At 39.3% G+C, this 54,551-nt stretch overlaps 2 protein-coding genes across 2 annotated transcripts; both read right to left on the bottom strand.

Annotated features, from left to right (window-relative positions):
- Nucleotides 1–12,796: 12,796 nt before the first annotated feature.
- Nucleotides 12,797–20,722, bottom strand: csdc2b (cold shock domain containing C2, RNA binding b). Its single transcript, XM_034189689.1, has 4 exons — nt 20,604–20,722; nt 16,999–17,223; nt 14,101–14,223; nt 12,797–13,122 (listed from the first exon to the last, which is right to left on the bottom strand). The coding sequence occupies exons 2-4, from the start codon at nt 17,163–17,165 to the stop codon at nt 12,960–12,962; spliced, it is 453 nt and encodes a 150-aa protein (XP_034045580.1). The 5' UTR covers nt 17,166–17,223; nt 20,604–20,722; the 3' UTR covers nt 12,797–12,959.
- A 2,367-nt stretch (nt 20,723–23,089) lies between these two features.
- On the bottom strand, nt 23,090–52,940 carry polr3h (polymerase (RNA) III (DNA directed) polypeptide H). Its single transcript, XM_034189688.1, has 6 exons — nt 52,572–52,940; nt 46,979–47,075; nt 35,191–35,277; nt 32,276–32,339; nt 31,857–32,091; nt 23,090–23,308 (listed from the first exon to the last, which is right to left on the bottom strand). The coding sequence occupies exons 1-6, from the start codon at nt 52,680–52,682 to the stop codon at nt 23,258–23,260; spliced, it is 645 nt and encodes a 214-aa protein (XP_034045579.1). The 5' UTR covers nt 52,683–52,940; the 3' UTR covers nt 23,090–23,257.
- Between the last annotated feature and the right edge of the window lie 1,611 nt (nt 52,941–54,551).

Raw genomic sequence — 54,551 nt, 5'->3', positions numbered from 1 at the left:
CAATGAATTCTTCCTGCTATAATTCTAGGGCAGCATGGTGGCTTAGTGGTTAGCGCTGTTGCCTCACAGCAAGAAGGTCATGGGATCGATTCCCACCTGTGGCCTTTCTGTGTGGAGTTTGCATGTTCTCCATGTGTTTGCGTGGGCTTCCTCCCACATCCAAAGACATGCAGGTTAGGTGAATTGGAAACTTTAAATTGTCCACAGGTGTGCGTGTGAGTGTGAATGTGTTCGTTTATCTGTATGTGGCCCTGCGACAGACTGGCTTTCTGTCTAGGGTGTACCCCGCCTCATGCCCCGTGACTGCTGAGATAGGCTCCACGACCTGACCTTGAATAAGCAATTGAAAAGGAGTGTGTGTGTGTGTGTGTTATAATTTCACTGATTCTCAACTTCAATGCCTTTTATTTATTTTTACAACTTTGACTAAAGTGGCATTGTACATGTTACAACCCCAGTTCCAGTGAAGTTGGGGCATTGTGTGAAATGTCAATAAAAACAGAATACAATAATTTGCAAATCCTCTTTAACCTATATTCAATTGAATACACCACAAAGACAAGATATTGAATGTTCAAACTGATAAACTTTATTGTTTTTGTGCATATATTTGCTCATTTTGAAATGGATGCCTGCAACATGTTTCAAAAAAGCTGGGACAGTGGTATGTTTAGGGATTTATGGATTCCATCATCTACAGTTCATAATATAATCAGAATCTGGAGAACTTTCTACACGTAAGCTGAAAGGCCGAAAACCAACATTGAATGCCCGTGACCTTTGATCCCTCAGGTGGCACTGCATTAAAAACCGACATCATTGTATAAAGCAGTCATTCCCAAACTTTTTCTGCCAGGCCCCCCTTTGGCCAATCAAAATTGTCTCAGGCCCCCCCTACCCCTGACCGTACACATCAACATGTAAATGTATGACAAACACACTTAGTCACAAACTGCTATTGTTTATATAGAATAAACCTCAATGAAACTTTGAACTTTTGTAGAAATAACAACCACAGCTTATAACTGTTTTTTAAAATTCTGAATGTCTGAGGATGAACATTTCCCTGTGAATAAAACATTGAACATTTTGAATATGTTTTCTTCCAGTCCTGCAATAAGTCAGTGGCTACAGTGGGCTTGTTTTGTGTCACAGATCTTCCCCAGTCTTGGGTGCAGCTGTGAGACTGCCACTCTCAGTTCATTTTCAATGTCCAGTTTTGATCTGTACTTTGTCTTGATGGAGGCAACAGCAGAAAAACCTATCTCACACAGGTAGGATGTGGCAAAAGGGAGGAGTGTGGTCAAGGCTCTCCTGCCCAGCAGTGGGTACTCCTTCTCCACTCCAATCCAAAATGCAGACAATGTCTTGGACTTGAACTCCAGTCGCATCCTTGAATCTGAGGTGACATCAATGAACTGCTCTTCCTCTGCTGTGCTAAAGTCATCAGCTGGAGTTGCACTGAAGGGGTCTCTGATCCAGTCATATTTTGATGAATCTTGCAAATTCACTGCAAACAACAGCCATGTCCTGTTGATTATACCAGAGCACTCAGTTTGGGAAAAAGTCATTTTAAAAAATTTGGAGAATTTTTGATTGTTTAAATTTTCAATAACATCAAAGTCATAAGGTGTGCTGTCGCCAAATTCACTACACACAACAGCCGTGTTCTGCTGATTATACTACAACGTTAACTTTGGAAAAAAGTCATTTTCAAAAATTTTGGAAAATTGTTGATTGTTTAAATTTTCAATAGCATCAAAGTCATAAGGTGTAGTGACACAAAATTTACTGCACACAACAATGGTGTCCTGCTGATTATACTACAACATTCACTTTGGGAAAAAGTCATTTTCAAAAATTTTGGAGAATTTTTGATTGTTTATATTTTCAATAGCATCAAAGTCATAAGGTGTAGTGACACACAATTATACTGCACACAACAGTGATGTCCTGCTGATTATACTACAACACTCACTTTGGGAAAAAGTCATTTTAAAAATTTTTGGAGAATTCTTGATTGATTAAATTTTCAATAGCATCAAAGTCATAAGATGTAGTGACACAAGATTTACTGCCCACAACAGTGGTGTCGTGCTGATTATACTACAACACTCACTTTAAGAAAAAGTCATTTTTAAAAAATTTGGAGAATTTTTGATTGTTTAAATTTTCAATAGCATCAAAGTCATAAGGTGTAGTGACACAAAATTTACTGCACACAACAGTGGTGTCCTGCTGATTATACTACAACACTCATTTTTGGAAAAAGTCATTTTCAAAAATTTTGGAGAATTTTATAATGTTTATATTTTCAATAGCATCAAAGTCATAAGGTGTAGTGACACAAAATTTACTGCACACAACAGAGGTGTCCTGCTGATTATACTACAAGACTCACTTTGGGAAAAAGTCATTTAAAAAAAATTGGAGAATTTGTGATTGTTTAAATTTTCAATAGCATCAAAGTCATAAGGTGTGGTGTCGCCAAATTCACTGCACACAACAGCGGTGTACTGATGATTATACTACAGCACTCACTTTTGGAAAAAGTCATTTTCAAAAATTTTGGAGAATTTTTCATTGTTTATATTTTCAATAGCATCAAAGTCATAAGGTGTACACACAATTATACTGCACACAACAGTGGTGTCCTGCTGATTATACTACAACACTCACTTTGGGAAAAAGTCATTTTAAAAAAAATTTGGAGAATTTTTCATTGATTATATTTTCAATAGCATCAAAGTCATAAGGTCTAGTGACACAACATTTACTGTACACAACAGTGGTGTCCTGCTGATTATACTACAGCACTCACTTTTGAAATATAGTAATAATTTATGACAATTAATGAACTAAATAAAAAAGACCCCTGCTGTTCAAACTGAGCACTGCTACTAAAAGGTGATGACACAGAAATGACGTTTCCTTTTTGGTAGGTATAAATACTTCCTCAGCATTGAGTGAAAGCCAAAATCTCCAAGCCAAGTGTTGTAGTGTAAACAGCATGATATGGAGTATATGTGCTGATGTTTACATCACCCTACAGCTTATAAAAGTGCTGTAGTATAACTAGCAGGACACCGCTGATGTGGTGGACACCTCCCACATCTCAACACAACCTCCTTCACAAATCACTGTGGACCAAGTCAGAACAGCCAAGGAAACTTCATCCCATGAAAGCGGCAGGCCCACGCAAGGTGTGTCTCCAACTACTGAAGAACTACGCAACTGAACTGGGAGAACCACTATGACATATCTTCTCCCTAGCCTGCAGTGAGGGAGAGTGCCCACCCTCAGTTAGACTTCATGCATCCTTCCAGTTCTTTAGAAGAACCAGCCCAGCCAGCTGAATGACTTCCGACCAGTGGCACTCACTCCACACCTGATGAAGTTGGAGCGGTTCTTCCTCGACTCCCTCAAACCCCAGGTGCAACACACCCATGACTGTCTGCAGTTTGCATATAGTGCAGCTATTGGTGTGGAGGACGCCATCCTCTACCTGCTACAAGTCCACTCACACCTGGATAATGGGAAATGGCACAGTGAGGATTCTCTTCCTGGACTTCTCGAGTTCCTTCAACACCATCCAGCCCGTTGTGCTCCAGGACAAACTGAATAGGATGTGAGTGGACCCCTGCCTGGTCACTTGGATCTCCAGCTACCTCACAGACAGACAGTATGTCAGGCTGAGGGACACCATATCTGACGTTGTAATTGACAGTACCAGCACACCCCAGGGCACAGTGCTGGCCCTTCTTCTCTTCACCCTGTAGACCTTAGACTTCTGCTACAACTCTGAGCTGTGTCACATTCAGAAGTTTATATATGACAAAACCATTGTTGGATGCATCAGGGATGACAGAGAGGAGTAGTACAGGAGCCTAGTGAAGGACTTTGCTGCCTGGCGTGACAGAAACCATCTACAGCTCAAAACTTAAAAGACAAAGGAGCTGGTCATTGACTTTTGGAAGTCCAGACCAAATCCACAACCAGTTCTGATCCAGGGAGCTGAGGTGGAGGCTGTGGATTCCTAGAAGTACCTCAGGCTGTGGCTGGACAGCAAACTGGACTGGACAAACCACACCAACCACCTGTACAGGAAGGGACAGAGCAAGCTGGACTTTCTGAAGAGGCTGCAGCTGTTTAACAGGAAACTCCTGTGGATGTTCTACCAGTCCATAGTAGCCACCGTCCTCTTTTAAACTTTGGTGTGCTCGGGGAACGCAGCATATCCAAGAAGGACACATTCAGGCTGGATAAACTGACCAGGTGGACTGACTCTGTGGTTGGCATGAAGCTAGGCTCTCTGGTGATGCTGGCAGAGAAGAGAACACTGGACAAACTGCTGAATATTATGGAAGATGTCAGTCACTTTTTGCACACCGTCATTAGTAACCAGAGGAGCCTCTTCAGCCACAGACTGCTCCTTCTTAAGTGCAGGACCAACAGACTGAAAAAACTCCTTTGTCCCTCATGCAATCAGACTGGAGAACTCCTCACTGGGGGAGGAGGAGTAACAGGAAGACCGATGATGGGAAGGAGAGAAACAGTAGGAGCCAGTAAACCAGTATTGATCCGTATGTCTGGTATTTATATTTATATTTACAAATTGTTTGTTTTTTTTTTTTACTTTCACTTTTCGCTTTTTACCCTGTGTGATGCTATACAGTGCTGCTGGAACCTCTGTTTCCCTGAAGGAGTTTTCCTAAGAGATCACAAAAAGTTCTATCTAATCTAAGCAGACGTGTGCAGTAAACTTTGTGTCACTACACCTTATGACTTTGATGCTATTGAAAATATAATCAATGAAAAATTCTCCATAATTATGGAAAATGACTTTTTTCCAAAGTGAGTGTTGTAGTATAATCAGCAGGACACCACTGTTGTGTGCAGTAAATTTTGTGTCACTACACCTTATGACTTTGATGTTATTGAAAATATAAACAATCAAAAATTCTCCAAAAATTTTTAAAATTACTTTTTCCCAAAGTGAGTGTTGTCGTATAATCAGCAGGACACCACTGTTGTGTGCAGTAAATTTTGTGTCACTACACCTTATGACTTTGATGCTATTGAAAATATAAACAATCACAAATTCTCCAAAATTTTTGAAAATGACTTTTTCCCAAAGTGAGTGTTGTAGTATAATCAGCAGGACACCACTGTTGTGTGCAGTAAATTTTGTGTCACTACACCTTATGACTTTGATGCTATTGAAAATATAAACAATAAAAAATTCTCCAAAATTTTTTTTAAATGACTTTTTCCAAAAGTGAGTGTTGTAGTATAATCAGCAGGACACCACTGTTGTGTGCAGTAAATCTTGTGTCACTACACCTTATGACTTTGATGCTATTGAAAATTGAAACAATCAAAAATTCTCCAATTTTTTTTTTAAAATGACTTTTTCCCAAACTGAGTGCTCTGGTATAATCAACAGGACACGGCTGTTGTGTACAGTAAATTTTATGTCACTACACCTTATGACTTTGATGCTATTGAAAATATAATCAATGAAAAATTCTCCAAAATTTTTGAAAATGACTTTTTTCCAAAAGTGAGTGTTGTCGTATAATCAGCAGGACACCGCTGTTGTGTGCAGTAAATTTTATGTCACTACACCTTATGACTTTGATGCTATTGAAAATATAAAGAATAAAAAATTCTCCAAAATTTTTGAAAATGACTTTTTCCCAAAGTGAGTGTTGTCGTATAATCAGCAGGACACCGCTGTTGTGTGCAGTAAATTTTGTGTCACTACACCTTATGACTTTGATGTTATTGAAAATATAAACAATCAAAAATTCTCCAAAATTTTTTAAAATGACTTTTTCCCAAACTGAGTGCTCTGGTATAATCAACAGGACATGGCTGTTGTGTGCAGTGAATTTGGTGACACCACATCTTGTGACTTTGATGCTATTAAAAATTTTAAAAATAAAAAATTCTGCAGTTTTTCATAATGGCATTTTTCCAAACTGAGCTCTGTAGTATAATCAGCAGGACCCCATTGATGTGTGCAGTGAATTTGGTGATATCACTCCTTATTACAATGATTTATTCAATAATTTTCTGGTGTCTTTTTTTTTTTTTTCCCCATGTATGCACTTTGTAGACGGTCCCTAAGCTTCCGTTTCTCTGCCGGCTGCCTGTTAAGATCAGTGTTATTTTTTCAGCTCAGAGGACGGCTCATATGGATAAAAATAAGGTTGTAGCTCGTTGTCTACCTTCCTGGGGTTAGAAACTAGTGGCGTTTGTCTTTCTACAACGTTTCTCTTCAGATCTATTGAGCCGTGAACTTCGAATCTGTGACTATCTTTCTAACTTTACCTAAGTCCTCAAATCCTCACTATCGATGAATCTGACATGTGTTATTAATAAACAGTCCTTGTTGCTGTCCGTGGCTTCGTCCACCTGCAGAGCAAAATGGTTGTCTCGTAACTTGTCATTGAGCTGCTCCTCCATATCTTTTGACATGTCATATGCGCCTTGCAACGGTATTGTTTGATAGAGGTATCGTCTTCAGTTTATTGGCAGTTGTTTCATCAATCACCGTGGAAACCATATCAATAGCTGCAGGCAGTATTAATTCCTCAGCGATGGTGTGTGGTTTTTTTATATTTTGCAACTCTGTAGGCTACTTTATAAGAGGCAAGTTGCGCATTTGATGTAGAAACAGCTGCGTTTGTAAACGTATTCTGTTGTGCATGACAGCTGAGAAGTTTTTTTCCTGAAGAACTCCACAGGCTTCTGTGTGTGTGCAGGATGTAAGGTCTCTAAGTGACGCTTTAGCTTGTTTGGCTTCATGCTGTCCGAAGCTAGCAGTTTGAGGCACAGCACACACTGTGGTCTCTCTTCATTACCCACCGTTGTACATGTGAAGCCGAGGGCGAGATATGAATCGTCATACGAGGTCTGTCCATAAAGTATAGGTCCTTTTTATTTTTTTCAAAAACTACATGGATTTCATTCATATGTTTTTACGTCAGACATGCTTGAACCCTCGTGCGCATGCGTGAGTTTTTCCACGCCTGTCGGTGACGTCATTCGCCTGTGAGCACTCCTTGTGGGAGGAGTCGTCCAGCCCCTCGTCGGAATTCCTTTGTCTGAGAAGTTGCTGAGAGACTGGCGCTTTGTTTGATCAAAATTTTTTCTAAACCTGTGAGACACATCGAAGTGGACATGGTTCGAAAAATTAAGCTGGTTTTCAGTGAAAATTTTAACAGCTGATGAGAGATTTTGAGGTGATACTGTCGCTTTAAGGACTTCCCACGGTGCGAGACGTCGCGCAGCACTCTCAGGCGCCCTCGTCAGTCTGTTTCAAGCTGAAAACCTCCACATTTCAGGCTCTATTGATCCAGGACGTCGTGAGAGAACAGAGACGTTTCAGAAGAAGTCGGTTTCAGCATTTTATCCGGATATTCCACTGTTAAAGGAGATTTTTTTAATGAAAGACGTGCGGGCGGATTGCAGCGTCGGCTCGCAGCCAACGCGACGCTCCGTCACAGGAAAAACACCTCCGTTGGAAGCCTTAAGGACAAGTTGGAACATGTCCAGCTGATAAACAATTTCTCATATACTCACTCCACTGAAAGCCATCAAAAGCCACCTGGATTTTAACAAATGGTTATCAACACGGAGGTGTTTTTCCTGTGCCGCCGCGCCGCATCGGCTGCGTCCCGACGCGCGGCCCCGTCTGCACGTCTTTCATTAAAAAAATCTCCTTTAACAGTGGAATATCCAGATAAAATGCTGAAACCGACTTCTTCTGAAACGTCTCTGTTCTCTCACGACGTCCTGGATCAATAGAGCCTGAAATGTGGAGGTTTTCAGCTTGAAACAGACTGACGAGGGCGCCTGAGAGTGCTGCGCGACGTCTCGCACCGTGGGAAGTCCTTAAAGCGACAGTATCACCTCAAAATCTCTCATCAGCTGTTAAAATTTTCACTGAAAACCAGCTTAATTTTTCGAACCATGTCCACTTCGATGCGTCTCACAGGTTTAGAAAAAATTTTGATCAAACAAAGCGCCAGTCTCTCAGCAACTTCTCAGACAAAGGAATTCCGACGAGGGGCTGGACGACTCCTCCCACAAGGCGTGCTCACAGGCGAATGACGTCACCGACAGGCGTGGAAAAACTCACGCATGCGCATGAGGGTTCAAGCATGTCTGACGTAAAAACATATGAATGAAATCCATATAGTTTTTGAAAAAAATAAAAAGGACCTATACTTTATGGACAGACCTCGTATTTTCTTGACTTTGCTTTAGTATTGTCTGTTGCGGTGTCATTATTGCCCTTACGTTTCCCTGGAGGTCTGCTGACATTTGCCATGGTTTGCTAGCTGTCCAACACAAAGTATATTGTTTATATTTAGCCTTGTCGCCTCCCCCTGCAATGACGCCGCACCGCCCACTTTGGGAACCACTGAAAAGGATCTTACCGCATGGGCTCAGGAACACTTCAGAAAACCATTGTCAGTTAACACAATTCATCGCTACATCTACAAGTGCAAGTTAAAACTCTACCATGCAAAGCGTTTTTGCAAATTCCCCAAGGAGATATGTAATATTGTAGACATGCTCAGTTGCACCACCTGCAGGAAATAATTTGAGCCACCTGCAAGCAATGAACGTTACAGCTGCTGGGGGTTTTTTTATTTGTGTTTTTCAGTAAAGACCTACACTTGAAATGTAGAAATTTAGAGGTCATACTACCCCCATCTGTGTGTGCACGCACACGGACATGCACGTGTGCGCACCCACATACACAGTTTTCTTTGTTCAGATTTTAATTATTCATTTATTTGTAACTTTTGGCAGTATTTTCCAAAATTTTGCAAAAATCATAAAATGTGAAGACGCACATCCAAAAACTAATTAATAATACTAATTCAAATAAATGAAACAACAAAGAACAACTCTGTAAACATATATATTGTTCCGGAAGATATTATTGTGTGGTTCAAACGTTTTTGGCACGGCAAAATTTTCATATGAATGTAGTGGGGGGTTTTCGTCTTTATTTGTAGGTCAGCAGCAATTAAATTTTTAACTATCAAACAATTCTAACAAAAAACCTGATGAGATTCTTTTTCCATCTTTTATTAAACAAAGTAATCATTCATAATAATTGGTCAATAATAAAAATCATTGCAAAAAAAAAAAAAAACTTGATTAAATACAACCTGGCACCAGTTAAAAGAAATGTTGTTTATTTGTAGATGAAAAGTGATTGAACATTTTATTTGTATTTATTCATAAATATTAGACATTTAGCAACATTCAGTATGCTTGAAATGTTTTACATGACTATTTTCCCCATTCACAGTAAAATTATTTATGTTGTTACATGTTCATACTTGAGTTGATGTTTTGTCTGAAACAGTTCCTCTCTTGGAATGCCCTATTTGTAAACTAACTGTAGTCTTATTTCTAAATGTACTCTTCTAAACTTCAGTATGTTCTCTTTCAAATTCACTTCTCTTTTTGTGTTATTTCCTAATTGGTGAACTGAAAACCAAAAAAGAGTCATAAGACTTTCCAGAAAATATGGCACACAGAGAACAGTTTATACAGTATTAGTGTGTTTCTCGTGGGGATCCATGGGCTCTAGATTGGGTAGTGTTTATAAAATAGGTAGCTGACATTTTTCAAGGGTGGTAAGAAATTGTGCAAAGTTTCTATGATGAATTGGAATGGTGTGAGTCCAAAATGTTTTTAGAACTTTAGACCTTAGACCTCAACCATTTTTAGAAGAACTACTCAACCCTTTTTATTTCCTGTTAATTACATAATTTTTATGTTAATTTACTGTCTTAATGTATTTATTAGTTGTTTAGGTTCTTGTTATCATATACGCTTATTATTATTATCATTATTATCAGTATTATTATTACTTCAATTTTGTCATTTGATTTTTAAATGGACCACAATGGAAATAAGTGTTTTCACTTTCTTGTGTCATCCATGTATTTTTAACATATTTACAATTATATTATGTACTTACATTGAACTTACTAAATAAAATCACGCATGCACACTTTTAATATAAAAGGTGATTTAGCGCCCCCTGCTGAAATGGCGTGAGAGTCCAGAATGCAATTATCAATGTCAATTGTTCAGTGTTGCTAGCTAATATCTGTAGTTTCTCCAAAAATATTTGTCCTATCAACGTTCCGCCTTAAATCACTGCTCTAAAAAATACCCCGCTTCTTTTTTTCAAACTGTAAATCAGTGACATTTCTTTTTTTTTCCAGCCTTAATTTACTCACTTTTGTATTTACTGTCATATCTCTTATGTCATTCTTGTTATATCTCCAATGTTTGCACTTAATGATGAAATCAGTTTGTCTAACTTGTGACTCCACCAGCACATGATCCCCAAGAAAGCAAGCGAAGAAGGGAAAGTGAATTCCGCAGTTGTGTTACTGTAGTCTACATACTTTCCACAGTCATCATGCTTCAGGTTACAGAGCCTCAATTACATAGACAAATATTTTAATCCAAAATGTCCAATTTATTAAAATGTCAATTTTGGTTAAATGCTTCAGTTTTGCTCAACAGTCATTTAGGTGATGATATAATGGAGTTCTCTGTATCACATTTCCATCTGATGCCTCAAACTCATCAGTTACACGCTTCTTATATTTTTGACTGTATAGTTGTTTGTAGTATCCTGAAGCTTTGTGACATGATTGCTAATGAGGAACCTGACTTATTCAAAAACATTTGGCCTGAGTGCCTTGGCTTAATTGTTTAGATCTATCCCCCCATTCTTACACTTAAGAAGTTATGGGTTCCATAGGAAGGCTTTTAAAAACTACCAAAGGCACCACAAATAACCCGAATTATGCAAATGGGGTCATTTAGAAGCTTTAAAAACTACAACCCCAATTCCAATGAAGTTGGGATGTTGTGTAAAATGTAAATAAAAACAGAATGCAATGATTTGCAAATCCTCTTCAACCTATATTCAATTGAATACACCACAAAGACAAGATATTTAATGTTCAAACTGATAAACTTTATTGTTTTTGTGAATATATTTGCTCATTTTGAAATGGATGCCTGCAACACCTTTCAAAAAAGCTGGGACAGTGGTACGTTTACCACTGTGTTACATCACCTTTCCTTCTAACAACACTCAATAAGCTTTTGGGAACTGAGGACACTAATTGTTGAAGTTTTGTAGGTGGAATTCTTTCCCATTCTTGCTTGATGTAAGGCTTCAGTTGTGCAACAGTCCGGGGTCTCCTTTATCGTATTTTGTGCCGCATAATGCGCCACACATTTTCAATGGGCGACAGGTCTGGACTGCAGGCAGGCCAGTCTAGTACCCACACTCTTTTACTACGAAGGAGCCATGCTGTTGTAACATGTGCAGAATGTGGTTTGGCATTGTCTTGCTGAAATAAGCAGGGACATCCCTGAAAAAGATGTTGCTTGGATGGCAGCATGTCTTGCTCCAAAACCTGGATGCACCTTTCAGCATTGATGGTGCCATCACAGATGTGTAAGTTGTCCATGCCATGGGCACTAACATTTCCAAAAACAATTTGAAACGTGGACTCATCAGACCACAGCACACTTTTCCACTTTGCGTCTGTCCATTTCAAATGAGCTTGGGCCGGGAGAAGGTGGCAGCGTTTCTGGATGTTGTTGATGTGTGGCTTTCGCTTTGCATGGCAGAGTTTTAACTTGCACTTGTAGCTGTAGTGAAGAACTGTGTTAACTGACAGTGGTTTTCTGAACTGTTCCTGTGCCTATGTGGTAAGATCCTTTACACAGTGATGTCTGTTTTTAATGCAGTGCTGCCTGAGGGATCGAAAGTCACGGGCATTCAGTGTTGGTTTTCAGCCTTGCCGCTTACATGTAGAAAGTTCTCCAGATTCTCAGAATCTTCTGATTATATTATGGACTGTAGATGATGGAATCCCTAAATTCCTTGCAACTGAACGTTGAGAAACATTGTTCTTAAACTGTTGGACTATTTTTTCACGCAGTTGTTCACAAAGTGGTGATCCTAGCCCCATCTTTGCTTGTGAACTGTTGAGCCTTTTGGGGATGCTCCTTCTATAGCCAATCATGACACTCACCTGTTTCCAATTAGGTGTTCTTTGAGCATTCATCAAATTTCCCAGTCTTTTGTTGCCCCATCCCAACTTTTTGGAAACGTGTTGCAGGCATCCATTTCAAAATGAGCAAATATTTGCACAAAAACAATAAAGTTTATCAGTTTGAACATTAACTATCTTGTCTTTCTGGTGTATTCAATTCAATATAGTTTGAAGAGGATTTGCAAATCATTGTATTCTATTTTTATTTACATTTTACACAATGTCCCAACATCATTGGAATTGGGGTTGTAATTGCATCAATGTCTGGAAAATTCTATACAACTTGTCATGGAAGATAACAACATAATAATGGCTTAAGACATGTATTGTTTGATAAAAATGGACTATGTGCAGTTGGGAAAAATTGCATTTGAACATTTTTAACCAAGGTGTATGTAAACATATGCCTGCATAGAGGCTGTATGGCTTAGACATCTGTGGATAGCTCTCAAAAAATACAAAGAAACTACTTTTACAATAAAGACTGCCTCCTATGAATATGTATTGTGATCTATACCAAATAGTAGCTGTTCACAGATGCACATGCCTGAATGTGTTCATTAAGATTCATGGGTTACTTCTTGAGAATGTGATGAAAAGAAACAATACCCAGACCCAAAATTTAACTGAGTCTATCCTGGGTCGTTCCCCATCATTCCATCAAATTTCACAAAAATCTTCAACAGATATACAAACAAACATTTCAGGAGAAGAAACAAAGAAACTAGATCTGAATACAGAATGTAAATCTGTCATCAACTACACCAACACCAACCAACCATGCTGCAGTAGACCCGTTTGTCTGGTGTGGTCCACCAGACCTGGAGCCCAGCTTTATGAGCTGATGATCTGTCCAGACCAGGTTTCATGTTTTGTCCCTGGGTTGAGATGTGTGAGCTTCACCTCCACAGCCTGCACCTTCAAGTTCTTGGGTGGGACTCTGCACACTTTGTACGTGACTTCATCACCTTCAACTGGGACGTACTCCCCTTCAATGCTGGAACAAAGCATGATGCGGATGGTACAAGGAAATGTGATGAGTTTTGTTCACGTTACAGAAAAAATGGGATGTAGTAACTGATACCATCACAAATAAAAACTGGATTGAGCTGGAGATATCTGAGCAAGATCACAAAATAACACCCTGCTCTGCCATACTAGCATGTATTATGTCAGTACGCCTATTATTAATTTTCTATACTCGCTTATTCCAATCAAGGGTCACGGAGCATATCACGACAGTCATAGGGTGAGTCAGTAGTCAATTTAGATGTCCAAGTAACCTAATTTGCATGTCTTTAGACATGGAAGGAAGCCGGAGCAAACAAGGAGAGAACATACAAACTCGACACAGAAAGGACCAGTTGACAACCAACGCCAGGACCTTCTTACTATGAGGCAACAGTGCCAACCACTAAACCACCGTGGCACCTACCATATGTCAGTGATAGTAAATCATTTATAGTGAAACACCTGAATTAACAAATTGGTCAACCTCTGTAAATGTACTCAACAAATATGTATTTAAAAATAAAATAAAAACAAGCCCAATTATGTCAATTATGGGATGTATAAAAAGACACAATGAAAGAAGCCCTTTTTTTGTAACATTCATATAAATTGTATGACAGAGTGGCGCAGTGGTTAGCACCGTTGTGTCACAGTAAGAAGGTCCTGGGCTCACTGCCTGGTCCTTTTTGTGTGAAATTTACATGTTCTCCACGTGTTTGAGTGAGTTCCCTCGTGGTTCTCTGGCTTTCGGCCACTTCCATAGACACACAGGTTGCAGGTTACAAACTTTAATTAACTGTAGTGAGAGTGTGAATGTCCAGGGTGTTCCCACTGGCCACCAGGATAGCACCCCCCGACCCTCAGTTAAAATAAGTGGGCATAGAAAATAAATTAATAAATTGTATTTGCCCTGGATGTTTTGTCTATGAGAGCTTGAGGTGTCCTCAGTATAAATTTCACTCACTCTGAGATATGAACAAAGATGTCTTCTCCACCATGGGAGGGGCAGATGAAGCCATGACCTTGTGACCTGGAGAAGTTCTTACACACTCCCTTAAACACGGGACTCGAGTGAGCACGCACTGTGCTGAAGGAAGAGAGAAGAACAATGAATTTCTTAAATTAGAAATACATGTGCTTTTAAAAACTGTGTTTGTAATATCATTTAGTGAGTGCTGCCAATTTCTATTAATTTTAGAGAGACATTAAAAAAATATTGTCACATATTTAATGTAAATACTATGGTTAACAAATTAGCAATATTAAATCAGAATTTACTTGCTTCGGTTTTGTCATTTTAAACTTTAGTTCATAGTCTACTGAGAAAAGACAGACTGAGAGCCTTGTGCAACAACTACTGTCAACTACTGTGTTCATTGCAAAGCTACATAAATATGTAACACAATAACTGTCAGGTTAAACTGTAAATTTTCTAACCTGGTTACCAGCCTGAGGTTGTTTAACACACGCACGTATTTTATATTTATATATATATATATATATATATATATAGCACAACACATTTTTTGTTCACAAATAAGCTTAACAAGTTAAGTTCCAAGCCAGCTATAAGCTATGCTGGTTAGTGTGAATGCTAGTCACAAAATAAGTTAATTATTTTAAGTGTGTGTATTTACTATTTGGAATTGTCTTGCAGGTGAATGTACATTACAATAACCTGTTTTAGAACAGTTTACACTTTGGTAGGGCACATTTTTTATAAAATGAGATGGTATTGTTCGAGCTATGATGACAAAACAGGGGGTGACAGTCCCAAACTACTGACCAAACATTATATTTCAGTGATAGCTAATGCTTTTTAAACTATTAAAATCATTCTGAAATAAATACAGACAATAGACAATTTTTAATTTCAAAATGATTTTTAATTCTTTGATGTTTTTCTCCATAATAATTGATTAATTCAACACACAGCTGCTCACGTCCTTCCTCAGGGGGTACTTGGGCTTGTTCAGGTGGGGTGGGGGGGCAATACTGACAGACTGCTGCTGCTCTTGACATGTCTGTTTGAAATTTTTTTGAACAGAGCAGCTTGCAAAATGTTTGCCTGCATTGATTATTTAACTAAAACAGTGAAATGTATAAAGCAGAGTTTTTTTTTCAAAAATATGAGCCAATATGGGGAGAAATGTGAGCTAGCTTATAATCTATGGACAAAGTTAGAAACAGACAACAGGCAAATCTTCCAGAACTTTCCACCACATGAACCACTAACAGACCCACCTCGCCTATATAAGAACTGGCTGACATACTGTCGCATCTTTCTCCTGTCTGAGCTTTTTTCTTTTCTTTTTTTTTTTTTTTGTTGCTCTCTGACTTCTGACGCATCTTACCGCCTCCAGTCATTGTCTGTGAAAAGTTTGACTCTGCAGCTGTCAGACGACGCAGGTGGACTGAACCATTTTACGTAAATACAGGGGGCGGGGTGGGCGTTGAGAAATGTTTCTAAAACAAATGAACTTTCTGTTACCAATACATTGTAAATAAAATATATGTGACTGTAAGTCTATTACTGAGTGTCATATTATTTTGTCAGTATTATAATTGTATTAGGGGCCTCTCTGGGCCCCTGTCAACCATGGGTGCCTAAAATCCTTCTCCTTATTCTCCCCTTTTTCGGTACCCCTGGCTATGATAGCTACAACCATAAGCGAACATCATATGGCACCCTGCTCAGAGTGCTGCTCTCGTTGGAGCGACATCTCTGCTATTTTGGCATTGTGGGATAGCTCACCAGACTACTTTCGCCTGACCCAGCGCTAAATTTGCCGACATGAGAAGATGCTGCTGGATGAGTGTGAGTATTGACTTACAATCATTTAGGTGTAAACACACATGAGATACACAAGTTCATGTGCCAAATATACTCCTGTTATTGTTACCCATGAAAACGCATTGTCATTGCAGGTCTGGGAACTAATTTTGCACAGGAATTCAACAAGCACATCGGCTGCGGGCACGTACTAAAAAACCAAGATTGTCCACTTTTAGCTTGCTATAAGATAAGCTAAGCTAATGTCGCTTGTGAGAGTATGATCCTAAATTGCAAGTAGGCTAAAATAGTTTGCTAACTCGTAGGGTTGCTGGCCAACAATAAGTAAACAATTACAAAAAGGGAATATAGGGTGTCCCAAAAAATATATACAACATTTAAAACACTCGGTTTGACCCTTAAATGCTACAAACTTAATCACTTATATTTATTTTTTACTTGCAGAGACCCTGAAGTTTATGTTGATGCCAAGCATCGATGCATTGAAGGAAAACTTCTGCCGAGAAATCCGAAACATTCCTCAGGACACTTTCACCAAAGCGTTTGCAGGCCGTAAATGGCCAACGCGGGGCCTACATTGAACATGTTGTCTAAGAGAATGACAAAATGCAGGGCCAATATTGACATTGGTATGAAAAACTTCAACCTTTCAGCTTTCTATCCAGCCATAAATTTATTTCCTAGACATATACTTTGACCATTTTCTTTGCTGATAAAATGTTGCACCCGATATATATGTGTAATGTCCCTCCAAAACGTGTCAATATTAAGCAGATATTTTCATGCATTTAAATATAAATTCTTAAAGTGGAAGTGTGGTGTTGACATGTTAATTATTTTAGCGTTAAATTCTCCTACATTCTGTGATTAGAACAGGAGTTTTCAGGGCACAGGGGAGCGCCGCCCATGAATGATAGTACAGAGGCCTATCCGTGTCATATTTAATTCATATTTAAGTGTGAAAAAACAACAGGTCAGCCTTAAGTGTGCAATTATTTTTCAGTGAGTAAACAAGCAAGTTGGTTGGTTAGGTAGTGATGAATAAATGGTGTTATATATTGTTCTTACGCTGAATATGTACGGGTACGTCTGGTCGGCAGGGGGCTCGGAAGATCTCGAGGAAGCTGCTGCTCCGCGCCTCCCTCCCACAGCCGACTCCCCTCCTTCAGGAAAGGTAAAGAGAGGGAGAGCTTGGTAATGGGGGAGCGCACTGGGGTCTCAGCAGGGTCCGCCATAGAGGTCAAAGGGCACAGAGAACAGGTTTCTGGTGAGCTACTGTCTGCGTGGATTTGTCTGTGGGTGAGACTCTGTTGAGATGAAAGAGACCACAGGAAAAGAAAAGACAACACATGAGAGAGAGAGAAAGAGGGAGAGAGAGAGCCACTCACTGATGAATGTACGAATTTACAACCCCTGGCAAAAATTATGGAATCACCGGCCTCGGAGGATGTTCATTCAGTTGTTTAATTTTGTAGAAAAAAATCAGATCACAGACATGACACAAAACTAAAGTCATTTCAAATGGCAACTTTCCGGCTTTAAGAAACACTATAAGAAATCAGGAAAAATAATTGTGGCAGTCAGTAACGGTTACTTTTTTAGACCAAGCAGAGGGAAAAAAATATGGAATCACTCAATTCTGAAGAAAAAATTATGGAATCATGAAAAACAAAAGAACGCTCCAACACATCACTAGTATTTTGTTGCACCACCTCTGGCTTTTATAACAGCTTGCAGTCTCTGAGGCTTGGACTTAATGAGTGACAAACAGTACTCTTCATCAATCTGGCTCCAACTTTCTCTGATTGCTGTTGCCAGATCAGGTTTGCAGGTTGGAGCCTTGTCATGGACCATTTTCTTCAACTTCCACCAAAGATTTTCAATTGGATTAAGATCCGGACTATTTGCAGGCCATGACATTGACCCTATGTGTCTTTTTGCAAGGAATGTTTTCACAGTTTTTGCTCTATGACAAGATGCATTATCATCTTGAAAAATGATTTCATCATCACCAAACATCCTTTCAATTGATGGGATAAGAAAAGTGTCCAAAATATCAACGTAAACTTGTGCATTTATTGATGATGTAATGACAGCCATCTCCCCAGTGCATTTACCTGACATGCAGCCCCATATCATCAATAACTGTGGAAATGTACATGTTCTCTTCAGGCAGTCATCTTTATAAATCTCATTGGAACGGCACCAAACAAAAGTTCCAGCATCATCACCTTGCCCAATGCAGATTCGAGATTCATCACTGAATATGACTTTCATCCAGTCATCCACAGTCCACAATTGCTTTTCCTTAGCCCATTGTAACCTTGTTTTTTTCTGTTTAGGTGTTAATGATGGCTTTCGTTTAGCTTTTCTGTATGTAAATCCCATTTCCTTTAGGCGGTTTCTTACAGTTCGGTCACAGACGTTGACTCCAGTTTCCTCCCATTCGTTCCTCATTTGTTTTGTTGTGCATTTTCGATTTTTGAGACATACTGCTTTAAGTTTTCTGTCTTGACGCTTTGATGTCTTCCTTGGTCTACCAGTATGTTTGCCTTTAGCAACCTTCCCATGTTGTTTGTATTTGGTCCAGACTTTAGACACAGCTGACTGTGAACAACCAACATCTTTTGCAACATTGCGTGGTGATTTACCCTCTTTTAAGAGTTTGATAATCCTCTCCTTTGTTTCAATTGACATATCTCGTGTTGCAGCCATGATTCATGTCAATCCACTTGGTGCAACAGCTCTCCAAGGTGTGATCACTCCTTTTTAGATGCAGACTAACGAGCAGATCTGATCTGATGCAGGTGTTAGTTTTGGGGATGAAAATTTACAGGGTGATTCCATAATTTATTCCTCAGAATTGAGTGAGTCCATATTTTTTTCCCTCTGCTTGGTCTAAAAAAGTAACCGTTACTGACTGCCACAATTTTTTTTTCTTGATTTCTTATAGTGTTTCTTAAAGCCAGAAAGTTGCCATTTGCAATGACTACAGTTTTGTGTCATGTCTGTGATTTTTTTCTACAAAATTGAACAACTGAATGAACATCCTCCGAGGCCGGTGATTCCATAATTATTGCCAGGGGTTGTACATGTAAATGATTTGTTTTGCAGCTTTCAATAATGCTTATATCTTTACACACCCACACACATATACTATATATATATATATATACACACACACTCAACAAAAATATAAACACTTTTGGTTTTGCTCCCATTTTGTATGAGATGAACTCAAAGATCTAAAACTTTTTCCACATACACAATATCACCATTTCCCTCAAATATTGTTCACAAACCAGTCTAAATCTGTGATAGTGAGCACTTCTCCTTTGCTGAAATAATCCATCCCACCTCACAGGTGTGCCTTAGACTGTCCACAATAAAAGGCCACTCTGAAAGGTGCAGTTTTGTTTTATTGGGGGGGGGGATACCAGTCAGTATCTGGTGTGACCACCATTTGCCTCATGCAGTGCAACACATCTCCTTGGCATAGAGTTGATCAGGTTGTCAATTGTGGCCTGTGGAATGTTGGTCCACTCCTCTTCAATGGCTGTGAGAAGTTGCTGGATATTGGCAGGAACTGGTACACACTGTCGTATACGCTGGTCCAGAGCATCCCAAAACCAAAAGTGTTGCGTTTATATTTTTGTTGAGTGTATATACACACACAAGTGAAACAAAAAAAAAAAACTAGTTAAAATTTGTCTTTTTTCTTTTTTTTACATTGAAAAGCTCAAACAGCAGACCAGATATCTGGCAGGGATTCGGGGTTAAAGGGCAAATAAAAACAGATCAAAAGAACAGAAAATCGGGAGTAAAAAACGAAAAAATGTGCAGTTGACATATAGTTTGAAAAGCTTGCAGAGTGCCGAGTAGGTTAATGTTGATTTTCAATGACAAAAAAAAAAAAAAAATTCTGTTACAAAATTTACCGTTTCATTATGGAATAATGTAAAAATTATATAAATGCAAGTTATAAAATACAATACAGATTTTCTGTTGACATCAGAAAAACCAGACTGCACCCAGTATTGCGTCAGGAAGGGTATTTGGCGTAAAAACTGTGCCAAATCAGCATGCAGATCCTGCTGTGGTGACCCCAAGTGAAAAACAAGAGAGCAGCTGAAGGGATTTTTAACAGTAACTGAGCAGAAATGTTACGAATACAAGGCACAAGAAAAGTAAGACTATAAATTGTCCATGCTGATCTTCGGCGTGCGTCGTGACGTGAAGCTGCGTGCGTCACCAGTGGTGTGACGTCAATAAAATAACTAGCAGTTAATTTTTTCCTAACTATGAAGCAGTAATCTTTGCACGCTAATTCATTACGGAACAGCTGCATGAAATATGATGAGCAACCTGAATGTGCACAAATCTGTTCCCGTTTCTGTCCTGACAATTTCAATCTACACACTTCCTAACTTAAAAAAAAAAAGAAAGAAAATGATCTCGGTACGACTTTGTTTAGGTATAAGCCCGCAATCTACATTTTATGACACAAACGTGAGAAAAGCTGGCAGTAACTGTAACTTCAGCGGAGTGAGACGTCTGTCCAAGAACGTGACATCGATCAGAACAATGAAATATCGACTCCAAAACACGTAAATCATTGATCTGTTCGTGACATCAAACCGGACATTTCTACATTCATCCAAAAGGCTACTTACTGTTCTGGAGGTTTCAGGACGATCAGCCTGCGTGCTTTAACTCTGTGGGCATTATATAAGGATTTATTAAATAAATCGGCGGAGATGGATGGAAAACCCTGACGTGACGCTGCACATGAGCGCGCAGCTGGAGAATCTGACGGAGTGACGTCACACTGCGTCAGTCTTCATCGCTCACCGTCACGTTTAGACGATTAAAAAGAAAGCTTAGGGGTTATAAATAAAAAACACGACCTACTAAAACATAAGTAACAACATAATAATAGTTTGTGTCTGTAGGATCACCAGCTATCATCGTAGTTCTCGATTTTTCTACTAGTGATTTATTTCCAAATTACCAATAAAATTATCAAAATTTTATCAACATGTCCACCTAATTTGGAAATTATATTACACACATTTTTTCCCCCACACAATCATATGGAAAAATGGAAACATGACTCTTGTTTGAAGGCCTGGATCTTCATATTGGTGTAATTAATTTAATTATTTAGCAGAAGATACATGCTCCGTATTGATCAAATTAAAGAAATGCATATAAACATTTTATAGTATATATTTATTATATTCTAACAGAGAACAAATATAATTTCTGTAAAATGAAACCAGAATCTGCCACATTTATATTTATTATTAGACATTCTGATTCATTTTGGCTTTTAAAACAACTATATATTGCATAAAACCTGTAATAATGACAGCAACAGCAAGAATGTTATTCTATACTTTAGTTTTAATTGCTGATCTTCTACAATAAATGTCAAATACATAAATGTAAAATAAAAGAAACCCCCAACTTCACAGGATTTTGGCACAAATGTGACGAACATACCCCTTGAGTTTTGTGGGAAAAAATTTTTTTTTCTCTCCATCCCCATTTTATTATCATTATTACTATTATTTTTTTTTAAGATTTTGTCTTTGTAATACTTTTACATAACAGTTTATTTAAATTTGTACCTGTACTTGTTCATGTTTTAAGAAGCACATCTTCTGTTACACACACACACACACACACACAGACACACACACACACTTATTTTTTGGTTAAATGTTGTGGTTCTCTTACAGGTAAACAATCAACTAAAATGAATATATTTCTATACTCCCCAGGGACTACTTATGGTGTATCAGCTGCCTACCATGTGCTGTTAAATATAAACAAAATTAAATTCTTCCTAACTAATATGTAAACATGCACCAAACAATCCAAAGCATACCTGTGGTTTAAGTATCAAGTGGCCAATGTGTGTCATGAATGTTTGATATAAAAAAAAAAAAAACTTTATCCTCTTTAAAATGAAATCAAACAAGTGATGTGTGTCTGTGTCCTCCCCCAGTGTAGCATTAATAGATAAATGAATTAAAGCATACATTTGGTAGGGAGTGGTGGCCAAGCAGTTAAGCGTGCTAGTTTTGAGTGTGGAAGGTTCACAGTTTGAAACCCACACCTCCGTATATTATGGAATTGTGGGAAGGACATCTGGAGTGAAACGTGTGCCAAATCAACCGGCAAAGTGAGTGATTTGCAGATGTTTTGGCTTTTAGTTTATTTCTGCAGATTACTCTGCTGAAAAGTCTCCAATCTGACCCTGTTTCAACTTAACAGCAAATGATTATGCAGCTGTAACATGATACAAAACACACCCTGTTTCAACTTAACAGCAAATGATTATGCAGCTGTAACATGATACAAAACACACCCTGTTTCAACTTAACAGCAAATGATTATGCAGCTGTAACATGATACAAAACACACAACACTTCTGATGGCACATGTTCAAAAGGAAACCAACATTTACTTTGCAGAGGGGGATGTTATTACACGGACACGGCTCCAAACTGCAGGATTTAACTGCCTGTGATTAATCCCTCAATAAGTACAAGGATCATACAAAATGGAAAACTCAAAATAAACTTCTACAATGACACACTTTTACTTTTTTTATTGTAAAAGAGAAGTTCTGTTATACTGATGGAGTAAAAGCCCACCAGTAACAGGAATTGTTTCTCATGGTTTTGTGAATAATAAAAATTAATTATTGAGACAAAATAACGAAAAAAAAAATTATTTGATCCAACCTTTGGTGCTCACTATGAAGTGTGTTGGATCGATTCATCAGGCCATCTGGTTACATTCTACTCATGAAAAGTCAGTTAACTTCACTTTGATCAATCTTGTTCAAATCTAACCCCAAACATGTTGCATTATTTCAAACTTTTGCCATGTCAGTATGTCCACGTGTGGTAAATCAGACACTTGCTGACTTAGAAGTAAGCGCTCAGTTGTTCTGATTCCCATCAAATCTTCATAAGACCGCCAACAGATGGTAAAAGTTCTTGTAAACGTTGAGGGGGTTGAACATGTAAACATTAAATCCAGCATTTTCAGGACAGCCTCAGCATGAGAGGTGACATCTGATATTTAAACACCAACAGGATCTTGGGTGAGAAAGCAGCTTGATGTGATACAGTGCAAATGATGTTTCCTTCCCCAAACACTGGCCATACTTTTCTCCTACAATCCCTTTTCTCAAATGTGCTGCTGTCCACAACAACAGGATTCTGTGTCTGCAGCCGGCATCCATTCTCTTACTCGTGATGGCAGATCAATTTGTTAAAATGACAACAACAGCTCTTTGTCTACTACGTGTCTAAGTGTTCCACCACGACAGCAACCCCAGGCCCGGCTCACAGATGCTTCCCTGAAAGAAGAAAAACAACACAAAAGTTACACAGAAAAGCTGGTATCTCTTCCTCGTCGGGGAATAACAGATCACAGAGACCACGGATCAGATCACAGTTTTAAGTCACAGATCAATTCGTTTCTCTGATCAGGGGTTAAAAAAAAAAAAAAAAAACATGGGGGTGGGGGGGTGCGGCAAATATTACTTTGTTTCCCATTTTAAAATGGATTTAAAGAACAATGAAAACAAGGAACTTTTGCTCACCATTCAGAATGAAAACAAGGTATCCAATATTTAAATTACGTTTTCAAATAAAATAGTTGTCATATTAAATTGCAATATGAACAGCCTTGAGTATCATAAAAATATAACTAAAAAGGAAAGAAATACAACAAAACAAACCCGAGTTTATAACTTCTAAATCTTTTTCAAACAGATGAAGACGTCTACACTGCCTGCTAAGAAGGCAATAAAAAAAATATATATATATATATATATATACCGGCTTTTTTTTTATGTACATATACACTGCTTTGGCAGGGGTGGTGGCCAAAGTGGTTCGTGTTTTTGGTTTTAGTGTGGAAGGTTCCCTGTTCCCACCCTTGCCAACATTTCTCCATGTAATGTGGAGTAGCACCAGGACGGGAACCCGGAGTAAAACTTGTCCCAATGCATCATGCAGATGCACCTCAGATGTGCTGTGGTGACCCTGAGTGAAAATAAGGAAGCAGCCAAAGGGACTTACTTTTACTACATACACTGCTCAAAAAAAATTAAAGCAACATTGAAACCACATCAGATCGAAATGGGGGAAAAAAAATCATGTCGATATCTTTCCTGATATGGACTAGGTAACGTATTACGAACAAACGAATGCCGCATTGGTTGATGGAAATAACAACTGTCAACCTACAGAGGGCTGAATTCAAAGGCACCCTGAAAATCAAGGTGAAAAATGTTACGGCCGGCTTGTCCAGTGCCAAAATTTCACTGAACCAACTCAAAATGGTGCTCAGTAGTTTTTATGGCCCCCACATGCTAATATGCATGCCTGACGATGTTAGGGTATGTGCCTAACGCAAGGGTGCCCAACTTCGGTCCTCGAGATCTACCTTCCTGACACTCTTAGTTGTCTCCCTGCTCCAACACACCTGAATCCAATGAAAGACTCGTTAGCAGGCTTTTAATGAGTCTTTCATTGGATTTAGGTGTGTTGGAGCAGGGAGACAACTAAGAGTGTCAGGAAGGTAGATCTCGAGGACCGAACTTGGGCACCCCTGTCCTAACGAGACAACAGACGGTGTACTGGGGGATCTCCTCTCAGATGTGGACCAGGGCATCGCTTAGCTCCTGGACAGTCTGAGGTTCAACCTGGTGGCATTTGATGGACAAAACATACAACCCCAATTCCAATGAAGTTGGGACGTTGTGTGAAATTTGCAAATTCTCTTCAACCTATATTCAATTGAATACACCACAAAGACAAGATATTTAATGTTCAAACTGATAAACTTTATTGTTTTTGTGCAAATATTTGCTCATTTTGAAATGGATGCCTGCACTGCAACACATTTCAAAAAAGCTGGGACAGGGGTAACAAAAGACTGGGAAAGTTGATGCTCAAAGAACACCTGTTTGGAACATTCCACAGGTAAACAGGTTAATTGGAAACAGGTGAATGCCCGTGACCTTCGATCCCTCAGGCGGCACTGCATTAAAAACTGACATCATTGTGTAAAGGATCTTACTGCGTGGGCTCAGGAACACTTCATAAAACCATTTTCAGTTAACAGTTCGTCACTACATCTACAAGTGCAAGTTAAAATGCTACCATGCAAAGCGAAAACCACACATCAAGAACATCCAGAAACGCCGCCATCTTCTCTGAGCCCGAGCTCATTTGAAATGGGCATTGGACAGGTGCAAAGTAGAAAAGTGTGCTATGGTCTGATGAGTCCACATTTCAAATTGTTTTTGGAAATCATGGACGACGTGTCCTCCAGACAAAAGAGGACAAAGACCATCCAGTTTGTCAATGCTGAAAGGTACATCCAGGTTTTGGAGCAACACATGCTGCCGTCCAAGCAATGTCTTTTTCAGGGACGTCCCTGCTTATTTCAGCAAGACAATGCCAAGCCACATTCTGAACGTGTTACAACAGCGTGGCTTCATACTAAAAGATTGCGGGTACTAGACTGGCCTGCCTGCAGTCCAGACCTGTTGCCCATTGAAAATGTGTGGTGCGACTTCCGGAATGGCTAGCGACAACACAGGTGCATAGTCGTTTCGCTCCGTCTAAAACTGGCTTAAAATAACCCTCCAAACTCGAGAAATACGCTGAAACTTAGAGGATATTATGAGTGGGGGTTAAATCCAAAAAAGGACAGCGGAATCCAAGAAAAACGACAAATGAGGAGGATATATCTAAAATTGTGCATGAGGAACAACTCGAAGACGAGGAGGACGAAAATGGCGGTGGCGCGTTATCCGAGTCAACGGCGGATTCAAGCAAAGACTCTCCAACTTTGAAGGAAATCAGGGAGGCTATCCTGGGCATGAAAGCAGATATGGCAGAAACCATAAGAGCGGAACTTGCTGTATTTACTAAAGATTTGAACCAAAGGCTGATAGATCAAGCAGCCACTTTGGAAACACACGGCAAAGCCATAGCCAGTGCCAAGGAGCGCATTGCGGATTTCGAGACTTGTGGTGTGGTGACAAGAGAAACGCTACTCAAGCTGCTGAAAGAGCAAAGAAAACTACAAGACAAAGTAATCAGTCTCGAGTCTCGTTCAAGAGGATCCAATATTCGCATATACGGAATCCCGGAAGACACCGAAACCGGCTCTATGGGACTTTGTGAATAATCTCCCTCACCAAGGAGTTACCATTACCTGAAGGCACCTCACTTCAAATCCAGCGTGCACACAGGTCATTGGTACGTAAACCTGAGTCAGGCTCACCTCCGCGATCAATAATAGTCAATTTTTTGCAGTTTGAGGTGAAGGAAATGGTTTTGAGACTGGCATGGAAGACAAAGGTAATGCTGAATAATAAACAGATCTACTTTGACCATGATTATGCGTTAGAGATGATGGAGAAACGCAGATCATATGAGACATTAAGCGAGTTACTCAAGGAAAAGGGTATCCGTTCCAAACACCTTTTACGCGGATACGCATTCACTGGAGTGATGGGCCAAGAACGTATAATGATGCGGGAGGATGCTACCGGGAGTTGCGGGCCCGAGGGCTGGAGGTGACAGTGGGCAGGACGAGACGCCTCCAGACGCGGACATCGAGGAGAGAATCAACGCCACATTCCCATGGCAACAAGTACGCCCAGGAGGCTGTGAATCAACTGTCGAGAGGAGAGTGAAAGAGACTTCAAGAGTTTCGCAGAGGAGAGAGAGATTTGTCGACGAGGAAATGAAAGACGGTCAGTTACAGTGGGTATTATGTGTATTGTAGTCATGAAACTCATACCGACAAGTTCAGGGTGTCACATAAAGGGTATATTCTCATCAAGATTTTTACCACACACATATACTAAATTTTTTAACTCTTAACGTAAATGGGCTTTTGAGCCCCAATAAGCAAAGTAAAATATTAAGTAAATTGAAGGGGGAGAAAATTGATGTTGCATTTTTGCAACAGACTCACATGGCTGGATTAGAGCATGAGATACTTAAAAACAAGGTTATAAACATGTTTTCTTCTCATCCAATGGATTAAAACATACAAGAGGAGTAGCAATATTAATAACAGGAAGAGTCATTTTTGAACATATTTCAATAATCAAGGATAAAGAGGGGAGTTATGTAATGATAATAGGGAAATTAGATGGAGAATTACTTTACACCTATACAATATATATGTCCCCCCAGCTCCAAATCAGAGCAATATATTCAAATAATAGAAAAAAGCAGTGACTGAGGCAAGGAGCTACTTGTTTTGAGCAGGAGACCTTAATATGTCATTGAGACAGAGCACCGACTCATCTGGGAAATAGAGCCTCTCAACTCAAAAAATGACTAAAAGATAAATTTAATGTTGGAAGAAATGGGCATTGTTGATATCGGAAGAAATGGGCATTGTTGATATCTGGAGAAATTGCATCCTGCTGATAGGAATTATACATTCTATTCATCCCCACATTCCTGTTATCAAGAATCGATTATTTTTTTTACATTTAAAAACAGATATGGATAGAATACAGAGTTGCTCCAATTGGGGCCATGGACATCTCTGATCACTCCCCTTATATTGTCTGTTCCATGAATCAGAGTAGAAAAGAGACTATTTGAGACTAAATAATAGTATACTGAATAATAACATATGCGAGCAGCTATCGTAGAAATATCAGAATATCTACAAATAAATGACAAGTGGGACAACTTTGGTTGCTATATTATGGGATGCTTGTAAAGCAGTTATGAGAGGCAGGATTATAGTAAAATCTACATATATTACAAGATAAAGAACTGAAAAACTAAGACATTACAATCTGAGTTGTTATTGCTAGAGGACTAAACATAAGGGGACATTAGATGAACATACACAATTAGAGATAAAGAAAATAATCCAATAGAGGATTTATACGACCAGAAATCCAGAAGAAAATCTATTACTAAACAGAATTATTATGGAGGCACTAAACATATGAACAATTGCTTACAAACTTAGAAAAACAGACATCTGAAACATAATTAGTAAGATAAAAGACCCTATAACAAAATAAACTGCTTCAAAGATTATTACAAAATGTTTATACTCCCAACCACCTGTTGGCACGATCAAAATATGGAGAAATTACGAATTCACTCATCATTACCCTCAGGTCACAGAAGAGGAAAATAAAACATTGTTTTCGGGAAAGTCACAAAGGAAGAAATATACTCTGCTAGAGGTAGACTTCATCCATAAGAGTCCAGGCGCCGATGGATTCCACAGCAGAGTGGTACAAAAGTTAAGCACTGCTTAACTCCAATTTTGTTGACACTAAAACTGGGTTCTTGGAGGAGGAAAGATTCCTCCCTCATGGAACGAGGCAATCATTTCTTTAATACCTAAGAGGGCAAGGACAAAACTGAATGCTCAAAACTATAGGCCTATAAGTGTATTAATATAGACTATAAAAATATTCAATCTATTTTAGCCAGAGGATGGAAAGGATCTTGCCCAGAATAATACATTGACCCAAACTGGGTTTGTTAAGCACGGCAAACTCTGACAATGTGAGGAGACCTTTACAAATCACTTAGACATATAAATTTAAACAAAACACAGGCAATTTTATTGAGCTTAGATGCGGAGAAAGCTTTCGATTCAGTGAGGTGGCATTTCCTGTTAAAGTTATGGAAACATTCAAATTGATGAAGTGATTCTTAGGAATTAAAAGCATTATATAGCAAACCCGTTGCAAGATTAAAATAAATGGTGCTCTTTTTGATCCCTTTGAGCTTGAAAGATCTACGAGACAGGGATGTGGGCTCAGTCCACTTTTGTTTTCAATATGTACTGAACCTCTGGCTCCAGCATATAAGAGAAAATAAAAAATAAAGCAAGCATTAAATTTGACTGGAACAAAAAAATGTATAAATATTTAGGTTCAATTTACCGACTGATTGTCTAACCTTGAAGAATTAAATTATGATCTTTAAAAAAAGAAAGTTGGCGAGATGGAATTTGATACCATATTTGAATATTACTTCGAGTGGATACTGTAAAATGAACATCCTTCGAGAATGTTACATTTATTTCAGTCAATTTCAATTACAAGACCAGAAGTATACTTTATAGAATGGGACAAAATTATTCCAGATTTGTTTGGGCTGGTAAAAAACCCAGAGTAAAGTTTTAAAACACTGCAACTGTCTAAAGAGCAAGGGGGGCTTGCTTTACCTTGCCTCATTGATTATTATAAAGCAGCACAACTGCGACCATTAGTCTGCTGGTGTACCCAAGTTACAATTCATAATGGAAGGAGAGAGATCAGGGTGTTAATGGCACAACGTCCAATTAGTACACTTATTGGAGATCCCTTGATGAAATGTAGTATTAGATATAATAACCCAATTTTTAACAGTTCACTGAAGTATGGAGGGACATCATCAAAAAATACGACATTTATGAGAAATTAGAATTTTTTAAATGGTTTGCATACGATTCAGATTTCACACCAGGGAAAGTAGATTCAGGATTTAAACCTGGTGCAGTAAGGCCTTACTACATATTATACTTTGCTCCACAAAGGTGTGATAATGAGCTTCCAGGATCTAAAAGAAAAATTCGGACTAATAAATCAAGACCACTTCAGGTATTTACAAATTAGGGACTTCATTTAAAAAAAATTCATTCATAAACATTTTTGATATCCTGTTGAGTGCATATAACCATGCCCCAATCCAAAAAATTATCTCCAAATTGTATATGGTGATTCAAAATTTACAAGGTAATGACTCCACACATTTAAAAGATAGGTGGGAAAAAGAGGGCAATTTTTCTTTAACGTTGGACAGTTGGGAGAGAATATGTCAGCAACAATGGTCCGTTACCAGTGCCCCTTCATGGAGAGAATTTTCTTGGAAAAATGCAATTCGTTATTTCCGTACACCAGCCCAACAGTCGAAATATTCAGACAGATTGAATGCTGGAGGCAATGTGGTCCAACGTTGGCAGACCAACAATAAAGTTTATTGAACATTAAATATCTTGTCTTTGTGGTGTATTCAACTGAATATAGGTTGAGGAGGATTTGCAAATCATTGTATTCTGTTTTTATTTACATTTTACACAACGTCCCAACTTCATTGGAATTGGGGTTGTAATGTCCCAGAGGTGTTCTACTGGATTTAGGTCAAGTGAGTGTGGGGGCCAGTCAATGCTATCAATTCCTTCATCCTCCAGGAACTGCCTGCGTACTGTCACCACATGAGGCCTGGCATAGTCGTGCACCAGGAGGAACAGAGGACCCACTGCACCAGCATGGGGTCTGACAATGTGTCCAAGGATTTCATCCAGATACCTAATAGCAGCCAGGGTGCCGTTGTGTAATCTGTAGAGACCCATCAGTAAACCGGTCATGGTGATGTTGAAGGCAGCATAACGTTCACAGCATCTCCAGACCTTTTCACGTGCTCATGTTGAACTCGCTCTCTTCTGTGAAAAGCACAGGGTGCCAGTGGTGGACCTGCCAATTCTCATGTTCTATGTCAAATGCTACTAATCAAGCTCCATGGTTCTGGCCAGTGAGCACAGGGCCCACTACAGGACATCTGGCCCTCAGGTCACCCTCATGAAGTCTGTCTCTGATTGTTTGGTCAAAGACATTCACATCAGTGGCCTGATGGAGGTTATTTTGTAGGGCTCTGGCAGTGCTCATCCTGTTCCTCCTTGTACAAAGCAGCAGATACTCGTCCTGCTGTTGGGTTAAGGACCTTCTACAGCCCTGTCCAGCTCTCCTAGAGCAATTGTCTTTCTCCTGGAATCTCCTCCATGCTCTTGAGACTATGCTGGGATACAGAGCAAACCTTCTGGTTATGGCATGTATTGATATGCCATCCTGGAGGAGATGGGATACTTGTGTAACCTCTGTAGGGTTCAGGTACTGGACCATGCTACCAGTAGTGACACTGACCCTAGTCAAATGCAAAACTAGTGAAAAATCAGTAAGAAAAGATGAGGAAGGTAGAAAATATCAGTGGCCTCCACCTGTAAATCCATTCTTGTTTTGGGTATCGTCTCATGGTTGCCCCTTTAGTGCACTGTTGTTAATTTCATTAACACCAAAGCAGCTGAAACTGATTAACAACCCCCCTTTGCTACTTAACTGACCAGATCAATATCCTGGAAGTTGAACTGACTTTATGCTATACTCTGATTAAAAAAAAATTGTTCCTTTATTTCTTTTGAGCAGTGTGCAACTCTTTCAGGTTACTTCAATCAGGCACACCACTTAGCAAAAGTCACCAAAGTAGTGTTGGTTTCTTAGGACATGCATAACTGATACATGATCTAATACATGACATCATACCTGAACATGTACATAAAGCAAGTACAGCTCAGGATGGCCTGAGAACAGGAGTGTGAAAAACGGAGAAATGCCATACACGCACTTCGTCCTCAGTTCCTGACTTTTTGGACTGATTCTTTCAAAGTCTGTACCTCGAGGTGTGTTGAGCCCCAAGCTGCCTCAAGTGCCACACAAGCCAGCAGCATTTTATACATAGCCTATTGGAAGTCTGTGTGCTTTGAACAAGCTTCGTTCATGTGAATGTGCAGCTGCTTAACTCTGCATTGAGATTTATGCAGCTGTTACTTTAAAAACAATTCACTGTGAGAATAAATCTGTACTTCACAATATTATCTAAACTTTGCAATTAATGCATGATTCATAAGCACGTCAAACTGTTGGCCCGTTACACCACTACTTCCTAGAGGCAAGTTGAGGAAAAGTTCATGAACCCTGCCTCCTCAAATGAAAGCCAAAGCTACATAAGTCAAAAAGAAATTGGTTCCGTGCATGTAAAGTTTGATCAGTTTGAGTGTGTGCTTGTTGTTCTTACAATGAGTGTGTATGGAGCCTCCTTCTTCTCCCCACTTTCATCTGCAGGTGGAACCGTTGACTGTCCAGGTTGTTGCGTTGCATCTGTGACTGCAGCGGTGGGACCTGTTGGCGATGTATCCACAAAGACCTCATCTGTCACCCGAAAACGGATCTCCTCTCCTTTGTCCATGTAGAGGTCATGAGCCCCCTCATCTGTCTCATACTCCCAAAGCCAAACCTGCTCTGCCTCATCGCTGCAGCTCCGAGTTAAGGAAGGCTAACAAGTCAGCAGGTGCAGGCCCTCAGCTAATAAATCCTGCCTCTGTAAATTACTTGATATCTTATGAAACAACTGACATGGTAAAACCGCACTTGAGGTGAACTCAACTGTGTTATATTGCCAACAGAAAAGCTTTCACTGAACATTAGGTGGGATACAATTTTGCTGGTTGTTGTAGTGACTCTGGTGGAATGAGAACGTCATCAAAGAAGCCCATCGTCACTGTAAAACAGAAAAGTCACTGTGTAATGTCAATGTTGATCAAAAATTAGGAAAACATACAACATTTAACTTGATTATTTGTTGTGTGGGCCGCCAGAAGAGGAGGTACTGCTGGCCCACCACCAGAGGGCGCCCTGCCTGAAGTGCGGGCTTCAGGCACGAGAGGGCGCAGTCGCCTCACAGGAGCAGCCAGGGTGACAGCTGTCACGCATCACCTGCAACAGCTGTTACCACTCATCTGATCAACAGGGGAATATCAGCAGGACGACGTCTCCACCTCTTTGCCGAGATATCGTTCTACCTGGAAGGTAACGTACCTCAGCTGACTGTTTGACAGTATTCTTTGGTAAACTTTGTGTGTTGTATTGTGGACTACTTTTCCAACGAGAGGTGGAGGTAGCTTTCCTGCCATACGGATTCCTGGGTGCAAACGCGCCCTCATTTAATTGATTTTTTGTTCCTCGCCAGCAGTACCAGGTCCGACACGCGGAGGCAGTGGCCACCTGGGAGTTCGGGACTTGGCGGCTCCAGTATTCCCGGGGTCTGGTAGCGGAGGAAATCGTGTGGTTCCGGTTCTGCTTTGGACAGGCGTCTCCTATCTTCGAGCCTGCCCACACGACACCTTTGTGAATTGACTTTTGTCTATTGTTGTAATCTGTTGTATTTGTTGTGCACATTCACAACAGTAAAGTGTTGTTATTTGACCTACTCCATTGTCCGTTCATTTGCGCCCCCTGTTGTGGGTCCGTGTACCTACACTTTCCCAACAGGATATCTCGGCCAACGTCATGGATCCCGAGGGGCGTCAACCGGCTGTTGAACGGCCAATGGAAGAACAGGGCGCACAGGCGTCCGCAGGAGGAATGATCGGTGAGTTGCAGCGGATCCTCACCGCTTTCACGGCTCGGTTGGATTTAATGACCGAGCAGAACGTCCTCCTTAACCGCAGGGTGGAGGCTCTCGCTGCGCAGGTGGAAGCGCGCCCTCAGGGCGCTGCTGCGGCTCTCCCTCCTGTCGACCCTGTGCGTAACAGTGACGTTCCACAGGTCGTTCAACGCCCCCTCCCACCTTCCCCGGAAGCATACATAAGCCCTCCAGAGCCGTACGGAGGTTGTGTGGAGACGTGCGCAGACTTCCTTATGCAGTGTTCGCTCGTCTTCGCACAACGTCCTGTCATGTACGCGACTGATGCCAGCAGGATAGCTTATGTAATAAACCTGCTTCGCGGTGAGGCACGCGCTTGGGCTACAGCGCTCTGGGAGCAGAATTCACGGCTCCTTCAGACATATGATGGGTTTGTGAGGGAGTTCAGAAGAGTGTTCGATCACCCAAATAGAGGAGAGACCGCTTCAGCCGTGCTGCTGTCAATGAGACAGGGGCGCCGGAGCGCAGCTGCCTATGCAGTCGACTTCAGCATCGTGGCTGCGAGGTCCGGCTGGAATAGCACTGCCCTCCGCGCCGCCTTTGTAAACGGACTGTTGTTGGTCCTAAAGGAGCACCTGGTGGCCAAGGACGAACCGCAGGATTTAGATGGGCTTATCGATCTCGTTATACGATTAGACAATCGGTTAGAAGAACGCCGTCGGGAACGAGACGAAGGGCGTGGCCGGGCACGCGCCGTCCCTCTCCCTTCCGGTTCCGACCGCGTTCCGCCCTCCCCACGCTCCACGGCCCCTACGCTCCGTGTGGTTACAGCTCCCCCTGCTGACGAAGCTATGGACACGAGCAGGGCCACATTTAGGGCACCAGAGAGACAGGAGGCTGGCCCGCGGAGCGTGTTTTGTTTGTGGCTCGATAGAGCATCAGGTAAGAGACTGCCCCTAGCGGTTAAACACCAACGCCCGCCCCTAGAAACTGGGCTAGGGGTGGGCCGAGACATTCACGTGGGACACACCCACATTGCCACACAACTCCCAGTTAAAATCCTTTATGAGGATTTAACCCTGAAGGCCCCAGCACTGGTGGACACGGGCTCTGAAGGGAATCTGTTAGACAGCAGATGGGCCAGGGAGATAGGGCTCCCTCTGGTGGCGCTTACCTCGCCTGTGCGGGTGCGGGCACTAGATGGCTCCCTACTCCCTCCAATCACATATAAGACACCACCAGTAACTCTGGTGGTGTCAGGAAATCACCGGGAGGAGATAGAGTTTTGTGTGACTCCTGCTACCTCCCGTGTGATTTTAGGGTTCCCCTGGATGTTAAAACACAATCTCGATGGGATCGAGACAGATTATCTACTCTGGTGACACTGAATGGAAATAGCCAAAAGAGATATTACTTGTGCCAACATAATATACGTACGTACATCTATTTTGAATATGAATTATCTATCATGAAGTAATGGCTTCTGAATGATTTATGCAAATTGCTACCCTAATGATCATACCCATATCTGTCATCACAGCAGCGTATATATGTGACGGAGGCCAGCAGGAGTTGCTGTGCATATGGTAGTCACTAGGCCTCATTACCCCGACAGCTAAACAATTCTCTGGCCACTTAGGCAGAGCCTGGGTTTTAGCCGGCTGGTCACAGCATCCGCCTCCCATGCCGGAGATCGTGAGTTGCATCCCAAAGGGAACAAGTGGGAGGAGTCAACAATCACAACACAAGCAGAGCCATATACATTCTGAATATGAAATCTGTAATCAAGCATTCATGAGTTATGGCTGTTATGATTTATGCAAATCAGCATAATAATAATCTTATCTTTACACCGTCCAATTTGTGTGATGCAAACACAACACTATATGCATAGTGACAGGACACAAAAATTTGATTTTGACTCAGAAATACTGGTCCTAGGTGAAAGTGGTACCAGAATCTGCTGAAACTGTGACACAAACATTACCATGAACTCCCTCCTGACTGCAGTACTTGATTTTGCCAACCAGGATCTCATCGAGGAAAGGGTGAAACACAACATATCGGAAATTAACTAAAAGAAAGGAAGAAGGAAGTTGTGATCAATTCAATGTATAAAGTTAAGTTGTATAAAGATACATAAGAACACAGAGATGACATAAAAGTCTTAACATATCAATAACCTTTTAATGGAAATCAGAAAGTCAATGAACAAGCAGCAGTTTGCTGTGGGGAGACATAAGTTTAATTCTAACCTGATTCACCACCTAAAATAGGTAAACTCAACATTTTTACTTCATGATAATTCCCCTATTATTCTGCATTTTAGACCACAGACAGTGAGAATTTACAGCTTTTACTTCCACACATCTTTATTGTACACTTGATATTAGGAAATAACATATATATATATATATATATATATATACACACACACACTCAACAAAAATATAAACGCAACACTTTTGGTTTTGCTCCCATTTGTATGAGATGAACTCAAATATCTAAAACTTTTTCCACATACACAATATCACCATTTCCCTCAAATATTGTTCACAAACCAGTCTAAATCTGTGATAGTGAGCACTTCTCCTTTGCCGAGATAATCCATCCCACTTCACAGGTGTGCCATATCAAGATGCTGATTAGACACCATGATTAGTGCACAGGTGTGCCTTAGACTGCCCACAATAAAAGGCCACTCTGAAAGGTGCAGTTTTATCACACAGCACAATGCCACAGATGTCACAAGATTTGAGGGAGCGTGCAATTGGCATGCTGACAGCAGGAATGTCAACCAGAGCTGTTGCTCGTGTATTGAATGTTCATTTCTCTACCATAAGCAGTCTCCAAAGGCGTTTCAGAGAATTTGGCAGTACATCCAACCAGCCTCACAACCGCAGACCACGTGTAACCACACCAGCCCAGGACCTCCACATCCAGCATGTTCACCTCCAAGATCATCTGAGACCAGCCACTCGGACAGCTGCTGAAACAATCGGTTTGCATAACCAAAGAATTTCTGCACAAACTATCAGAAACTGTCTCAGGGAAGCTCATCTGCATGCTCGTCGTCCTCATCAGGGTTTCGACCTGACTCCAGTTCATCATCGTAACTGACTTGAGTGGGCAAATGCTCACATTCGCTGGCATTTGGCACGTTGGAGAGGTGTTCTCTTCACGGATGAATCCCGGTTCACACTGTCCAGGGCAGATGGCAGACAGCGTGTGTGGCGTCGTGTGGGTGAGCGGTTTTCTGATGTTAATGTTGTGGGGTTATGGTATGGGCAGGTGTCTGTTATGGACGAAGAACACAGGTGCATTTTATTGATGGCATTTTCATCATCATCATCATCTATTTTATTTGAGCAGAGGATAAGAAATACAGAAAACAGAAAAAAAAAAAACAGAAAACAAGTTAATAACATAAAAAACAAAAAAACTGAATTTACTATTAACTCAGGACATTGAATCTGCTCAAAAAGGAGTGGGAGGAAGAAAACGTATTTAATCCCCACCCCTTTATTCAAATTTAACATAAAGTGCATAGCTGCTTCCCGTCAATTAGATAGAAAATTAAGAAAATAATACATTTAAATACTTGTAAATTCCCACAATAGATACCAACAGCAGCAAGAAAACAATACCAGTATAATAAACAAGCGACAAGCACATACCAACAATGGTAAGAAATCAACGATACCAGTTACGGCAAAGAAACAAACATATGATGCTCATACCAACAATGGTAAGAAAACAACAATACCAATTACGGTAAGAAAGCAAACATATAAAAAACATACCAACAATGATAAGAGACAACAATACCAATTATGATGAAGAACCAAACATATGAAAGAAAGAAACATATAATGCACAAACCAACAACTGTGATACAGAGTCATGAGCCATGAATGTAAAGTGGCTTTTATTGTTAAGTCTCAATCATTCTATACCGATCCCAGACCCTCTGTTTATAATGTGACTTGAATTCATGAATGCTTTGGCATTGCTTGAGTCTGACGTCCAAACCATTCCATAACTTTGCTCCACATACAGACACAAAAATTTTTCCGAGTGGTTCTAACTTTTAATAATGTGAATTTGGCAAAACCTCTAAGATTATGAACACACTCTGAGAAGAACTTTAGAATGTTACTTGGCAGGGATTTGTTAAATACCTTAAATAAAATCTGTAATGTAGAATATTTTACAAGATCATGAAATTTAAGCAATTTTGACTGCATAAAAAGATTATTGCTATGTTCTAAAAATCCAACTTTATGTATGATCCTTATTGCTCGTTTTTGTAGTATAAATAGTGGTTGTGTTGAACATTGATAGTTACCCCACACTTCAACACAATATGTTAAGTATGGGAGAACTAAAGAACAGTATAATGTACGGAGTGCATTATGATCAAGAAATTGCTTTACCTTATTCATAATAGAGAGGCTTTTTGAAATTTTCATTTTTATGTGTCTGATGTGGGCTTTCCATGTTAATTTACTGTCTATTATTACTCCTAAAAATTTGTTTTCAGCTGAGTTTTCAATTTGGACACTGTCTATACATATTTGTAATTTAGATTTAACCTTATAATTACCAAATATCATTGCTTTTGTTTTATTTAAATTTAATGATAATTTGTTACTGTCCATCCATTTCTTTATTTTACTTAGTTCGTCATTTACAGTATTTATAAGTTCATTGTAATTATCACTACTGTAGAATATATTTGTATCATCAGCGAATAATATTAGTTTCAGTGATCTAGATGCATTAAAAATGTCATTAATATACATATTAAACAATTTGGGACCCAACACTGCCCCCTGAGGGACACCACAAGCAATGCCAAGACATTCAGATTTGTAATTTCCCATTTCCACGTATTGGACCCTATCTGTAAGATAACTTTTTATCCAATTTCCTGCAACTCCTCTGATACCATAATTCTCTAATTTGTTGATTAAAATTGAATGGTTAATTGTATCAAATGCTTTTTTAAGATCAATGAATATTCCAACAGCATATCTTTTTCTGTCCAATGCATTAGTAATTTCTTCTATTGCCTCAATAACAGCCATTGAAGTGGTTCTTTTCTTTCTAAAGCCATATTGACCTTCGTTTATTAACTGATATTTTTCTATGAATTTTTCCAACTGAGAGTCAAACAATTTTTCTAGGATTTTTGAAAACTGTGGGAGTAAAGAAATTGGTCTATAATTGGTAAAAATATGTTTGTTGTCATTTTTGTACAGTGGTATAACTTTTGCAATTTTCATTTTTTCCGGAACACATCCAGTTTGGAATGACAAATTACAGATATAGGTCAGAGGTTTTGAAATGTTGTTGATGACTTTTTTGACTAATACCATGTCTATATCATGACAGTCTGTAGACAATTTGTTTCTGCATTTATTAACAATGTCTTTTATTTCCTGTTCATTTGTTGCTGAAAGAAAAATTGAATTTATGTTTCTTATTATAGTTTCATTAGACTGCTGAATTCCTGGATTTGGGATTTCAGCTGCCAAATCAGGGCCAACATGTACAAAAAATTTATTAAAACCATTCACTATATTATTCATGTTGTAATCATGAACATTTTATCAATAAAATAATCTGGATATCTTGTATTGGAAGATCCTGGTTTAATTAGGTTGTTCAAAATGTTCCAAGTTTCTTTGATGTTTTTATTTTTTTGTAGAATTTCATCATAGTACAACTTTTTACTTATTCGGATGACTTCTGTTAATTTGTTATTATATACTTTATATCTTAAAAAGAACGTGCAAAACTGGCATTCACATTTGGGGAAAAAGTCACATCACCAATGTGTGTGTGTATATATATATATATATATATATATATATATATATATATATATATATATACGAGGTCTATTAGAAAAAGAACCAGCAGTTTTATAAAAAAAAAAAAAAAAAACCTGTGTGGATTTGGGTCGCGTGCGGTTGCACCGGGCGTGCTTGAGCCCTCGTGCGCATGCGTGGGTTTTTTCGCGCGTGTCGGTGATGTCATTCGCCTGTGGGCACCGTAGAGACGGTGTCTGCTCCCAGACTACCAATAACCAGCAAAAATCTATTTAAGCATAAAAATTCAAAAAGAAAAAATAATATAGCACCTTCAACTGCACCACAGACTAAAACAGTTAAATGTGGTCTATTAAACATTAGGTCTCTCTCTTCTAAGTCCCTGTTGGTAAATGATATAATAATTGATCAACATGTTGATTTATTCTGCCTTACAGAAACCTGGTTACAGCAGGATGAATATGTTAGTTTAAATGAGTCAACACCCCCGAGTCACACTAACTGTCAGAATGCTCGTAGCACGGGCCGGGGCGGAGGATTAGCAGCAATCTTCCATTCCAGCTTATTAATTAATCAAAAACCCAGACAGAGCTTTAATTCATTTGAAAGCTTGACTCAGTCTTGTCCATCCAAATTGGAAGTCCCAAAAACCAGTTTTATTTGTTATTATCTATCATCCACCTGGTCGTTACTGTGAGTTTCTCTGTGAATTTTCAGACCTTTTGTCTGACTTAGTGCTTAGCTCAGATAAGATAATTATAGTGGGGCGATTTTAACATCCACACAGATGCTGAGAATGACAGCCTCAACACTGCATTTAATCTATTATTAGACTCTATTGGCTTTGCTCAAAAAGTAAATGAGTCCACCCACCACTTTAATCATATCTTAGATCTTGTTCTGACTTATGGTATGGAAATAGAAGACTTAACAGTATTCCCTGAAAACTCCCTTCTGTCTGATCATTTCTTAATAACATTTACATTTACTCTGATGGACTACCCAGCAGTGGGGAATAAGTTTCATTACACTAGAAGTCTTTCAGAAAGCGCTGTAACTAGGTTTAAGGATATGATTCCTTCTTTATGTTCTCTAATGCCATATACCAACACAGTGCAGAGTAGCTACCTAAACTCTGTAAGTGAGATAGAGTATCTCGTCAATAGTTTTACATCCTCATTGAAGACAACTTTGGATGCTGTAGCTCCTCTAAAAAAGAGAGCTTTAAATCAGAAGTGCCTGACTCTGTGGTATAACTCACAAACTCGTAGCTTAAAGCAGATAACCCGTAAGTTGGAGAGGAAATGGCGTCTCACTAATTTAGAAGATCTTCATTTAGCCTGGAAAAAGAGTCTGTTGCTTTATAAAAAAGCCTTCCGTAAAGCTAGGACATCTTTCTACTCATCACTAATTGAAGAAAATAAGAACAACCCCAGGTTTCTTTTCAGCACTGTAGCCAGGCTGACAAAGAGTCAGTGCTCTATTGAGCTGAGTATTCCATTAACTTTAACTAGTAATGACTTCATGACTTTCTTTGCTAACAAAATTTTAACTATTAGAGAAAAAATTACTCATAACCATCCCAAAGACATATCGTTATCTTTGGCTGCTTTCAGTGATGCCGGTATTTGGTTAGACTCTTTCTCTCCAATTGTTCTGTCTGAGTTATTTTCATTAGTTACTTCATCCAAACCATCAACATGTTTATTAGACCCCATTCCTACCAGGCTGCTCAAGGAAGCCCTACCATTATTTAATGCTTCGATCTTAAATATGATCAATCTATCTTTGATAGTTGGCTATGTACCACAGGCTTTTAAGGTGGCAGTAATTAAACCATTACTTAAAAAGCCATCACTTGACCCAGCTATCGTAGCTAATTATAGGCCAATCTCCAACCTTCCTTTTCTCTCAAAAATTCTTGAAAGGGTAGTTGTAAAACAGCTAACTGATCATCTGCAGAGGAATGGTCTATTTGAAGAGTTTCAGTCAGGTTTTAGAATTCATCATAGTACAGAAACAGCATTAGTGAAGGTTACAAATGATCTTCTTATGGCCTCGGACAGTGGACTCATCTCTGTGCTTGTTCTGTTAGACCTCAGTGCTGCTTTTGATACTGTTGACCATAAAATTTTATTACAGAGATTAGAGCATGCCATAGGTATTAAAGCACTGCGCTGCGGTGGTTTGAATCATATTTGTCTATAGATTACAATTTGTTCATGTAAATGGGGAATCTTCTTCACAGACTAAAGTTAATTATGGAGTTCCACAAGGTTCTGTGCTAGGACCAATTTTATTCACTTTATACATGCTTCCCTTAGGCAGTATTATTAGACGGCATTGCTTAAATTTTCATTGTTACGCAGATGATACCCAGCTTTATCTATCCATGAAGCCAGAGGACACACACCAATTAGCTAAACTGCAGGATTGTCTTACAGACATAAAGACATGGATGACCTCTAATTTCCTGCTTTTAAACTCAGATAAAACTGAAGTTATTGTACTTGGCCCCACAAATCTTAGAAACATGGTGTCTAACCAGATCCTTACTGTGGATGGCATTACCCTGACCTCTAGTAATACTGTGAGAAATCTTGGAGTCATTTTTGATCAGGATATGTCATTCAAAGCGCATATTAAACAAATATGTAGGACTGCTTTTTTGCATTTACGCAATATCTCTAAAATCAGAAAGGTCTTGTCTCAGAGTGATGCTGAAAAACTAATTCATGCATTTATTTCCTCTAGGCTGGACTATTGTAATTCATTATTATCAGGTTGTCCTAAAAGTTCCCTAAAAAGCTTTCAGTTAATTCAAAATGCTGCAGCTAGAGTACTGACGGGGACTAGAAGGAGAGAGCATATCTCACCCATAATGGCCTCTCTTCATTGGCTTCCTGTTAATTCTAGAATAGAATTTAAAATTCTTCTTCTTACTTATAAGGTTTTGAATAATCAAGTCCCATCTTATCTTAGGGACCTCGTAGTACCATATCACCCCAATAGAGCGCTTCGCTCTCAGACTGCAGGCTTACTTGTAGTTCCTAGGGTTTGTAAGAGTAGAATGGGAGGCAGAGCCTTCAGCTTTCAGGCTCCTCTCCTGTGGAACCAGCTCCCAATTCAGATCAGGGAGACAGACACCCTCTCTACTTTTAAGATTAGGCTTAAAACTTTCCTTTTTGCTAAAGCTTATAGTTAGGGCTGGATCAGGTGACCCTGAACCATCCCTTAGTTATGCTGCTATAGACTTAGACTGCTGGGGGGTTCCCATGATGCACTGTTTCTTTCTCTTTTTGCTCTGTATGCACCACTCTGCATTTAATCATTAGTGATCGATCTCTGCTCCCCTCCACAGCATGTCTTTTTCCTGGTTCTCTCCCTCAGCCCCAACCAGTCCCAGCAGAAGACTGCCCCTCCCTGAGCCTGGTTCTGCTGGAGGTTTCTTCCTGTTAAAAGGGAGTTTTTCCTTCCCACTGTAGCCAAGTGCTTGCTCACAGGGGGTCATTTTGACCGTTGGGGTTTTACATAATTATTGTATGGCCTTGCCTTACAATATAAAGCGCCTTGGGGCAACTGTTTGTTGTGATTTGGCGCTATATAAAAAAAATTGATTGATTGATTGATTGATATCTTATTTCAGCTTCTTTTGTTTTTGAATTAATAAATTTTTTATAAAGGCTGTTTTTTTTTTTGCAGGCTTTTAATATTCCTTTAGTTAGCCAAGGACATTTACTGTATCTTTTATTTTTATAGTATTCTTTAAGGGGACAATGTTTTTTATACAACGTGCAGAAAATATCTATAAAATTGCTATATGTACCATCTACATCTGACTCACTGTAGACTGTACTCCAGTCTTGTATACTTAAACTGCTGTTGAAGGCATTTATTGTTTCTTCTGTTCTTATTCGTTTATGGACTACTTCTCTGTCATGATTAGTTTTTTTAAGGTCACAGTCATAAACAATAAAGACAGGTAAGTGATCAGTGATATCACATATGAACAGGCCACTTATAACTTGATTTTCAATAATATTCGTAAAGATATTATCGATTATTGTGGCACTGTGAGATGTTATTCTACTTGGTTTTGTAATTGCTGGATAAAGGGACATACTATACATTGTGTCAGAAAAAGCATCTATTGATTTCAGTTTTTCAGGATTCAAAAGATCTATATTAAAATCCCCACAGATAAATATATTTTTAGTACTTATTTCCGAGAACATTTTTTCCATTTGTTCATTAAAAATGTCAATACTTGAACCAGGTGACCGATATACACAACTTACAATAATATTTTTCCTCTTTTTGTTGTCTATTTCGACTGTCAGACATTCCATTACTCCATCTATTGTTACTGACATACTTTCTACAACCGTAAACTGAATTGTTTTATGAATATATAATGCAACACCACCTCCTGTTTTGTATTTCCTGTTTACATAATGCAACTCATAATCTTCTAAATCAAAATCAATACCTTTTTCCTTTGTAACCAGGATTCTGATATGGCAATAATACTAAATGGTGATATAAACTGTTGCAAATATTCCTTTATAGAGTTAAAATTAGTGTACAAACTTCGGCTGTTGAAATGTATGATTGACAATTTGTCGTCCGAAGTCGTAACATTTGTATACTGGTCTTGTGTATAGTAATCACAGTTCATATTTGTTGAAACAAGAAGGTTGTTGACCGGGTCAGTTTCATTTTCCTGATCTTGTGTGTTGTGCTCAGTATATTTAAATGTTTCCAGTTCCTTTTGTTTAAACTGTAAGATTCTCTGTAACAAATCTGTATCTTTGTTGTTCTTTGGTGTGAATATGTTTGTTGTAATGTTCATGGTGGTGTATAGAGTCTCACATTGTTACCTTTATCTTTCAGTTATATTTGTCAAGCTCTTCTATATTTCTCACCACCATAACTTTTGCTTCTTCTGGTGTACCATTCAGTTTGATGAGAATCCTACAATTTGTTACCCACGTTTGCTGAATTCTTTGCTGTTTCTTTAGGTTTCTTGCTTTCTTGGCTATATCGGCATTCTTTTTGGTTAAGTGATCATTCATGAATACATTTGTTCCTTTTAGTTTGAATCTTTGCTTCAAGAGTGCCCTTTTGTTTCTTCTGTTGGCAAATCTTACGATGACGGTTGGCCTCTCTCCGGTTTGTCTCAGAGTGTGACATGCCTCAATGTGCTCGGTATCTCTGTGCTTTTGAATGCACAGAGATACCGTGACGAGATCCTGAGGCCCATTGTTGTGCCATACATCCAAGAACATCACCTCATGTTGCAGCAGGATAATGCACGGCCCCATGTTGCAAGGATCTGTACACAATTCTTGGAAGCTGAAAATGTCCCAGTTCTTGCATGGCCGGCATACTCACCGGACATGTGACCCATTGAGCATGTTTGGGATGCTCTGGACCGGCGCATACGACAGAGTGTACCAGTTCCTGCCAATATCCAGCAACTTCGCACAGCCATTGAAGAGGAGTGGACCAACATTCCACAGGCCACAATTGACAACCTGATCAACTCTATGCGAAGGAGATGTGTTGCACTGCATGAGGCAAATGGTGGTCACACCAGATACTGACTGGTATCCCCCCCCAATAAAACAAAACTGCACCTTTCAGAGTGGCGTTTTATTGTGGGCAGTCTAAGGCACACCTGTGCACTAATCATGGTGTCTAATCAGCATCTTGATATGGCACACCTGCGAAGTGGGATGGATTATCTCGGCAAAGGAGAAGTGCTCACTATCACAGATTTAGACTGGTTTGTGAACAATATTTGAGGGAAATGGTGATATTGTGTATGTGGAAAAAGTTTTAGATATTTGAGTTCATCTCATACAAAATGGGAGCAAAACCAAAAGTGTTGCGTTTATATTTTTGTTGAGTATATATATATATATATATATATATATATATATATACACACACACACACACACACACACACACACACACACACACACACACACACACACATATATAAATTATGATACTGATATACAGTGAGGAAAATAAGTATTTGAACACCCTGCAGTTTTGCAAGTTCTCCCACTTAGAAATCATGGAGGGGTCTGAAATTTTCATCTTAGGTGCACGTCCACTGCGAGAGACATAACCTAAAACAAACAAAAAAAAAAATCCAGAAATCACAATGTATGATTTTTTAATTATTTGTATGTTACTGCTGCAAATATATTAAGTATATTTAAGTATTATAAGTATTTGAACCCCTACCAACCAGCAAGAATTCTGACTCAAACAGACCTGTTAATTTTTATTTAAGAAGCCCTCTTATTCTGCACTCTTTACCTGTATTAATTCCACCTGTTTGAACTTGTTACCTGTATAAAAGACACCTGTTCACACACTCAATCACGCTCCAACGTGTCCAACATAGCCAAAACCAAAGAGCTGTCTAAGGACACCAGGGACAAAACTGTAGACCTGCACAAGGCTGGGATGGACTACAGGACAACAGCCAAGCAGCTTGGCAGAAGACAACAACTGTCATGATTATTTATTAGAAAATGGAAGAAACACAAGATGACTGTCAATCTCCCTCGGTCTGGGATTCCATGCAAGATCTCACTTTGTGGGGTAAGGATGATTCTGAGAAAACTCAGAACTACACAGGAGGACCTGGTCAATGACTTGAAGAGAGCTGGGACCACAGTCACAAAGATTACATTAGTAACATGATGCTGTCATGGTTTAAAATCCTGCAGGGCAGCAAGGTCCCCCTGCTCAAGCCAGCACATGTCCAGGCCTGTTTGAAGTTCACCAGTGACCATCTGGATGATCCAGAGGAGGCATGGGAGAAGGTCATGTGGCCAGATGAGACCAGAATAGAGCTTTTTGGAATCAACTCCACTTACCATGTTTAGAGGATGAGAACAACCCCAAGAAAACCATCCCAACCCTGAAGCATGGGGGTGCTCTTCTGCAAAGGGGACAGGACGACTGCACCGTATTGAAGGGAGGATGGATGGAGTCATGTATTGCGAGATTTTGGCAAACAACCTCCTTCCCTCGGTGAAAGCATTAAAGATGGATCATGGCTGGGTCTTCCAGCATGACAATGACCCCAAACACACAGCCAGGGCAACTAAGGAGGGGCTCCGTAAGAAGCATTTGAAGGTCCTGGAGTGGCCTGGCCAGTCTCCAGACCTGAACTCAATAGAAAATCTTTGGAGGGAGCTGAAACTCTAAACCTGAAAGATCTAGAGAAGATCTGTATGGAGGAGTGGACCAAAATCCCTGCTGCAGTGTGTGCAAACTTGGTGAAAAACTACAGGAAACATTTGACCTCTGTAACTGCAAACAAAGGCTACTGTACCAAATATTAACACTGATTTTCACAGGTGTTCAAATACTTATTTGCAACAGTAACATACAAATAAATGATTAAAAAAATCATACATTGTTATTTCCGGATTTTTATTTTTTTTTAGATTATGTCTCTCACAGTGGACATGCACCTAAGATGAAAATTTCAGACCCCGCCATGATTTCTAAGTGGGAGAACTTGCAAAATCACAGGGTGTTCAAATACTTATTTTCCTCACTGTATAAGCAAAAAAATGGTAATGGTACATTGTTTGGATCATTATTGTATAAGAAAGTGCATTTTAACTGAGCTTTATCCGCTTATGAGAGATGGGAAGTTCCATTCAAGTTAGGAACAGATCAGGAAAAAAGAAAAAATATTATGAAAATATCAGATCTGTTGCACTTAAGAACCAAGAGTAGTTGTCTTTTAAGTCTCAACTATGACTCAATAATTATAAAACACTAATAAATGAAAATAAGCAGCAGTTTTAACTTGAATGTAGAAAAATTAAATGCAAAACACAACATTCTAAGTTACTGGGAAGATAACATTATTCAAATATATGCATTTATATAATCAAACCTTTAGTGTGTGAGGCTCCATCACCAGGGAAAATAAAGGTATCATCCAGTTTAGTAATATCGTACAAACAGATGCAGAGACCAACACTGTAGACCACCTGTAAGGAAGAGAGAAAGGCAAAGGTCACTAGTGCCAAAACAAGTAGAACACTGTTTTTAAATTGGGCATGTGTGTCTACATGCACAACTGAAAGACTACTGATCCAAATGAATTGGAAATATTACTGTGATTCAGTCTAATCCTCTTTTTTTTTTTTTTTTTTATTCTTTATCAGTGGAAATAGTGCTGTGCCCATTTTGCCATGTCCATTTTGATGCTTAGCGCCACTGATTTACTTAAGCCCAGATAAAAATAAATAAAGCCACATCTCAACAGCTTTCATACTGATCAAGTAACTATGGTGCTCCCACTGGGTTTTAAAATAAGTATCACTCTGAGTATGTGTGAAATTGCATGGAGGGTCTGAAATATCTGATTAATCAATCACATGACAAATTATTTTGTACAGCTCAAACAATTAAAATGAGGCAATTAAAAAAAAACTGTCCACTGCTGTATTTTGCTAATCAGTTGTTGATGTAAAATTTTGACCTGCTTCATCTTATTTCATATTTCATTTAAAGTGAGACTTGTGACACACGTCCGTCCTGGTATATGTCTATACTAGAGCTGCAACAATTAATTAATTATTAATCAACTATTAAATTAATTAACTACCAATTTTCCCAGAGGCCCCAGGGCCAAGCATGAACCCACCCCCTTTATTGAAAAAAGTTGGTTAAATGCCCACCTGAAATTAAACATTTCAAAGTGGCCTTTTATTGTGGCCAGCCTAAGGCACACCTGTGCAATAATCATGCTGTCTAATCAGAATATGCCACACCTGTGATGTGGGATGGATTATCTCAGCAAAAGGTGTTCACAAACACAGATTTAGATTTGTGAACATTTGAGAGAAATAGGTCTTTTGTGTGTGTGTGTGTGTATATATATATATATATATATATATATATATATATATATATATATATAAAATGTTTTAGATCTTTGAGTTCAGCTCATGAAAAATGGGAGGAAAAACAAAAAGTTGCATTTATATTTTTGTTCAGTATATATTTACCTATGGTTTGAAAGGTAGCATTTTTTGATAGGCCAGTATCCCCTCTCAGGCAATGCTCCCCAAAAACACTATTTTACACCTCCACTCACTCCATGTACTGAATACAGGGAGCATGTTTTGATATCACATTATGATTTCAAAGGGAGTGTATTTTAGATCAGAAGATATGACGATAAAGGCTTACAGACATTCCTTACAGTTCCACAAGCTTACTTCAGCAAACATGCATGGACTTATGGGCATAAAAACCGAAAAAAAAAAAAAAAAAAAAAAAAACAGACTGTAGAAACGTTTCTGTGAAGACTCTCAGTTGTCCAGGTGGTTTCCATAGTAGAGAAGCTTGACTCTTCGACTGGACTGGGTTGCTTGACACAAGGACGTTTTGCTTCAAATCGCAGAAGCTTCCTCAGCTAAAATTATTGCTCTGGTAGTCTGACTTCTGTCTTGACTCTCCTATACAAGAGTCAAGACAGAAGTCAGACTACCAGAGCAAGAACTCTTCTCTACAAGAGTCAAGACAGAAGTCAGACTACCAGAGCAAGAACTCTTCTCTACAAGAGTCAAGACAGAAGTCTTGCGTCAAGCAACCCAGTTCAGTCAAAGATTCAAGCTTCTCTACTATAGACTGTAGAAACAGAAATGAGGCTGTGCATGCGCAGACTCACAATAAGGAGCATAGCTTGACAGGTTATATTCCACAGTAGTGCTGTGACATTCGTGAACGAGCCGATTCTTTTGAACGGCTCTTTAATAAGAACAAAGGGAGCCGAGTCGTTGCTGCGCGGGAGCCGTTCTTTTTGTCGTTCTTTTTTTTTCATGCGTTTGTTTCACACAGCTCCCAGGAACATCCAGTTGTGGTTGCGGCTGTGGCTCCCCCCCGCATAGAAAGAGAGCAGCTACGGGGGGGAGAGGCACAGGCAGCATGTGCCTTCACATGAGTACTCCTGCAGGGGGGAGTGGGATTCTTGTGGCGTGAAAATATTGTACCACCTAGTGGAATATTTACAATGAATTCAGACCAAAATTCTTTTCAACATATTATAATGGGGTTATAATCAGTATTTCAAAATAATTCAAACTCAGACAATGGTTGATAATGGCTGTGATATCAGATTTAAAGTGAATAGAAAAAAGAACATGTGCAATACAAAAACTTTCAAAATCAAAAAATATATGGAAAGAACAAAAACAAATGGTGTTGGTCTTAATGACCTTTCATTCATTTTTGTGTTTCTCAGTATGGGTTTCCTTGGTTATTTACAATGAGTTAACGCCATCTACTGGCTACTTTAAGCAACAACAGGTTTGGTTTAATGTCAGGTTTCTATTCCCTGTTCTCTTCTCGTTTGGAAAGACATTTCAGTCAGTCAACACCAGTCTTTTGCCTGAGCGTGCTGTTCTCCCCAAGGATTCATGTCGATGTCCACTGCTGGCAGAAAAGGTAGGGAGACACAGAATATCAATCAATCAATCAATTTTATTTATATAGCGCCAAATCACAACAAACAGTTGCCCCAAGGCGCTTTATATTGTAAGGCAAGACCATACAATAATTACGTAAAAACCCCAACAGTCAAAATGACCCTGTGAGCAAGCACTTGGCGACAGTGGGAAGGAAAAACTCCCTTTTAACAGGAAGAAACCTCCAGCAGAACCAGGCTCAGGGAGGGGCAGTCTTCTGCTGGGACTGGTTGGGGCTGAGGGAGAGAACCAGGAAAAAGACATGCTGTGGAGGGGAGCAGAGATCAATCACTAATGATTAAATGCAGAGTGGTGCATACAGAGCAAAAAGAGAAAGAAACACTCAGTGCATCATGGGAACCCCCCAGCAGTCTAAGTCTACAGCAGCATAACTAAGGGATGGTTCAGGGTCACCTGATCCACCCCTAACTATAAGCTTTAGCAAAAAGGAAAGTTTTAAGCCTAATCTTAAAAGTAGAGAGGGTGTCTGTCTCCCTGATCTGAATTGGGAGCTGGTTCCACAGGAGAGGAGCCTGAAAGCTGAAGGCTCTGCCTCCCATTCTACTCTTACAAACCCTAGGAACTACAAGTAAGCCTGCAGTCTGAGAGCGAAGCGCTCTATTGGGGTGATATGGTACTATGAGGTCCCTAAGATAAGATGGGACCTGATTATTCAAAACCTTATAAGTAAGAAGAAGAATTTTAAATTCTATTCTAGAATTAACAGGAAGCCAATGAAGAGAGGCCAATATGGGTGAGATATGCTCTCTCCTTCTAGTCCCCGTCAGTACTCTAGCTGCAGCATTTTGAATTAACTGAAGGCTTTTTAGGGAACTTTTAGGACAACCTGATAATAATGAATTACAATAGTCCAGCCTAGAGGAAATAAATGCATGAATTAGTTTTTCAGCATCACTCTGAGACAAGACCTTTCTAATTTTAGAGATATTGCGTAAATGCAAAAAAGCAGTCCTACATATTTGTTTAATATGCGCTTTGAATGACATATCCTGATCAAAAATGACTCCAAGATTTCTCACAGTATTACTAGAGGTCAGGGTAATGCCATCCAGAGTAAGGATCTGGTTAGACACCATGTTTCTAAGATTTGTGGGGCCAAGTACAATAACTTCAGTTTTATCTGAGTTTAAAAGCAGAAAATTAGAGGTCATCCATGTCTTTATGTCTGTAAGACAATCCTGCAGTTTAGCTCATTGGTGTGTGTCCTCTGGCTTCATGGATAGATAAAGCTGGGTATCATCTGCGTAACAATGAAAATTTAAGCAATGCCGTCTAATAATACTGCCTAAGGGAAGCATGTATAAAGTGAATAAAATTGGTCCTAGCACAGAACCTTGTGGAACTCCATAATTAACCTTAGTCTGTGAAGAAGATTCCCCATTTACATGAACAAATTGTAATCTATTAGATAAATATGATTCAAACCACCGCAACGCAGTGCCTTTAATACCTATGGCATGCTCTAACCTCTGTAATAAAATTTTATGGTCAACAGTATCAAAAGCAGCACTGAGGTCTAACAGAACAAGCACAGAGATGAGTCCACTGTCCGAGGCCATAAGAAGATCATTTGTAACCTTTACTAATGCTGTTTCTGTACTATGATGAATTCTAAAACCTGACTGAAACTCTTCAAATAGACCATTCCTCTGCAGATGATCAGTTAGCTGTTTTACAACTACCCTTTCAAGAATTTTTGAGAGAAAAGGAAGGTTGGAGATTGGCCTATAATTAGCTAAGATAGCTGGGTCAAGTGATGGCTTTTTAAGTAATGGTTTAATTACTGCCACCTTAAAAGCCTGTGGTACATAGCCAACTAATAAAGATAGATTGATCATATTTAAGATCGAAGCATTAAATAATGGTAGGGCTTCCTTGAGCAGCCTGGTAGGAATGGGGTCTAATAAATATGTTGATGGTTTGGATGAAGTAACTAATGAAAATAACTCAGACAGAACAATTGGAGAGAAAGAGTCTAACCAAATACCGGCATCACTGAAAGCAGCCAAAGATAACGATACGTCTTTGGGATGGTTATGAGTAATTTTTTCTCTAATAGTTAAAATTTTATTAGCAAAGAAAGTCATGAAGTCATTACTAGTTAAAGTTAAAGGAATACTCGGCTCAATAGAGCTCTGACTCTTTGTCAGCCTGGCTACAGTGCTGAAAAGAAACCTGGGGTTGTTCTTATTTTCTTCAATTAGTGATGAGTAGTAAGATGTCCTAGCTTTACGGAGGGCTTTTTTTTATAGAGCAACAGACTCTTTTTCCAGGCTAAGTGAAGATCTTCTAAATTAGTGAGACGCCATTTCCTCTCCAACTTACGGGTTATCTGCTTTAAGCTGCGAGTTTGTGAGTTATACCACAGAGTCAGGCACTTCTGATTTAAAGCTCTCTTTTTCAGAGGAGCTACAGCATCCAAAGTTGTCTTCAATGAGGATGTAAAACTACTGACGAGATACTCTATCTCCCTTACAGAGTTTAGGTAGCTACTCTGCACTGTGTTGGTATATGGCCTTAGAGAACATAAAGAAGGAATCAATAGGGGAGCAAATTTGAAAAGTGACATTGAGATGGCTCATTTCTCTCTCTCTCTCCCTCTCAATATTTTTAGGCTTAATTATTAATTTATGTCACAAATGGCGCTAGGAATTTCTAACCAGAATGCATTGTAATGGCAAAGTGCGCATGCACACTGCAGCATGCACCACCACGAATGCGCACATGGCGGAAATGGATAATTAAGCCTAAAATACTTTAAAAAAAAAAAAAAGAGCCATATGAGCCAGTTTTTTGAACGGCCCTTTGAAAGGAACGAGCCATAAAGATCTGGATCCCCCCAAAGAGCCATAAATCCCATCTCTAATCCACAGCTTCTAAGATGTGCTAAATCAAATGTTTAACACTAAAACACCTGGTTGCGTTTGAGATGAGGACCAGCTCACAAATCCTCACAGGTCACAGATGATGAAGTGGCTAACAGTCACTCACCTTGTTGGCCAGTTTCTTGTTCAGTTCCTCGGCTACAGTCTCATTAAGTTGTCTGTGGAAGTTCCACGGAGTAACTCGGACCGTGTCGACCATTTCTACCAAAACGAACATGGTTCAGAGGGTGTTATGTTAGGATGTTAGCGTTAAAAAAACAAACACTTTAAATCACCGGGTTAGCTAAACGCAGCAGCAGCTAGCTTACACCTGCCAAGTTCGGCATCCGTTTTTCATTCATTAAAGCATTTATTTCCAGTCTTTCACTAATTATTACCACTAATAAATAAATAAATAAAATAATATGATTATGAGTTGATTATGACACAAGCTACGTCATAGTGATTAAAGAGAGACAAAAACAAAACGAAATTCCTGCATACACGAGCTTACTCTCACGAGCGCTGTAACCATTTACGACAGTTTGGTTTTACGACGTGCCGCAAAAATTTAAAAAGACAGGGCCACTAGTCTAGAAATTTAAACAAAAATGTTTTTTTTAAGCATGTATACTTACAAATAAAATATAATTTTAAATTTGTCAATGATATTTTCCTTATTGGTTTGTTGTTTGGTTTGTTTTCAGAGAAATTAAAATAAATCTTGAGTCAAAAAAAACACTGAAAATTGAATTAACAATTTCCCTAAATCAAAAACAAATGTACTCCATGATCTTATCCAGGCATCTCGCAAGAAGTAACAGACATATGCTCCAGCAACCACCATGGGATGGCTATCACACCTAAAAAATAGGGCTCGACTGTACAGTGTATGCCTACTAAATTATGAATGGTTGGTTTTGCCACCCCAGAGACAGCGTGGCCCAAGGCCTAAAAAGCAGTTTTGGTACATTTCCAAGAGATTCTGGCAAAATATCTAGCAACCTCGGCATGAATTGCAGTGTTTAACCCAAACTACTAGAGAGACAACTACTAAGCCACTGGAATCGCTATATAAACAAACGTTAAAAATTTTAGATAACAAATCTATGCAATATCATCACTGCAGGATTTTAGAAAAGCTGCATCTGTTCAGTTTTGAGAACTATAAACTGTTCTCTAATCTGTGTCTTATATGTAAGATTTTGAATGGATTGGCTCCTTCCCCATTATGTGAATTTGTTAATATTCGCCCGGTGCAGTCCATAAGATCTACCAGAATATCTTCAATAAGAGACTACTCTGTGCCTTTCCGTCGTACTGCTTTTGGTCAGTCAGTCTGATTCTATTGGAAGTTTTAAGAACAAATTGAAAAATTTTCTGAAAGGTACTCAATTCTGCAACCAGACTTTTTTTTTTGAAACATTATGTAAATAGGATTGTGTGAATGTGTTTTGTGTGTGAGTGTATATCTCTGTGTGGGTGATTTATAGTTTTGCAGCTTTGAGTTTATGTTTTGTGATGTTTTATTATTTATGTTTTAACTGTGATTTGCAAGGGACTGCAGATGTAAATTAGCTTTAAGCTAACTCTGGTACAATGCATCAAATGGAAACATTTATGTTTTTATTGTACATGGTCCCTTTACAAATAAAGGGGGAAAAACTGCTTTCAGCAGGAAGAGCAATCTACTAACCTGGGGAAGCTGATAGGCAGTGAAAACCACTCTCGTGAACTCCTCAACTCCACTGACAGCCTCTATTGAAGACGAAGAGTTGTGAGAACTTCAAGGTGGAACTTGGCATTATTGGCTCCATGCCAATTCACATTTTGGCCACTAGGGGGCAAACTAAAGTTCTGCTGTACTAACTTGTAGAAGTCCCAAGGCTGAGTTTGTACTGTTCTTGCTTTAAAGGTGTCTAGGGAATGTGCTCCACAAAAAAAAAAAAATAATAATAATAATAATAATACCTCACTGCCCATCCTCTCTGGTAAAAATTATACACTAGGATAACAGAATGAAGACTCTTTAAGTGAATGTCAAACCTCTACTTCAGGTGGAACAAACTGGATCAAGACAGGCAATGGAAGAGTGGACCAAGTCTTT

Source organism: Thalassophryne amazonica, chromosome 16 (genome assembly GCF_902500255.1).
Source record: "Thalassophryne amazonica chromosome 16, fThaAma1.1, whole genome shotgun sequence".
Taxonomy (NCBI): Eukaryota; Metazoa; Chordata; class Actinopteri; order Batrachoidiformes; family Batrachoididae; genus Thalassophryne; species Thalassophryne amazonica.
The sequence above is the reverse complement of the archived record's forward strand: the minus strand, read 5'-3'. Positions and strand labels throughout refer to the sequence as shown.

Bases quoted from the DNA above. Each gene is read 5' to 3' on its own strand.
- csdc2b (XM_034189689.1), bottom strand. From the start codon at position 17,165: ATGGCGGACCCTGCTGAGACCCCAGTGCGCTCCCCCATTACCAAGCTC. The intron at 14,224-16,998 runs GTAAGAACAATA...CTCTTCCTTCAG, and splicing joins CGTACCCGTACATATTCAGC to CACAGTGCGTGCTCACTCGA. The intron at 13,123-14,100 runs GTGAGTGAAATT...GCTTTGTTCCAG, and splicing joins ATCTTTGTTCATATCTCAGA to CATTGAAGGGGAGTACGTCC.
- polr3h (XM_034189688.1), bottom strand. From the start codon at position 52,682: ATGTTCGTTTTGGTAGAAATGGTCGACACGGTCCGAGTTACTCCGTGG. The intron at 35,278-46,978 runs GTTTGATTATAT...CCTTTCTTTTAG, and splicing joins TGGAGCCTCACACACTAAAG to TTAATTTCCGATATGTTGTG. The intron at 23,309-31,856 runs GTAAGAACAACA...TTCTTCTTTCAG, and splicing joins AGGCTCCATACACACTCATT to GGAAGCATCTGTGAGCCGGG.